The sequence below is a fragment of the Lissotriton vulgaris genome, chromosome 1_1, assembly GCF_964263255.1.
Source record: "Lissotriton vulgaris chromosome 1_1, aLisVul1.2, whole genome shotgun sequence".
Classification (NCBI taxonomy): domain Eukaryota; kingdom Metazoa; phylum Chordata; class Amphibia; order Caudata; family Salamandridae; genus Lissotriton; species Lissotriton vulgaris.
In genome coordinates this window covers 1,541,673,045-1,541,745,133 of record NC_141685.1, presented here as the reverse complement: position 1 = coordinate 1,541,745,133, position 72,089 = coordinate 1,541,673,045, and positions in this window count along the sequence as shown.

Sequence of the window (72,089 nt, the reverse complement as noted above, 5' to 3'; positions counted from 1 at the left end):
GCCTGTGGGACTTGGCCAGACCCCCCCGCCGGGGAATCTAGAAACATTGTCTCCGCCGCCTCCTCCCGCTCACGCAACTTGTTTGCGGACATTACGGCACTTTAGGCTGGGAGCTTTAATCGCTCCAACACGGTTAGTTGTTCGGCGCTAATCCAGTGAGCAAGCACCGTCACACACGCACACTCCTTACCGGATCGTCCTTTTAGAGACTGCTCTCGCCGATTCGCCGTTGCAAAGCGCCGTCCGGCGCTTCCTCCCTTCAGGCGTCAGCTTCAAAAACAGTCCGATAATTCCAGGCGTCCGGGGGCAATGCGGCTTACTCCTCCCGGAGTTCGTAAAACCTCTTCCGAATGATCAGTCAAGGGAATGCTTCCTGCCGCGTAGCCCAAACCAACAAGGAGGGGTTCCGTTCGTACCGTGGAAGCCTCTACGGTAACACAAATGTACGAAAATTCGTCATCAGCCAAAGCAGCCGCCTCAGCCCAACACTCCAACGCTGACGAAAGAACGGACCCAGATTAAAGTGCTTTAACCGTGGTGTTTTATTTCAGCAAGCCTGCCACCGCCATAACGTGTTTCGCCTTTCACAGCTTGATCACATGGCCAGTTGCTAGCAGCCAATGCCATACATTTAAAGTGCAAGTGCGCGCGCAATTCTTACAAAATTTTTAGCGACATAGAAAAAATACTGCATTACTAAGTGCTAACATTCGTATACCAATATTATAAACATACTATGTTAAATGTACAAGTGGCTTAATTTATAAAATATAAATATATATTTACACTTTAAAAACCACATGACCCTGCATTTGTTCAGAGCAGGTATTCAGTCTGTGACTTTAGCTTGTAAAACAGATTTTAACTGAAGGATAGGACTGTTGCTGAAACCTGTCTGGACCTATATTGTCTCCATAGCCTGGGAATCAGTTCTGGGGCTGCGGGGATGCGAGGGATTTGGTTACGCAATAGGCATATATGATCTTTAATTCAGTAGTAGCTTTCCTGCATGAAGCTGGAGTCTGCAATAACAGTGCATTGCTAACTAAAGACTATGGGTCAGATTCACAAGCCCATTGCCCGACTTTTGCGTAATTTGTAACAAGGGAAATGTGACGTAAGGGTGGCTCTAGGGGCTTGTAAAACTAAACACTTCCACTCAGAGATCAGAATGGAAAGGGGCGACCATTCGGTCCCCCCGAACGTATGGTGGAGTACCCCGATCCCCCCGGGAGGCCATCTTGGGCGGGAGGCGAGTCTCGGCTGGTATGCCCGAAGCGGCGTAGCCTGGGCGCGCCTTTTCCCGCCCTGGAGTGGGTTGTCCTAGACACTGACGCGGCCGGCCACGCCCAGGGAGGCCGGCGGAGGCGGGTTTACGCCCGCCCGAAGACGGATAAAAGGAGCAACAAGCCAAGAAAGCATCCTCTTGATCCTGTGCTCTGAAGCTGCACCTCCCCGCTGCACGTGAGCTCGAGACGGAACGAAGAGCCAATTTTGAGCGTTGTAATTTTGTTTTTGTTTTACAGATATCCTCGTGTGAGAATGCCGGGCAAGAAGGTCGGAAAGCGGGTCGGGACCGATCAGATGCTCCGCATGCTCATAAAGGAGGTAGCCGAGTTGAAGAAGCAGATGGCGGTAAAGAACGGGGAGGGAGGTCCGAAGCGAATCGTCGGACCAGCATTGCCGGGAGTAGTCCCTAGCGGGAGAGGCAAGAGGTACAAGAGGGGGGCACCTGGGGGGGAGGCCCCGGTTCCCGATACACCGATAGAGGAGCCTATCCCAGTTCCGAAGGAGGGGCATCCGATCCCCGGGGTAGTCACCCCCGTGAACGGAGAGGATATGCCTCCCGAGTTGGCGGCACAACTGGCAGCGTGGTTGGGAAAAGATAGCGAGGGCACCACGGCTGACGACGCCAGGGCAGTAATGAGACAACTGCGGGAATCTAGTGAGGCTGCGAAGGCACCATCTTCTGTTCCCCCACAGGTTCCGGTGGCTGAGATTGCAGCAGGCGCGAGTTCGGCAGCAAGTACAGCACCTAGTTCAGGTAAGCGGCTACTGCCGATTGCGGGGGAGGGGTCTGTACCCTCACGAAGGGAGAAAGTGGCCCAGCATGTTCCACGTGAAATTAAGGAAAAGATTTGGGCCGATAAGTATGTGAACATGTTTTCTTTGCTTACTGACCATTACGAGATGGAGCATGTGAAGGGCCAAAAAGAGCTTATGCATCCGAGTGTTTGGCGCGCAAAAATGGCCGCCTTTAAGGTCGACGAAAACATAGGTACTTGGGGCAGAGCGTTTGGCATTTTTACCTCCATTATGGGTGAGCGAAGGCCTGAATTGTTGACGGAGTTACCTATTTACCAGACACGTATCATGGAGTATTCTCTAGCATACGAGGGCAATCAGTGGTTTTGTTATGACAATATTTTTAGGAAGGCTAAGGAGCACGACCCAGCTCTAACATGGGATTGTTATGACTCCATTTCTTGGCAAAAAATTGAGAATTCAGGCATGTTAAAAGTACCATTGTCGGGGAGTAACGGGGGTGAGTCTTCCCGCCAATCCTCTGGGACACCCTTTCGGACGGGTGCAGGTAACGAGCACCACTCGAAGTCGAGTGGCAACGCAGGTAAAAGGGGGATTTGTTGGAATTTTAACAGGGGAAAATGTACGAGGCCCCAGGGGTCATGCAAGTTTAGACATGAATGTGGGGGGTGTGGACAGTCCTCCCATCCTGAGACCATGTGCAGAGCCAAAACGGGTGATAACGGTGGTAGGGGAAGCGCCAAACAGGTCTGAAATAGTCCGAGGGGCGCCTTTACCTACCCCGATTGATACCATGGCAATGATTCCTTGGCTCAACGAATACCCGGATCATGTCTCCGCTGGGGTGTTGCGAGACGGTTTTTCATATGGTTTCCGCATTCCAGTGGGGGATTTTCGGGGTGAAGCAAGTTGTAAGAACCAACTGTCGGTCCTGCAGCATACGGCGGTGGTACGGGTAAAGATTGGGAAAGAGGTGACTCGAGGGCGTGTTGCCGGTCCATTCGATTTTCCACCGGTTGCTAACTTTGTTTGTTCCCCATTAGGGGTGGTCCCCAAGAAGGACCCGGGTGAGTTTAGGCTAATACATAACTTGTCAGCCCCACGAGGTCTTTCCGTGAATGATGCGATAGACCCGGAAGTGTGTTCGGTGCGGTACGCATCTTTCGATGAGGCCGTCGCCATGTTGAATCGCCTGGGGCCCGGGGCGCTGATGGCAAAATCAGACATCGAGTCAGCGTTCCGGTTGCTCCCGGTACACCCAGACGATCAGCGTCTTCTTGGTTTCATGTTTCAGGGTCGCTATTATATGGATAGATGTATGCCAATGGGATGCTCTATATCTTGTGCTTATTTTGAAAAGTTCAGTTGTTTTCTACAATGGGTATTTACAAGAAAGACGGGTTTTCAGCATGTTATGCATTATCTCGATGACTTTCTGTTCCTGGGGGCAGCCGGGGATCCAGAATGTGGACAGGCTTTAAACGAATTTTGTGTCTTAATGAATCATTTTGGTGTGCCATTGGCACCAGGTAAGACTGTGGGTCCCTCGACTTCACTCGAGTTTCTGGGGATCGAGCTCGACTCGGAGGAAGGTTGTTTTCGGTTACCCAAAGAAAAAGTGTTAAAATTCAGGGCATCCCTTGAAACATGTATTCGAGTGTCTAAGGTAAACCTGCATCAATTGCAACAAACGGTGGGCCAGTTGAATTTTGTCCTCAGAGTAATGCCAATGGCCCGCCCCTTTTCCCGCTCGATTGCACAAGCCATGGTCGGCCTTAAGGAGGGACACCACTGCACGAGGCTCTCGGCAGAGATTCGCCAGGACATGCGCATTTGGCTGGCATTCTTGGCGGATTTCAATGGTCGAATTGTCTGGAACAAACCAGCGGTGTCCTCCGAGGAGCTGGGGCTGTGGACAGATTCCGCGGGGAGTATAGGTTTTGGCGTCATATTCGGTACGCAATGGTCGGCTCAGAAATGGCCGTCATGGTGGCACGAGTGCGGGCTGACGAGTAACATTGCTTTTCTCGAACTCTTCCCTATTTTGGTGGCCCTGAAAACATGGCCTGAGGGGTTCCGGGATCACTCTGTGGTGTTCTGGTCTGATAACATGACCGTGGTTGAGTGTATCAATAGTCAGGCAGCACGTTGCAAATGGATTCTGAGACTGCTCAAGGAAATTGTGTTATTATGTATGCAGTTGAATGTGCTCTTTAGGGCGCGACATGTCCCGGGGGTGTTGAATCAAGCGGCTGATGCGCTTTCTCGTTTCCGTATGCAGGCCTTCTGGGGTTTTCTGCCCACAGCGGACCGGGTGGCGGCACCCTTTCCCAAAGCTCTCTGGTCTCTCGGTGCCCCGAACTACAAAACCTCGTGGGAGAGAGTTTAGCACCCAGGACAAGGAAGGCATATGAAGGGGCGTTTCGTTCCTATTGGTCCTTTTTGGGTTCTGCTAGGGGGGAGCTTTGGGGCCAGGAAGAGCTTGTCGTAAAATTTTTGCTGTCTCTACATCGGGCAGGCAAATCAGTAGCTACGGCCCAGAGGCATCGGGCCGCCATTTCCCTTATGGCAAGGGCTCATGGGATCCAGGACCCGACAGCGTCTTTCGTGGTGCAGAAAGCGCTACGTGGGTGGCAACGCCTGGAGGGTCGCAGAGTAGATGAGAGACACCCGATAGGTCTGGATAGGTTGGCCCTGTTATTTTCTGTACTCCCTGCGACATGTTCATCCCAGTATGAAACAGTGTTATTCCGAGCCGCTTTTGCGCTAGCATTCCATGGGGCTATGCGGGTAAGCGAACTGGTGGCGAAGAACAAGCAGGATACGGTGGGGGGACTGTGCCGAGAGCACATTCAGGTTAAGGTGGAGACGATGACTGTCTCGTTTGTCAGGTCCAAGACCGATCAGGGTGCGATTGGGGACTGCATAGTCATACATAGGTTTCCCGGGTCTCCCATGTGCCCTGTTGTTTGCGTAGAGGAATATTTGGCGCAGAGGGTGGCATCATGGGGGGGGACCTTGTTGAGACACGCTGACGCCACCCCACTGACGAGGTTTCAGTTCCAGCGGGTGCTTGCGATGTCAATTTCGGCCGCGGGCTTGAACCCCGGCGAGTTTGGGACCCATTCCTTTCGGATAGGGGCTGCTACTGAGGCTACAGCCAGGGGTCTGAGTGTGGAAAAAGTGAAACGTTTGGGGCGTTGGTCCTCGAATTGTTACAAAAAGTATGTGCGGTTGCACATGTTGTGAAGCTGTAATGATGTACTCACGCTTCTTGTTTTTGTTTGGTTTACAGTTTCGCAAGCTTACGAAGCGGGGCGGACTGCGCAGTCGACCCGACACCTGGGAACCAGCGGTCAGACATCACCGGCTGCGGAAAAAGAGGTGTGGGTCGTGGGCCACTCATACGTGAGGCGTGCCGCGGACGTATTCAAAGCAGGTGACATGATTCACATGGCTGAGGAATACGGGTACAGGGTGACCTTCTACGGAAGGGGTGGGCTCTGTATTGACCAGTTTCAATCCTTTTTCGAGGGTTTGTTAGGGTGGACAAGGTCACCGCCGTCTATAATCATAGTCCATCTTGGGGGCAACGATTTGGTGGCCACTGGTAGACGACTTCTTCTCGAGGCAATGCTCTCCACAGTAAGTTGGTTGGCGAGAAGAGTTCCAGGGTGCACAATTGCATGGTCCCATATGATTCCACGGAAAGTGTGGCGGGGGGCGAATTCGGTTTCTGCTCTGAATCACTCAGTGAAGAAAGTAAATAACAAATTGGGTAGATTGTTTCGTGCAGGTACACTGCATTCTATTCCGCATGGTTGTATTAAGGGGGACAGTATGTACCTGGGAGATGGGGTCCTTTTGTCCCGGGTGGGGAATGAGTTACTCATAGGAGACCTCATAGCTTGGCTAAAGAGTTTAAAACATGACCTTTAGGCAGGAGTTGTTGTGGGGGGTCCGGATAGCCGGTCAACTATCCGGCCTGTGGCGGTAAGGTCATGATCGGTGAGAAGTAATTGGAAGATCCCTATGGGGGGGCGTCACCCATTACGGATGGGAGCGCTCGGGGGAGGTGGCCATTGGCCCCTCAACGGGGAGGCGGTCCCTTCTAAGGATGGGCCGCCGAAAGGAAAGGAAAGGCGGTCAAGGCCCCTTCCTGGATAGGAGGGGCTACGGGCCCCTCCTGGGGAATTTCCCGGGGCCAGGACACCTGAGACGGCAGATGTGGTAAGTTGTGTGGGGTGGGGAGGGGGTTTACGCTACCTTCTAGACACCTCACACGAGTCCTCGGACGACCTTTAAATGGCGTCGAGTTCATTGGGGCCCCCGTCAAGTCAAGGGAAATTGGTAGATGCACTTGAGGTACGCCTCTGTGCGGTCGCCCCTCACAAGTGGGGGGGGTATTTCTGGTTTAGGGATCTGACACCGGTTACGACCTTGCCGTTGGCCCTTAAAAGTTAGGATGTACAATTTCAAGTTAAATGTTTTGTAGGATGTTAGTTCGGCTAGGAGAACCTTTGTATTAGAAATATGTTAAGGTTAGCCAAACATCGTAATGTCGAAATGAAATTGTACATAATATGAAACTGTTATTTTAATGTTTTGATTTTGTTTCATATTTTAATAAATACGGCCGGGAGGGTCACTCCCTCCCGCCTTCCAAAAGTTCAGAACCGTTTCCGGTTTCCCATCCTTGGGGATTGTGTCGAGAGGGGGTGGCGGGTATCCCAGCCATACGTTCAGATCGCCAGACCACTACAGTAACTTCCAGTTTTAAAGATCACTCAACTCTTTGATACATGGCACCTCTGAAACAACTATGGAAATTAAAATGCTGAGGCAGTGTAGCAATAGGTTCTCTATGTTTTTGCATGCATTATCGAGCTGCCAACCTCATTATGCAACCATGCGCTGCCTCAACACATTACTGTGAACAGGAGCTTCTTCTGCTGTGGTGTTAAAAGCAATTAAAGATCTGCTGAGCTTGCAAATATACAGACAACTCAACCTTAGCTCTTATTTGTATGTGCCATATGTTTGTACACAAACTATTAGTGGAAGAACTAAAACATGCCACGTTTGTCCAAAAATACAAACAATCTAAGTCTGTGCATAAGGGCTGATGTAGCAGGATAAATTCAAGCACTTTTAAATCTACATTTTACCTGGGGCCAAAAGCTTTGGTCTGTGATGTGACCGAGGCCCGCATTGAATCCATCAGGGTCCCTGCCAAAAAAGGTAAGGTGGGTGTAGGGGAGGCAGAGCATGTACATCTAGTGGCTGAATTGCACAATGTGAAACGAGAAATTCTGGATCAATCAACGGCTTCCCCACCGATCAAATTGTGTGATCCTAGCCAATTGTTTTTTCATTTGACCTCTTTTTGCCTGATTATCACATATTAGGGGATCTCCAAATACAAGACTTCAGGATATGTGCTGTACAAAACCTCTTGTGTTTGATGATAAACTATAATGTTGTTTTTTTTATAATAACAACCCAGGCTGCCCAAAGACTGCACATAACAGCTGACTTGCCTCCTAGCACGAATGTTTCTAAATACATGTTTGAAAACTGTGGCTTTTAAAAAATACTTCTAAATGCACTGAAATAACCTGATGTACTAAGGTGAAATAGTTCTGCAGGTTAACGCAATACACTTTTTGAATTTACTTTATCATTATTTTACACATTTGCAGCAGCATTCATTTAACATTTAAGTAATGCTTTATTTAACATCTGTTTGTAAACAGCGAGGGGGCACCATGTAAAGGTTAGGAGGGCCACTTGCACACCCTCAGCCTGTACTTTAGGTACCACTGCACTAGTATGTCCCAAGTAATTCTTGGCACAGGGTCTCAAAATTTAATGGATACCACAGACAGCTCTTCAGAGCAAAGCAATTTCTTTATTAGTATTGGGAGCATTCAAATATTATTGCTCAAATGCTTCTCCGTCAATACATAAACAACCTAATGAACAAGACCTTTCTAATATCAACACTGATTATAGTTTTGATATTCGCAATTACTCGACAACATGTATCGTTTCCATCGACTGAAACTGACTTTCACATGTAGTTATTGTTCGAACCATTTTTTAAACTGTACTAGGCAGTTTCTAGGTACTGCACTTGCATTTCAAGTTAAACATTATATTATAGGCACAGACAATGATATGCTTTTAACATGTTAACATTATTTGGTCAGTTACAGCAATGTCTCTTTCAATGCTCAACCATAGGGGCTTATTCATGAGAGCCCTGCATCACTTTTGCACTATGTAACGTGGTACATGTGTGACGCAGGGCTCTCATAATGATTTTTGAAGCCTCCAAAACCACTCTGCGTGGCTTTGAGTGGCCTCATAAATCTTGAGTAAGGCGATGCAGCCCTATTCGCTGCATTGAGTACTCTGCACCCTGGATACGTTCAATGGGCGTTGCAGTGAGTTTTCCCATGCAACATTAATGGAATTTGACGTTTCCCCAGATTTACAAGTGATGAAAACCTGGGGAATCACCAAATCTGTATGCCTCCCGAGGTGAGGCATAACAAGGAGAAATATGTTAATTTCTCTTTGTTTTTCCTCTTTTCAAAGGTGCTGAATTATGCAGCACACATAGTCAGAGGAAAATGCTATGTGGGATTGTTTATGTAAAGCCTACAGGTGCTAGGCTGCCACAATCCCACCAGAACAGGTAGAAAGGACAGAAATGCACTGTATCGCTAAATATGGTGCATTCCTGCCCTTTTACTTTGGTGTATGGCAGTGTAGCAAGGTGCTAGCTGGCAGCCGTGGCCCATGCAGGTAAGTGCGGTGGGGCCCGGTGGTGGGGGATTTCGACAGCCGATGATGAGGGAAAATTATTTATTTATTTCATTTTCCTGTATCATCGTCCGTCAAAATACCCTCACCCGGCCCTACCGCCCCACCCCTCTTTCCTGCACAGACCGCAGCAGCTTTCTGCACTGTCCTATGCCAACATGTCATAAATTAGGCCCATAGCCTTTAGTTACAGTGCTGCAGGATGCCTGCATAAATCATTTCTCTTTCCACAGCACAGACTTTCGAAAAACCAGCCAAAGAGTATGTATTGGATTGTATAGTTTTCCCTAGCATTGTTAAACACACAAAGCTGAGTCAGTCTATGCCATTTCTTTCTTGCTGCACTTACTTCAGTGCTGATTAAACAGTTGTCTAAGAAAAAATACATTTACTATTACTAATACCCACTCATGTGCAGAGCAATACATGTAAATCCCACCTTGAAATGATTGTCCACATTGGCTTTATCTTTTCCATTACAGCAAACTTTTTTTGTAATTTCTTAATGTTTTACATAGATTGGAAGCACCAAGTTCTTTATTGTTTGTTTAATTAAAATCTTACAATACTTCCATTACAAAAACATTTTCAGTTTATATAGTACAATACAATACAATACGATAAAAAGAAGGCATTTTTTATCCTTAAAATTGAGATGATTGGACTTAAAAGAATAATACAATTTTAAAAATGTATCTATTTATTTATTTATGATTTCATAAAAGCTTTTTCCCTCATCTATTTTTCTAATTCAGTAGTTATGATTTTTAAAAATTTTACAAAGGCAACGTTCATAACTATATCATTTGGATCAAGGCAAATTTTTAGAGCCTGCCTGCATGTTCTTGTGGCCCGAAGATTAAAGTGAGGTTTGAGTAATGCACATCTTTCCCTGCGAAGGCCAGGACAGATACATAGGAGATGGACAATATTTTCTTCTCCGCCTTTGCAAAGTCTGCACAATAGACTGGAGTTAGTTTTTTTCCATGGCAGAGCGTGACTAAGGCCTGGCAGAATTCCAAATCTTGCGTTCATGAAACATTGTTTACTTATTTCAGACCATGGTATCTCCAGGTATTCTTGCACTTTCTTTTTTTCATATCCATTTATTACTGTCCACACGTGTTTTCTTTTTGCCAGAATGTTTTTATCATGTAATAGTGATAAGTAATTGGTTGTTCGATTCACTATTTTGTTTAAATGATCCATTGTTTATCGTATTGTTCCATATAGGCATCAGTGAAAACTCTTCTAGTGCATCGTGAAGATATCTCCCAGCAACTGATTTTTTATTATTATTTACTTCTTGCCAGAGTATTTGTGAAATTTGATTATCATGGTCATTCTTAAACCTATACCACATTTTAATAAACTGACCTTTTCTTGCTAACTCTTAATTGGTCAAACCGAATTCCAGTCTCATTTGTGCTGGCGAAGCATTCTTTGGCAGGTGGAAGAGAGATCTATATACTTTAGAAAGTACCTTATTAATTAGTTCCGCATCCTTACCCATTAATGCATCACTTCCGTATGTAATAGTTGGGAGCAATTTAGCACCTATGATTTTCAATAGTGGGCCATAAGTTAAGCTTCCTAGGGATTTTTGTGCTATAATGAATGCTGCTATTAGTGAGTTGTCTTTCCTTTGGATGTCCTGTTTCTGTAGGAGATAATTTCCCTTCTGGTCAAACAGTGCACCCAGGTACTTGTACACCTCTATTTGTTCAAGTTGATTGTTTCCCAAGTACCATTTGTTTTTTTGTCTCATATTTTTGTTCCTAGATACCACTATGATTTTTGTTTTGGTTTCATTAATAACCATTCCATTTTCGTTTGCATACAAAAGTGTACTGTTGATTAAGCGCTGGAGACCTATTTTTGTGTGACTTAGTAGGATCGCATCGTCCGCGTACATCAAGTTGGATATCAATTTACCCCCCAACTTAGGGGGATGTGCATTGAGGTCATCCAGGTTGACCGATAGGTCTCCTAGAAATAGATTAAAAAGGAGGGGGGCCAGAACACATCCCTGTTTCAGCCCTTCCAATGCAGGAATTTCCTTTGATAATGACTGACCATCCCCCATCCTTACTCTTACCCAGGTTTTGTTGTGCAGCAACTGTATAAGCTTTAGTAGCACGGCCGGGATACCTTTTTCCAAAAGTTTTTTCCACAATAGGTTTCTTTGCACACAGTCAAAAGCAGACTTAAAATCTACAAATCATAGATATAAGGGCAATTTTATTCTCAGTGATTTTTCCATTGTTAACGATAATGCCATGATGTTTGTCATTGTTCCAAGCCCTTTAATGAATCCAGTTTGATTCATTGGTAAAATATTGTTTTCTATTACCCCTTCGTTTATTTTATTTAAGAGTACTCCAGCAAACAGTTTGGCATCAGTGTCTTGTAAGGTAATAAGTCTATAGTTCTCTGCAAGAGACCAATTACCTTTCTTATATATAGGAGAGATTAAAGATCCTCGCCATGAATCAGGGATTTTTCCCGTCTCTATCACTTCTTTAAATACTTTTACTAAGTACGTCGACCAAAAGTCAGGATTCTCTTTGTATAGGGCAAATGGAATCCCGTTAGGTCCAGGCGCCCCATCTTTCTGCTTCTTAATCAATCTTATCAAATGCACTTTAGTAATTACAAATTGTTCTTGCATCTCATCACTAGCTGTAGAGCTGTTTTGCATACTTACAGCGATTTTTACTGCACCATTGTTGTTTAGATGTTTTTCTAGGAATGTTGCCCATTCTTGTTCGGTTATTGATGACGAAACTACCAATTTGCTTGGCTGTACTAATCTATTTATAATTTTCCAGAATTCTCTCGCATTAGCCTGTTTACTTGCATGCAATAGTTTGGACCATAATTCCTGTTTTGCTTGATATTTCTCATTCCATATAAGTTTCTTGAGGTGCTGGTTCAAAGTTTTTAAGTTAGTCAGGGTCTCCTCACTAGTTATTTTGGAATTTAGTTGTCTTCTTATCCTATTCCGTGCTCTTTTTAACTTTGTTATTGTGTATGTGAGATTCATATGTGAGTCTTTTTCCTCTTCTTCCTTATTCAACCTCATATTGCTTAGGTTACTCCGGGATTGGGGTTTCACTAATTTTCTGATAAATTCCACCCACTGATCAACGGCTGACTCCTTCCTATTTTCATTGAAGCAACTCTTTATAATATTTTCCACTTTTTCATTCATAACGTCCTTATTGAAATTAGTCCAAATTAATTTTTTATAATTTATCGTTCCAGTAAGTCCTGGCATAGTATGATATTGTTGATTAATATTGTTTGTAATGTTGGTGGTTATTATCTGCTGATAATGATCACTGTCTTCGACTTTAACCAACCTGTAAGAGATTATGTTTTGAAATATATTCAATGAGACCATTGTATAATCAATCCTGGAGCTTGCGTTTTGGGTTATATATGTATATGCAGGCGGACTATCGTCTTTAAATCGACCATTAAGGACTCGCAAACCCAGCGCTTCCATATCCTTAACAAATGTTGTCCCTATTTGATTTCGCCCCTTACTGGTCGTAACGCCATGCTGCTCTTGCTGCGGTATTAACCATTGTTGGTCCTGGGATTGTGATACATCATCCCTTATAAATGGTATTAATAGGTTCAGATTAAAATCACCAGTCATCACGTAGTCTACTAATGGATTATTTAGCATGTGTTCCAACAGTATAGTGGTAATGGTAGCACATATATCCGTTCTGCTCGCTTTTGTTGGTTGGATGTATACGTTGATCAGAATTATTGACCTATCGTTCTGCTCAGTATTTTTGTATTTCATTTTTACTATGAGAATGTTTTTTTTATTAGTTGCAATTTTTTCATGTTCTGCTTGCAGACTGCAGGAGACAAAAGTTGCTAGCCCCCCACTTGCTCGACCATATCTGTGATTTTTTCTTGCATTTTCATAGTAACCTACATATCCATTCAGTGCAAACGGGTGGAGTTCCCAAGTTTCTTGTAGAAATAAGATTTAACATGTTGTGGGTATACATCTTATTTGCGAGTTAGAAAGTTTGGACCCTACTCCATTTAAGTTCCATGAACACATTCTCAACTTAGCTGCTTTTGATTCGGAAATTGGATTTTTTATCCTTCATTGTTCATCCTTGTTATGCAGGGCTTGCACAATCCATTTTTCGTTTATTCCTGATGTAATATCCTTTATGGAAGGTGGCGCTGCCACTCTTGATGAACTAATGGATCTACCCCGAGCATTCCTAAGTACAGTTCCTTTTTGTTTGGTATTTTGTTCTGTTTGAACCAAGTTTGCCTCTTTGATGAATGGAATTGGATACACCTTCGGGGCCTGCTTTGTAATAACTATTCCCCAGGCCTTAAATGTTGGAATTTTTTTTAGTATTTGATCTGCTATTATCATCGAATTAACCGTGACCAGTGTAATTTCTTTGGAACTGTTCCTATCAGCAATAAATTCAATGGAGTTAATGTCATCATTCTTGATATTGTTTAATGCCGGGATTGATTTGAATAATCTGAGAATATTCCCTCTATTCAGTGTATAATATCTGCCTCTGGATTCATATTCAGGATTAAATATCAGTTGAATTTTCTCCGCTACCACTTGATTTTCTTTACGTGGTGAATCCGTTGTTTGGTATGTTTTATATCTAATTATCTTTTTTTTCTCATTCTCGTTTTTCAATTACTAGTTGATCCCAAAACGGAGATTTACTTTTATGCTCTACTATTGTTTCAGAGTTCCTTCTAGGTACGTCATTCTTGATTCCCCTCAGACATGGCTTTATGTTTCCATTATAAAGCCAGTCTTGTTGATCGCAGGATTTACTCATTGTTTTTAGTGACTGAGACATTCCATTCGTATGATCCTGTTTAGGGTCATTCACCTGGGCTTCAACTTTCTCCATTCTATTTTGTTTTATAACAGGAGGGTTCATTCTAGCCATCTCATTTAATTTTATTTCATTTTGGCCTTTTTTATCCACATTGTGTAATAGTTGTTCCTGTAATGGCTCTTGTATGAATATTGAGAATGCTTTCTTATGCTCTTATGCTCTTTGATGGACAAAGGAGAACTTTTTCTTTCCTTACTTGATTCTTCTTGTTGCAGTACTCTATTTTTTATGATACCATCAGATTTTATTATTTCTTCATGTTCCCGCTGATTAGACTCTATTGTTTCCTCATTTTTCTGGTGGTTAGACTTTTGATTTTTTCTTGCTTTGCGTAATTTTTTCCTTTGCCTTTTTGACATAGTATAACCGTTTGAGTCTTGTCTCTTACAATCATATTCTCCTATTTCTGCTGTATTTATATCTTCTTCGTGCATTACGTTCCTTTGGTTGATTTCAGATAAAAGATCACTTACATCCTGTGTTTCTTCTTTGTCCTCTGACAACCTTACTACTACTTTTTCTTCTTTGTTTGTTTTAGGGATAGTTTTGTCCTCCTCCATATTAACTATATCCATATCTTTATTTTTCCTTGTACCCAGTTCCTTCCCAGTCTCTTTCTTTAGAGCATTTTTTGTGTCTTCTATTATAGTATGCAGGACCTCAGGTATTGCTGCAAGTTTCTCCAGTAGGGAGGAGCAGATACATTCCGTGTCTGTTTTTTGTTTATCATTTTGGACTCTGATTATCAGATTATTAAGCTGCGCGAGTTTATTGTCTATCCCTGCAACTGATGTTGCCATCATGGTGAGAAGATCAATCTGAATCTCCATCTTGTTTGATTGATATTTTGATGCCTGTAGGGTTAGCGTTGATGTGTGAAAGAATAGGTCCCATTTTATTCCAACCGTTGGCATTTTCGTTCCAATTGGGTTGTTTTCAAGTGGAGTTTCATTTATAGGATCTGTTAGAGAAGCAAAGTCTGTTTTATGGATGATATTTGCCTTTGGGAGCAACTCCTCTCTTGTGGGGTTATTTTGACATATTTTCAGCTTTTCTTGATTTGCATAATCATTATTGTGATCGAGTGGTTTATTAGGTCCGGTATGACTATCATCGTTGTATGACTGAGGTTTCTTCATAATTTCTACATTTACTTCCAATGGTATTACTGTCTGTTTTGACTCCATCATGCTGTTGGCACTTAGCAGATTTTCCTTTTCCAGCATTTCTGGATCGTTTAAGTTAGCTAGGTCCACATTATTTGAATCCTCAGTGATGGTTATATTTAGGATATCATGATCATTAATTTGGAACTCATAGTCATTCCTTTGTAGGTCGCAAACTCCTTTAGGGGGGTGCTTTCAATGATTTGGCTCGTATGTTTTTCGGCTGACATTGGGTTTATTGGCGTTTGTGGATTGTCCTTTTCCATTTCCTTATGCATGATAATAAGAGCACCAGCCGGGTCTTTCAAGAACTCAAACTTATCCGGTATTTTTCCTGATTTTGCAAACATTCTGGCAATTGGAGAGATTAAGGTTTGATTTGATCTTAAAGTGTTGGCTTTCACATTTGGCTGCTGGAGTTTTTTTGTACGTCTGGCAGTTATCCCTGTTGTTCTCACTTTGCCTGAACGCATTCTTACTTTGTGTTTTATACTGTTTAATCCTTAGCGCCCACTGTTTATTTTCCCTTTCCGGGTCCTCAAGCTCAGGGAAATCATAGTTCTCTGCGTGTCTCCACACTCACGCACTCACGCCCAAAGTACAACAATTGTTCTAGCCCACAAACCCACAATTCCTTGTTCTTTTTTTCTCGTCCACTCTCTGGGTGGTCTTTCCCCCAAGTTTTTGAGAAAATGTCGCAAGGAAGAGAGTTGGAGCCGGGTTGTAAGGTAACCTCCTCCCAATAATTGCCTTGCCTTGCCTTGCTGCACTTCTGTGCCTTCCCCCCACTCCCTGTGAACGAACCCTCCCAAGCCCGTCTGCCCTATCGATAAGGGACAGCTGCCGTCAGGAAGGAAACAGAATCAAGGGCAGGGAGGTTGGCTGGCGCCCTCTAGGTAGGTGTGTGATATTAACTGTTAACTGTTAATAGCACTAACACTCAACGTCCTCAAATGCGACTCTGTTTGCTGTATAGTGCTTTGTATGCTTTGTATGCATTGCAAATAACAATCCACAGTACGCAGGGGGCCTGATAGTGCTTATGTAACGCAATGCCTGATACCGATTTTCCCACACCGCTCACCGCTTGGTGTCGTCAATGGTCCGCGGTGATCATTCATGGCACGCAACGGTCCGCCGTGACTCTCCCTCGCCCTCCATCACTTGTGGGCTGGAGGCCGTATGCCGTGTGCCGGGAGGAGGAGGACGATTTACAAAAGGGGGTGGTGATGAACAGAGTGTCTGAATTGAGCAGACCACTCTTACCCAGTCCAAAGATCAGGGCTTGATCCATCACCGTTATTTATCTCACTGCCCCATCCCAGCTCAGAACCTGGCTATATGCAAATCAGTCTGTCCCTGGCCCAGTGCATCATGGGAACAGGGCAGACTAAACTACCAAGCCAATTCTTTACCAGAAAGGAGACAAGCAACCGGGGACCGGTTTCTGGCATTTCAGCCTCTTCGGCCCGGCTTGCTTGAATCCTGATGGAGCAGTGAGAAAGGGACTCATGTCTGAGTATACCCTGCCATACCTATAGTGGCCAAAATCGATTTACAAAAGGGGGTGGTGATGAACAGAGTGTCTGAATTGAGCAGACCACTCTTACCCAGTCCAAAGATCAGGGCTTGATCCATCACCGTTATTTATCTCACTGCCCCATCCCAGCTCAGAACCTGGCTATATGCAAATCAGTCTGTCCCTGGCCCAGTGCATCATGGGAACAGGGCAGACTAAACTACCAAGCCAATTCTTTACCAGAAAGGAGACAAGCTACCGGGGACCGGTTTCTGGCATTTCAGCCTCTTCGGCCCGGCTTGCTTGAATCCTGATGGAGCAGTGAGAAAGGGACTCATGTCTGAGTATACCCTGCCACACCTATAGTGGCCAAAATCGATTTACAAAAGGGGGTGGTGATGAACAGAGTGTCTGAATTGAGCAGACCACTCTTACCCAGTCCAAAGATCAGGGCTTGATCCATCACCGTTATTTATCTCACTGCCCCATCCCAGCTCAGAACCTGGCTATATGCAAATCAGTCTGTCCCTGGCCCAGTGCATCATGGGAACAGGGCAGACTAAACTACCAAGCCAATTCTTTACCAGAAAGGAGACAAGCTACCGGGGACCGGTTTCTGGCATTTCAGCCTCTTCGGCCCGGCTTGCTTGAATCCTGATGGAGCAGTGAGAAAGGGACTCATGTCTGTGTATACCCTGCCACACCTATAGTGGCCAAAATCGATTTACAAAAGGGGGTGGTGATGAACAGAGTGTCTGAATTGAGCAGACCACTCTTACCCAGTCCAAAGATCAGGGCTTGATCCATCATCGTTATTTATCTCACTGCCCCATCCCAGCTCAGAACCTGGCTATATGCAAATCAGTCTGTCCCTGGCCCAGTGCATCATGGGAACAGGGCAGACTAAACTACCAAGCCAATTCTTTACCAGAAAGGAGACAAGCTACCGGGGACCGGTTTCTGGCATTTCAGCCTCTTCGGCCCGGCTTGCTTGAATCCTGATGGAGCAGTGAGAAAGGGACTCATGTCTGAGTATACCCTGCCACACCTATAGTGGCCAAAATCGATTTACAAAAGGGGGTGGTGATGAACAGAGTGTCTGAATTGAGCAGACCACTCTTACCCAGTCCAAAGATCAGGGCTTGATCCATCACCGTTATTTATCTCACTGCCCCATCCCAGCTCAGAACCTGGCTATATGCAAATCAGTCTGTCCCTGGCCCAGTGCATCATGGGAACAGGGCAGACTAAACTACCAAGCCAATTCTTTACCAGAAAGGAGACAAGCTACCGGGGACAGGTTTCTGGCATTTCAGCCTCTTCGGCCCGGCTTGCTTGAATCCTGATGGAGCAGTGAGAAAGGGACTCATGTCTGAGTATACCCTGCCACACCTATAGTGGCCAAAATCGATTTACAAAAGGGGGTGGTGATGAACAGAGTGTCTGAATTGAGCAGACCACTCTTACCCAGTCCAAAGATCAGGGCTTGATCCATCACCGTTATTTATCTCACTGCCCCATCCCAGCTCAGAACCTGGCTATATGCAAATCAGTCTGTCCCTGGCCCAGTGCATCATGGGAACAGGGCAGACTAAACTACCAAGCCAATTCTTTACCAGAAAGGAGACAAGCTACCGGGGACCGGTTTCTGGCATTTCAGCCTCTTCGGCCCGGCTTGCTTGAATCCTGATGGAGCAGTGAGAAAGGGACTCATGTCTGAGTATACCCTGCCACACCTATAGTGGCCAAAATCGATTTACAAAAGGGGGTGGTGATGAACAGAGTGTCTGAATTGAGCAGACCACTCTTACCCAGTCCAAAGATCAGGGCTTGATCCATCACCGTTATTTATCTCACTGCCCCATCCCAGCTCAGAACCTGGCTATATGCAAATCAGTCTGTCCCTGGCCCAGTGCATCATGGGAACAGGGCAGACTAAACTACCAAGCCAATTCTTTACCAGAAAGGGAGGAGGAGGACGGCAGGGGTCAGGAGGCAAGAGGCAGAGCGTTTTCAGTACACCAAACCCATGCGTATTCATCGCGCCTCACCTTGCCTCGCCTCGCCTCGCCTTCCTTGCCTCGCCTCTCTGTCGCAGTCCCGGCGCAGTCCCGGCTCAGTGTCAGGGGTCCCTCTGCCAATAACGGGACGATCGGATTAAGCAGGACTTTGAGCAGTACTGCTGTACTGGTGGGTTTGTCGAAGGTGATGGCGTTCGGCGTCCTGCCTGCCTGATTGCCTGCTTCAACTGTTGCTGCTCTCCGCTTGTTCAGACGACTCTCTGCTGCTCTCTAGTGGAATCGTCAATCCTGGCGCACCAGACAGATTGGAAGCAATAATTTGCTTTTTAAAGATATATCATTTTAATCAAGAACTTTATTTTTTATATTACTTATTAAACACTGAGGGCTGATTCACAAAGACTTTACTGTGAGTAGAGTTGACTTACTCTTGAAGTGCTCCTAACTACGTCTGAATTGGAGAAGGAAAACATTATTAGTGCAAGAGAAAATCTCACCTAAATTCTTTTGTGAATCATTAATAAACAAGGATGATTTTACTCTAAAATAAAGTTTTAAATTCAATATTCTAACCTTTCATAAATTGTCGTATAGATATATATCTAAATGTAACATAAGTAAAAATAAGCAAAATATGTAAATGATCCAGTGCCTAAAAAGAAATGTATAGCAAAGCAAAGTGGGTTTAAAATCGCATACAGAGATGTATACCTTTGAATAAATAAAACCACATAAAAATATATTTTTAATTTATAAAAATTGTAAGAGCAGATGTAGAAAAGGATGCTTATTAAGAGTCATTTAAATTCAAAAGTATGTTTTTGAATTGGGATTTATTTATTCATGCATTCTCATATAGCACAGACATTGCTCAAGGGGGCTAGAGAGCTTTTACAACAAGAATAAATCATTACATAAGGCACATAAATTACATTAAGCAAAGATTATGGAATATTTACAATAAACTGAGAGAACTAGAGTATGATAAAGTGCAACAGTGAGAAGTATTGCATAACAGGATATTGACCAGAGCGAAGTATAAAATAATCCAATGAAATCCAGACAGAGCGGTAAGCATTGATCAGTGAAGAGACTAAACCAACGAGGACTAAATTGGAGAATGGATGTTAACTAAAATGCCTTGAAACATGAGGCTTGCAGCTCAAATTTAAAGATCTCCTTCAAGGCAGGGATGCATCGGCTAGGAGATAAGGAGTTACATAAACTTGCTGCACCACCTGAAAAGGATCGAGACGTCTATTGTTCCTTTTAAAAGATCGGAGGTTGTAGGAACATTGCTTTGGTGTTCTGTGATGGTCTAGCCAGCGCCACCCAATAACTTCAGCTTGTCAGTCAGGTAACATGGATTGGATGTTTTTAGGGCCTTGTGAGTGATACATGCAGTCTTGTATATAGCCTTTGCTTCAATGAGCAGCCAGTGAAGTGAAACAAAATGTGCAAAATATGGTCATTCCTTTGAGCCTCATAGATGGAGCATTCTGATAAATGTCGGATTTATTTGAATGAATCTGAAGAAGTTAGAGAGTTACAGTGGTCAATTCTAGATGGCACCAGTGGTTGGATAAGAGTTTTGATATCTTGCTTTGGAATTAATTTCCCTGAGAAGAAGCAGATGTAAATATCCAATTCTGGCTATGGTGTTAATGTGTGATTGTAAATTGAGTCTTCTGTCTAATATAGCTCATAGACATTCAGCATTGTCGATAATAGTAAATTTGTTGTCAAGGATGTTGAGTGTGTCCATCTATGATTCTACTGGTAGTTCAGACTTCGATGAGGGGATTTTCCAGTTTTAGATGGGTTCAGTTTTAGAATCAGTTTAGTTTTTTTGTTTTTTAGAGCAAGAAAAGGGTACAGCATATAATGCCTAAAACCTTGAATCTGGTGGGTCGGAACAGGCAAGACGGAATAGTTTCAGTGAATGTATATCCATAAAACAAGGAAAATAGCTTGCCCTCTTACCTGCTTTCTTTCCACCCCAATGGCAGCTTCCTCCATCACAACCTGGCACTTGAGTAGTACATAGCCTATTGCACTCTCATAGCTAGTTATTGTCCCATTCCAGGTCATCTTTATCTCCATTTTCTCTTTTGTCACTCTGTCTAAGGATCCTGGGAACACAGGGTCAATTAGGTTCTCGAAACTCAAAAGCTAGGAAGTCTAGTAAAGGCTGCCATTGTTCTGCAATCTTGCCTGCCTTTTGGCTGATATTCATGGAAACTTTCTCCATGCCTAGCAATTGCCAAATCTCATCTAGCCATTGCAAATGGCCCAGTATATGTGTGGTCCCTCAGTCACTCAATAACACCTATTTGGTGTCACCCAATAATAGTGTCCTCAGCTTTCCCCTTTTACAGTGTAGAGGGTAAGTGAGGCTGTCATCTGCTCCTAGGATTACATCCACTGGGTATCTCAATATATTTGTGTTTAATATACTATCTATATCATTCAGTATCTCTTCCTAATATTTAGTAAGCTTGGGGTTGTGCCAAATCAAGTGTAATAACAACCCTGATGGCCCACAACCTCTTCAACATGGGCCTGCTTAATTAGCATTCCAAGCGTGTAGCTATTCCGGGGGGTAGTACCATTCCAATTCTATTTTGATACGATTCTCATTGACGGTGCATGTTGTGCTGTTGTTTTATGTAGTAAAAGACTGCAGTCAGATCCCTGTCTACTAGTGGACTTCCCAGCTCCTTTTCACATCTCAAATGACCTGTTGTCGTCCCCGTCGCAATCCCAAGTGTCAGGAATTTATAGAGTGTGAGATGGTATGCCTTCCCCCTGTTTTAGTTAGGAGTCATCTTGCCAATGAAAATAGTGGGTGGGTGGCTGGTTGTTTGATCTCAGGGTTGGAAATCCTGTGCCGGATCTGCCAATGGTGATATGATTTCCCCTCTGAAATCCCATAATTCGTTTTTAGCTGATTGAAATATGCGATCCTCTCTGGATCCTATAAGTCCCCAATTCTTTTGCAGCCTGCCTTTCACCAGGTGGTGTCCTCTTCCACCTGATGGCCCAGGGTAAAGATGTTGGGTTTACCAAATTTTGGCGAGAGCGGGGAGGGCATTATGACCAACTCTCTCTTTACCAAGCCCATGCCCCTCAGTAGAGCGGGTGATCGAGGAGGATTCCAGGCCCCATGGGCAATATCTTTTCAGGAGCCACAGAAGTTTCCATAAATTCATTCTTGCGACAGTCGGATCCATAAAGAGCCAGTGTTTCTCACTGTCCCGTCTGTGCCATTCCACAATGCATGCCAGTTGAGGAGCATAATAATAATTGTTGATATGGGGGATGCCTAACCCACTGTCGTAAATTGGCTGTCATTCTGGGATGTTTCCTAGCCCAGATGAACTTGTTAAAAAACTGCTGAAATTGGTGTAGTGAACCCTTCGGGCAGTTGGGGAATCAACAGGGCCAGGTACAAAAACAATTCCACGTCAGTCATCTTGACTGCAGCAATGTGGCCTAGCTATGATAGACCTGTGCCATGCCAAGCTTGTAGGTCAAGTTTGAGCTGCTGGATGAGTATGGCATAGTTTTCTTTTGCAGCAGCAAAAGCAACAGAGGTAATGTAGAGTCGCAGCTATGATATGCTATCCTTCGCCCTTGGAAGTGGTAGTTCAAATTGCAATTGCTAGCTTATTTCTAACAGGAGAGCAATGCCCAGAAACTGCAATCTATGTGTGTTTACCCTTAATCCCCACACTTCCCCATAATGGTGAAGATTCTAGAGCATATCAGGCAATGAAGTTTCAGTGTTGGACAAATTCAGCAGTTAATCATCCGCTTATAAGCTGTACTTCCTGATGGCTATAGGGAGTGCCTCAATTTTTCTCACAAGGTGCTCAGTTTTAAATGCCAGTAAGACATCCAGTCTTGATATTGTGTTTAGTTTGTTGGCAAGGTGTAAAATATCATTTGGAGAGGAAACATTTAAGTGCAGCTGGGTATTTTAGGAAACTGGGTTACTGACTAGGGGGAGATGAAACCATACTCAAGCAGCTACCGCAACTCTTGTCAGGGTGAAACACAAGAGAATCCAAAATTAATCTGTGCTTACCCCTCTGGTAGCTTAGCACAAAAGCAATCAGACTAAACTTTGAGGCAATATGTAAAGTATTTATGGAGCACATAAACAGTAATAAAGTGAAAACACAACACAAGAAAAATTGCACAACAATTTAGAAACATATAATAAAATGTAATACAGTATTTAAGACTGAAAAAACAAAAATCCAAATAGGAGTACCAGAGATATACAATTACATTTTTTTTAGGTGAAAATAGAGCTTAAAAGTACAAAATGCCATCTGTGGTTATCTGGTATTAACATACTGGGACAAAGTCTCAAGTTCACACCGATCACGAGGAGCATGGACTGATTAAAGAGACCAAGTTAGTTCCACTAAGAAATGTATCTCAAATCCTGGTTGAAGATTGTTGTGGTGGTGGTTCAGAGAAGCGGTGTGAGGTCCGCACCTTGGATGTATTTTGTAGTGTCAGTTCTGATGAGGCGCTGTGAAGAGCTGTGCTGGGTTTGCGTTGCGCTGAGACAGTTCTGATGAGACTACAGCTGAGCTGGCAGAACACCTTCAAAACCCACTTTCAAGGGTCCAGCACTCTGAGTCCAGGTGCAGGGTTCAAGATGGTTGGAACCTTTTCTGTCCCTGATACGCTGATCAGAGTACTACAGCCAACAAAAACAAATTGAGCAAAAACCGGGATGAGTAATGCAAAACGTTTGGGAAGACTATCCTAAGACTGACAGGTCAAACAGGTATCATCAGCATACAGATGATAGAGGATGCCGGATACTCCAAGAGGTTCGTTATAAAGGTTGAATTATTGTTTTATTTTTTATTTATAAGGTTTTATATAGAGCGAACGTGACCCACGAGGGTATCAGAGCACTTAACAGTAAACAGATATAAAACATGAAGATATGAGGTAGTATAAGGCATTAGGTATTCATCATTACATACAGGATAGATATATAATAAATGGGTAACATAAGTGACCCGTAGATGACACATGATGATCCCCGAGGACAACAGAACATTCCACTATATACAGTTATTGAACATTAGGTGGTTGTTGTAATAAACATACAAATAATATCATCCTTCCAATAGCATGAGTTGTGCAGTGATATGAGGTTCACATAGGTTACTCGATGTCTGCCTAGAATCAAGTCTTAGGGCGGTAAAAGACGAGATTGCACGCACCCCTGGAGGTAAGAAGTTCCAGACCTTTGAAGCAATCCCTGAGAACGCTCTGCAACCAGTTCTCTTTTTACGAAAGGATTGTGGTTTCAGAAGTAAAGAGCTTGCGCTTCGTAATTGTCTGAATCCTCCTGAACGTTCCGGCTTTAGAGCCCAGTAGTTGGGTGTATTGCTATGGAGTGCTTTATGGGCCATGCAGGCAACCTTTAGGTGTATTCTTGCCTCGAATGGCAGCCAGTTCAGAGCTCTCAAGGTCGGAGAAATGTGGCTATTTCTTTTACTTCCTGATACCAATCTAGCTGCAGCATTAAGTGATGCCCTCAGTGGAGCTAGCTTGTATTTGGGGAGACTGCAGAAGGTGGTGCTTCCATAGTCTAATCTTGGAAGCACTAGGGCTGGTACTGCCATTTTCAGGTTGGCCTGAGGGAGGAAGGGTTTGAGTTTCCTTAATATACTCATTTGATGAATTGCTCCCTTGGTGGCATTAGTGATGTGTGTGTTCATGTTCAAATGTTTGTCTAAGGTGACTCCCAGGGATTTCGCAGAGTCGATGATGAGGGGAGCACAATCAAAGGAGGTTAGGTGTTTCAACCATAGGTCTATCTTAGGTGTGTGATTGGGTGGGGAGATGAGAATGAATTCAGTTTTTTTGGTGTTAAGCATGAGGTGGTTTTAGTGAGCCAGTTTTGCGTGTTCTGTAGAATAGAGGGAAATTAAGTCTTCTGGGGTGGAGATTTTCAGATACAGTTGGGTGTTGTCCGCATACAGGTGATATAGAATATTTGCTGATTTTAATGCATTCGCCAGGGGTTCCATTAGTAGATTGAAGTGGATGGGCGGTAGGGCGGAGCCATGTGGAACGCCTAGGGTGACCACAGAGGGTTGAGAGAGGGAGTTCTTCATCTTGAATCTTTGTGTTCTGTTATCTAGGAAGGATGAGAACCATTATAATACCATGTCCGACAAGCCCATCCTTCCTTCCAATAGGGACAAGAGGTTGTCGTGCTTTACCTTATCGAAGGCAGAGGACAAGTCAAGCAGTATCATTAGGCATGATTCGTTGTGATCAAGCATTTTTAGTATATCATCCATTATGTGGGTGAGTGCAGATTCTGTGCTGTGATCTTGAAGGAAACCAGATTGGTGATTGTCTAGGAGGTTGAAGTTCTCAATATGATAGCATAATTGTATTAGTCCACAGTTCTCCAACAGTTTCGCCAGGGTGGGAATGTTGGATGTAGGGCAGTAGTTGATTCCTTTAGTATAGGTGTGACCTGCCCTATTTTAAGACAGTCCGGTATGGAGCCTTGTCTCAGAGAGGCATTTACAATTTTTGCCCATAGTGGTAGGATAGACGTTTTTATCATTTTGAATAAGGCAGGAGGAAGGGGGTCAGAGAAGTGATTGAAGGGGTTGATTGCTAGAAGAGTGTTAAGATTGTTTGTTCAGGGATTGGCAATAAGGTATGCCAGGAGGCATTGTTTTTTGTGACTTCCCATGGTGTGCTGAAATGGGCCTTGGGCTGTGAGTCACAGTTTGTATCTTGGGCCATGTGTTGTTGGAGGGCCTTCTTAGATTGGGTATCAAGCTCGATGGCCTTTGTATCGCTGGGTCATTAAGCTCCACCGAGTTAGTTGTGTTGCATGCTTGTTGCTTTACGATTTTGAGGCATTTTACAACATTGAGGCCATGCTAGAAGGATCCCTTGAGCTAGGGCTCTTGGTGTTGAGAAATAAGCATAATTTTTTCGGCTTCCTGTCTATGAGGTATGATTCAAACCATTCGAAGACCATGCCATCAATGCTGTCCATTCTGTGAGTGTGCCAAGAAGTATATAGTGATTTATGTATCGAAGGCTACCGATATGGCTAGAAAAATCAGGAGACAGTAGTTACATGAATCCAGGATGCAAAGTGGATTATTTACCTCCCGGACAGTGCTGTCTCAGTCCTGCTACTTTGATCCAAACTAGATTGGTATTTGTTTTAGAGGTTGTTATGTGGGATGTGTTGTGTTAGAGAGCTTGTACACATCTTTTGATGATTTCTGCACGGAAAGGATGCTAGAGGATGTTAGAGACGAGTTGAAAGTTCTTGAGGCTTTTTGTGCCTGCAGAAAATTTTTGAGGAGCAGAGTTATATAACTAATTTAAAACTTAACAAAATGCTATGAAGCCTACAACATATTTACTTAGCCATTGCTTGTTTTCCTTTAGCTGTCTGCAGTGTGTGTGCATGAGAGACAGACATCGCTGAAATAATGTAATTATTTCTTAAGAAAATACAATCAAATGTGGCCGCCATGGACACATGTGCATCTGCAATGGTCATCTGTGAATGTATTTTCTTAAAGCATAAAAAATTCAGAAAATTGGCTGCTGCACATATATGTGCATGCAAACACACTAGCAGCCATCTTGCGATGCTTAGAAAAAATACGTTAGGATAAATGTTGACTGACAAAGTAGCAGGTGGCACTCAGGGCTCAGGATTACTTGAGTCAAAGCAGATGCTGAGGATTACTTTTAATAAAGAGATGGTGATAGGGCAACAGGGGAAAGCAGTGAGAGATAGAAAGAGACAAAAGTAGTGCCTCACTTGCAATGCAATGAACAGGGGGCCCATTTATGAGGCCTTGCATCAGTTTTTGCGTTTCCGATGCGTCACTTTTTGAGACGCATCGGCGGCGTAAAACATGCCTCCTGTTGCGCACTATTTACAAAGTGACGCATCTAAGCAGATGGGTCCCTTTGTAAACCCCTGCGCTACATTATGCCTGCATCAGGTATAATGTATGCAGGAGGGGCGTTGCCCCGCAAAAAGCCTCTTAGAAGTGACACAGTGAAATCTATGAGATTTCACTGCGTCACTTTGAGGATGCTCTTGCGTAAAAATCTTGCGCCTGCCGCACAGCAGGAGTAAGACTGACGCAAGCCCTTTCACATGGGGCTTGCCCCATGTGAAAGGACGCATTGCTGGAGTTGCGTCACTTTTGTGACACACTCCAGCAATGCGTCACTTTTGCGCTTACAGATACGTCAGAAATACTGACATATCTGTAACTCCTTGCGAAATTATGCATCATACAATAAATATGACGCATCAGGTATGTCGCAAGGAGGGCGCAATGAAAAGTTTTCATAAATGAGGCCTGGTGTTTTTAATTTTTGATTTTACTTTAATAAAGGGCTCGATTGCCATAAGGCGTATTGGTGCTGCTTCTGAAGGTCAGAGTATGAAATGTGAAAAGGAGCAGAATTATTTACTGAAAAAGCTAAGTTTTAAAAGCTTTCCTGAAGGACTATAGATTAGGACTGTCCTTGAGCATGATGGGGAGCAAGTTCTGCAATGTGGCTGTCCCTGCGATGAAGCTATTTCCACCCCAGTGAGCTCTCTTACTTCTGGGGGCCACCAGGAGCTTGGCAGTGGTAGATCTTAGATTCCTGGATTGAGTATTCCAGGTAAATCAATGTCGTAAAGTCAGGACCAACATTGTGTAGCGTTTTAAAGGCAATGGGTAATAATGTAAACGTTATCCGTTTGTCAACTGGAAGCCAGTGTAGTTTGGCCAGACCTTGAGAAACTATTTGATGTTTAGGAAGTAGACATGCCGAGGCATTTTGCAACATATTTAGTTTCTGCAGCAGTTTTTTTTAAATGTTTAGGAATAGAGCATTATCGGAATCAAGTTTAGATCGGGCCAAGGAGGTCACAATTGTCTTCTGAAGGTAAGATGGAATGAAAGAAATAATCCTTCGAATCCTCTTTAGGATGAAAAAGACTGATGAAACTAAAGTGTTGATCTGGTCACTAAGGGTCAGCCTAATGTCAAATATAATTCCTAAATTTCGTACTGTATTTACTAGCGAGGGAACAGTCTGATGTCAGCTGCAGAAAGGTAAAAGCCATCCAACAAAAATCACAGTTAGTCTGAAATATTCATGTTTCTTTGCCAAATATAAGAAAGGGTGAAAAACCATCAATTTAGGAGCAGGTAAAAGAGACAAACAAGACAAGACACAAATCCAACAATGACTAAGGGGATGCTTCAAAGCCCACTTTGTTTACTCTGTCATTCATAATTGGTTTTCAATAAGACCTAAATTGTCAGTAAATTGAGTCAGAATGGAAGTGAGAAACAATCTGGCAGTGGCAGCACCTCCACTAAGGCGGAGGAGCATCTCCCCAATGCTTGCGGAGCAGTGAAAAAAATTAAATGATAATCACAGAAGTTATTTCTGTTATTATCATTTTTTTTAAGCCAGGTTGGGCAGGGCTGGGCTCCCTTGATGTCTGGGAGGAGGAGTGGTTGCTGCACACTCCAAAGTGCTCATGACTGTTTAATGGCCCCCTTGGACCACCCCAAGCAGTCACGCACACTTTGAATGTTCCTCACCAGGCGGCATTACACAGCCTGGTGGGAAACATGCAAACCCTCCCAGGTCCCATATGAGTGCCGAGCTACGGCTCTCCGACCAATCAAAATGCGTTGTGATTGGTCAGGGGAGGGAGCCTGGGAGCTTCCCGGTTCCGGAGGGATGACACGAGAGGAGAGGCGGCTGCGGACTCAGTGAGTATATAAGTAAATTTAATAATATTTATTTATTAATGTTGTCCCCTTCACCCCTTCCTGCGCAACCCCCCTCCCCCCACACTCCACTTTCGTTTACTGCCAGCCACTACTACAGTCTGGATGGGTGCAGGTAAATGGAGGAGTGCCTTTTGAGTAGCAGCCTTGGGCTGGAGGAGCCACAGAGCTGATTTAGAGGTTGTCCAAGTTGTAGAATTAACTGATGATGATCAGCTATGAGTTATCAGCTATCTTAATATCACCATATTGTAGATGCCAAGGTTATTTCAATAGGTTTTAATTACATCCCCCCATTATTCTGCCAATGATGGATTAACAAATTCTGCCAAAAAGTGACAGGTATGTCACCACAGATATTGGAATCAGACCCTCTGTCTTTCAAAAATGATGAGTGAGGTGGGGCTTTTCAGTTGTTTTCAATCAGTATCATTAACCCACCTTTAGCCTTCTCTCAGTATCAGTCTCTTAGCGCTGGGAAGCCCTCTTGTAGCTACGCGCTCTACAAATCACTTAAATAACATAAAATAAAAAAAAGTTCACGAATGATAAAGCTGTCATGCATGGAGTTGTGCTTCAAAAGTAACCTAGGAACTAACTAATACCACACCATAAAAATAAGATGGTGTTTCATGGAGACAACTTTCTTTTAGCACCTTGATCACTTTTCGCAAGTGTTAATTTTCAATCCTTCCCAGCTGTAGTCTAACGCTTGTGCGTTTCATGCAGCGTGAACGGGGGAGAGCGAGCCAAATTCATTTTTAATAGTAACATAAGTACATATGCTTGCTTCACTGTCCCCTCCCATCCTGTGATTTAGATGGCTTCAGGTCTCATCGCTCTGTTTGGTCATTGTCCATAGCCTTCATTCATCATCCAGATTGCTTCATTTTGTCACGGCATACCAAGCATTATGAACACTCTGACAACACGCCCAGCGTCATAAATCTTTTTTCAATATTTGTTGGAAAGGGAAGTAAGTTTACTGCAAATATATATGTCTGTAAATGAAATATAATAGACTCTGGAAATTGCGTGAGGTGTCTTGATTTGCTTGACTGGCCAATGTGAATGCCAGTGCGCTGCCTCTCTGCTGAATGATCTAATTTCCAAGAAGGATGGCACGGGGCCGGCGATGCAGGGCTGCAGAATGATTCCATGGGACAGTATTTCACTTGGGGCTCACTTGCCTCTTGGCCAAACAAAGATATTCCCTGCATTGATCATCTGGCGTATTAAACGCCTCATGCATCTCTGTTTTGGAATCTCGGAATTTAAACAGTTTCGAACTAAACAACTACACACGGAAGAATACAACGGACAGCCGCAATGTCAGATTGGAGAGTCGAAAATAAAATACATAATTAAAGGCAAGGCGAGTAGCGCTGCTTGTGGGGCTACTACACACAATATCCCCACATAGATTTAGAGACAAAATAACTTTAATGGTATTTTTTGCACTCGTGCCAGCAGGTAAATATGATATTGATGCGCTGCTCACCTTAACTTTCAAACTCTGCCCAGCACAATCACATCAAATTGTACCAAGCAGTGACAACAGAATCCTGATCAGTCCTTTACATAGCTGAAAGGGAGAGTACCCGCCCTTTTCAGCTCTGCTCCAATACCTTTGAAGGGAGAGTACTGCACTTCTCAGGAGCAAATGAATGGAGAGTACAAGAACTGCTGTATTTCCAATTAAAAAACTGACCATGTTTTAATTTTTGTTATGTTTTATTCTATTACATATATAATTAATGTGTGTGAATATATTATTATTTTAGTTAAATTATATTGCACACAGCAATTATATTTTTGATAAAATAAATATATTTTATTTTTATGTTACGCTTTAAAGAATAGTATTTTGTATTTCATTTGTATGGGTGGTTTAAAGTAGAGTTTTAGGCTACCATTCCTAGATACTTCAGGCCTCTTGTACTAGGGTATAGTTTTACTTGATGTTCTAGGTATTGGTACATTTGTTTAGTGTGTTTGGATGTTTTTGGTTTTAGTTGAGTGACAGATTGTTCCATTCAGAGTTCTTGATAGCTTTGTTCTTTTTGTAGGGACATTATTAGTTTTTCTAGTTCTGGTCTGACTCTACCTGTTGTTTGTTGGAAGGCATTATGCCATCCTTCCACAGCGTTATTAGTTTTGGCTTGTTGATTATGGGTGCTTGTGTAAAAGTTCCACAAGGGAATTCGAAATCTGGGCTGTCTTCTGTGGCCTGATCTGTGTAATCTGCCAACCCAGGTGTCTTCAAAGTAGTCCATAAGCGTACTTAATTGTTGTTCATGTTGTTGATGAAAAGGGCTTTCTAGTAGTATGTTGGAATGTTCAGCAACATCTGTCACTGGCGTATAGGCTAATGCGATACTTTTTTAATTTGGTATGCAAAAGATATATTACTTGCGTACTCTACACTCAGTGATGATTTTTGTAGGTGCCTACATACGCATTGATTAAAATTGTAATAACACCCTTGAATTGAGGTATGGTGGTAAGTCTTTAGTATAGCATTGATCATTGTTTGCTTAAAATCTATAATGATTTTTTTGGGGAAATAATCACTAGTTTCTTGTTTTACTTAATTTAGCATTTCTACGTAGGTTGAATTGTGTTTGTTAGGTAATAATGCGTAATAAAGGGAATATTAACATTTTGATGTAGCCCATGGATATTGTAAAGTTAGAAGAATGGTTTGAGACATGTTGTGAAAGTTTCATCCATCATCCATATATCAGCTTGTTGCAGTTTAACTAAATGTGTTGCCATACCAAACATTATTATACTTTTTTCACTGCATTTATTATCATAGATAATACATGGTTCTTTATTGAAAGTTATAGCTTGTTCAGAGCTAATTATTACTTTGTCAAATGTTTTAGGGGTTGGTGTGGAAGTTGTTCTATCCCTTTTAGTGCGTGTTATGGTTTTTTTCAATGTAGCTATGGATGGCATTTGTCCAGTTGCTTCTTTGGGAACTTTAGGCAGCTGTTCTTTTGGAACTGCACTTGTTGGTCTTTGTGAGCTTGTGCTAGCCTCTTTGATGGCTTCAAGTGCACCTCTAACGTTTATTTCTGTAATGTTTGGGGAACAATGATGTTCCTTGGTGTACACTACAGTGGTTTCTCTTGTTGTAGCATGGCCATAACATTTATTGGAATAATATTTAGAACATTTCCAATTTACTTTTAAGCCAGTATGTGTCTCCTGCCGGTAAACATATCCCATATAACATAATACAATTTTTCCTTTCTGGGATGTTATAAACTGTGCTCCTTCAGTCATTTTGATGTTGAAAAATCTATAATAAATGTATATAAGAATTATTAAATATGTTGCTATATATATTAATGTTTAAAAATATACATTTTGTTAAAGCATACTAACCAAGTTTGTCTTTATGTTGTTGAAATTGATGATGTTTATTCTTTAGATGTGGAATGTTCTTCTGTAGTATCTTTGTCTGAAATATAAAGCAAGTTAATTTTATTATTTGTTTACAACAATTTTATATGGGGTGGGGAGGGTGTTTGGGATGGGTTTTGGGTTTGGGTGGGTTTTTTACAGCTTTATTTAATGCATTTTGGAAAATACTTACTTAAGGCCTCATTAGGATGGCGGACAACCTGCGTCTGTCCGCCTCCCCAGAGTAGGAGGGACCGTCTGCAGGGGCAGCGGCGGTCCCTCCGTGCAGATTAGGATGTGACCGCCACCCTGGCGGTCAAATCCTGTATATTTAACATTGCGGCAGGTGCTGCTTGAAGCAGCACGCGCCGCAATGTTAAAAAACCATGTTTTCCTTTGCGTGCACGAATCTGCAGGCACCGCGTGGTGCCTGCCGCTTCATGCACGCAAAGGCAGGGGGGTACCATAGGTACCCCCCATGTGCACCCCCCACCCCCCTTCACCCCTGGGTGCCCACAACGGGCCCCCAAAGAAAAGTCTGTATGCCTTTCCACGGCGGAAATGCCGCCGTGGAAAGGCATAGGACTGCCGCCATCCTAATATGGCTGGCGGTGTCTGATAGACACCGCCAGCCATGTTAGAGGTTTTCCGCCGCCTTCGGAAGGCGACCACGGCGGAAAAGCGGCAGACGGAAAAAAGATCCCCCAGCCATCCTAATCTGGCAGGGGGTCTTTTTTCTGTCCGCAGGGGTTAATCCGCATTCTCCGGGCCGGCGGTGGCTTCCCCCGGCCCGGAGGATGCGGATTAACCGCAATCCGAATGAGGCCCTTTGTTAGTTGTATATTTTTATGGTGCTTTCTGTGGTTTTTAGTTTTCTTTAGAGTTTTCTGTCGTGGAAATGTAAAATAGAATAAAGATATAAATTATTTTTTTGTTTTTATGTTATATTTTAAAGAGTTTTAATTTAGAATATTTCGTGGAAATGTAAAATAGAATAAAGATATAAATTATTTTTTTGTTTTTATGTTATTTTTTAAAGAGTTTTAATTTAGAATATTTGACTTACTTTTGGTACAGTTTTAGTAATTTTTGCATGTTGATCTTCCTATTTTTCGTTAGAATTTCTGCAGAGTTTCTTCTGCAGCTTTCTTCATTTGAGATGTGAAATAAAAGTTAGGTTTGTCAGTTTATATATTGTTTAGTATATTGTTAGTTACATTTTATTGGTCAGTTTTAAACCTGTGTGTTTCTTTTGGTTAATTTGTATTAATTTGTATTGGTTTATTTGTTTTGGAAGTTGTTGTCCTTATATGGAAAGCGCTAATTAACAGTTAGTTGTTTATTTTTTGTATTTATGTTTAATTATGTTATGTTTATATGTTAGATTATATATCTAAAAATGAAAGAAATGCATTTTATATTATGAAAGTTGATATGTAGAAATGTTGTTAATAGTGTTTTATTTATTTGAATGTCATTTTTGTTAAAAAAAAGTTTGTTTACATTAATTAGATTTGTGCTGTATTTTTAGGTATTCCTTTGTATTTATGCAGTTTAATTAAAAAAAATTCTCTTGTTTTGTATAGTCGATATATTTAATATAACAATAATTATGTGGTCTATATGTTTGTGGTCGATATTTTGTACGTAGTGCATGTTTTTAATCAATGTGCGATATTTTGATAATCAATAAAAATGTCTCTGATATTTTTGATATCGATGTTTATGGTGTACAATATTATTGTTTCGATATTTTAGTGTTTTCCTAATTAAGTTTATAGTTTCAATAATATCGTAGTTGATATTTTTGTGTTGAAATAACTGTAGGTCGATATGTCTCTCGAAATTATGCCAGTGATTCTTTTCTGCTCTGCAGTAGCAAAGCCTTTTTAGTGGTCCTTCGCCAAAGGGATATCTGACCTCAAAGAACTGTCTTTGATTACAGCCCCCTGTCTCATCACGCTGCAGATTTGAGACTTCAAATTCAAAGACTAAGGCCCCCATTAGGATGGCGAGGGGACTTTGGTCTGCCCGCCACCCAAGCGGTGCTGGGACTGGCCACCAGTGGTGCAGAGGTCCCACGTTGCCAATTAGGATGCGACCACCACTCTGAGCGGCCCATCCCGCATATTCAACATTGTGGCGAGCGGTGCTGTAAGCAGCACCTTCCACAATGTTGAAAATGCATGTTGTGCATTGGCATGCACCACGTGACAGGCACCGTGCAGTGTCTGCCACCTTGTGAATGCCAATGTAAGGGGGTTACCATGAGTACCCCCAGGTGCAGCCCTCCACTCCCAGGGGGCCCACAATGGGCCCCCAAAGAAAACAACACATGCCTTTCCATGGCAGATTATCCGACATGGGAAGGCATTTCTCCTCACACATCATAATTAACCCTGGGCAAAGCACTACGCTACACTCATGTAGTTTGCAAAGTTTGCACAACTTCTCACTACGCGAAATGCACTGAGCACAGTGCAAACATGCGTAGTTTAGCATAGTGCAGCGGTCATTTTTCTTGCTTGCTCGTGGTCCTCAACGTCAAGCTGGCGACTGCGAGCAAGCAAAATGTCATCCTCGCGAGACTTTTTCCTTGTTTGCGATCAGCAACATCAAGTTGCCTATCGCGAGCATGGAAAATAAACTTCCCATCGATATTCTCAACGTGGGGAGGTCAGGTTTCTCATTGCGAGTGGCCGCGCATGCTCGCGACCGCTCGTGATGAGAAACTACCAGTCCGTGTTGAGAAAACTGCAGCTCGAGTAAAAATCTACTCGAGCAGCAGAAAAGTACAGCTCGCACTGTGCAAGATGCCGTTTTCAATTATTGCACAGTGCAAGATGCTTGTCAGCACTCTGCAATCATTGAAAACGACATCTTGCACAGTGCGAACATGCTACTATGCAGTTCGCGTAGTGCTACACGTAGCTCGTGTAGTGCAAAGTGCACTTTGCGTAGCTACGATTAGCGCTACTTCGTGAACTACGCCCAGCCATAATCATAATATGGATGGAGGTGCCTGCAAGGCACCGTCATCATATTATTGGCATTTTATGCCCAGCAGGCAATCGTGATGATTGCCTACCAGTGGAAAAGCGGCGCGTGGTGTTTCCGTCGGCCGCGGTACCCTTGCCATGCTAATGTGCCGGGCGTAAAATGCTGTCCGGCAGGGTCTTTTGGGGGATGGATCGCTACCCAGCCACTTCTTGTATCTGAACTGCACTCAATTGCGGTCTGCCATTCTTTTTGTCATTGACCCGGGTTTTGCACGACTAGATGTCCTCAGGTGGCACTTTGATCTTCTAAAAGCTAATTGTCACTAAAAACTTAAATAATGTATAGCATGTGTAACTCCAGTTCTAGTGATTGAAATTTTTTGCTACAATGTATAAAAATTTGCATTATTTTTCTAAATAAATCTAAGCATGATTGTTTTTTGTGGCAAGCTATCCAGGGTGAAGCATATGTTAATTTAGTGACTTTTTGTTGTTTACCCTGCATGAGATTGTGGCTTTTGCTTGACCAGGGCTCACATCTCAGTCAACTAATAACCCATTTCTCACAGATGAAATGGAACCCAACTTTCCAAAACCAACCAAAAGAATGAGAGGATAGTGAAAGGTGTATTTGAGTTTCATATGTAAAGTTCCTAAACAAGGGATCAGCATAGAAAGAAATGGTTACAAAAAATGTTTACTGTACATGCTATAGTAGATTCATGTATCCTCCTTTAAGGCACCCCCTCAAAAGGAAATGTAAATTGTGTGGGTAGACTTGGGGGGGGGGGGTGAAAGAAAGGTGTGGCTGAAATAAATGTATTGTTTAATCCTTAGGGAAGTTGAAAGGATTGAATGTAGGGCAGAGGTGATGGTTGTCCACTATAGCGTAAGACGGAAGTGTTGGTGTATGAAGTGTGGGTTATTGTAGAATCTTATTTTCCTTACAGAAAATCTACCATGGAGTTGTTTGATGAAGTTTAGGTGAAAAAATGAAACACTTAGAGAAACCCAATGTTAGTGTTCTAGAAAATTTCACTGAAGTTATTTATTTTTTACAAAACTGACATTTGTTTTAAAGGAAAGCATACACACTGTAAGATTTATGTCTCTTGGAATGCGGTGTGGTCAATGGGTGAAGTGATCAAAGAGCACTTGAAATTATTCTGAGACTATGTTATAATGAGCAGATATTGCTAGTTTGAGGAAATGCTATAGATAGTTATAGTTACCCAGAGATTTTACTAAGCACATGCAATGATGTGTGTGTGTGTGAGAGATCTGTCTTATAAGGATGCCAGGTCTTAGAGGCAGAAAGTGTGTTGTGTACCAAGCATCACTAGAGAAGATTTATGAACCATGTGGGAGGAATTGATTACAAAGTACATTATTGAGGAAGTCAACTCACCTACAGCAGCAGGCTAGGGTAAGCGTAGTGGGGCGGTGGAGCAGGGTGGGGCAGGGGGAAGTCGACCAAAGACGGACTAGGTTTTCTTTCTTTATTTAAATTTACTTATTTCATCGTCTGTCAACTTCCCCTCTCTCCCACCCTGCACCGCCCCTGTCCTGCCTCACCAGGCTTACCTGTGCTAGCCGCTACTGGGAGTCACCTATACAGGTTTCCCACATTGTGAGAGCTAAGCAGGACGGAAATGTACATGTAAGTGTGGATCTGGGAGATATAAATGAGAATATATTCAATGACAATCATCCCAAAAAATGAAATGCCTTTTCTATTGGGGAGCAACTGTGTTTGTACTCTTGAGGTAAGCTTACCTTATAACTAGATACAGTTTGTGCCAGAATTAATACCTTTAAAATAATTTCTTTCTCCTTATTTGCTGCTTCAGTGTTTAGAAAAAAAGTGCCATTAGGATTTGACTCAGCCACATCAATCTACAAGAAGGCTTAATTTCAATGTATAAGGACATTGAATAAACAGTGTAACATTTGAAAGATGATATTCTAATTTTCATTGAGGGTATTAAAAAGCATTTTTCTGCTGGCAAATCTATGTTGTCCTAATTTCAAGTGTGCTATCTGGGGAACACCATTTCTGATCATGCTATTTCTTTAAAATAATAATTACATGTGTCATTCATGGAAGCACCTGCTCCTGGCTCAAAAAGCTAAATATTATCCTCTGATGAACTCAGTAAATACCATAGTATGGGGTCTACTAGGATGGGGAAAGTCCACCCGCCACCTCAACGGCTAAATGGACCACCCACCATAGGGGCAGGGGTCCCGCCGTACCCATTAGGATGCCCCCGCCACACTGGCGGGCTCATTCCGCATTGCTAACATTGTGGCGGGCAGTGCTGTGAGCAGCACTCGCCTCAATGTCAGAAATGCATTTCATGCATTTGCATGCACAACGTGACAGACACTGCACGGTGCCTGTCACCTTGTGCATGGAAATGCAGGGGCTACCATAGGTACCTCCCATGTGCATCGCCCACTCCCCAACACCCTGGAGGCCCACAACAGGCCCCAATGGAAAATACTTCATGCCTCTCCATGGCGACAAGCCGACCGGCGGAAAAGCGGCAGACGGTCTTTCCATTCGCCCCGGACCACCCAGCCATCCTAATATGGTGGAGGGGTCTGTCTAGTGTGGATGGCGGGATGTTCCCCCCCCCGCCCGGGCGGCGGTTGCTACTGCCGGCCTGGCGGGGGCGAACCACTCACCATCCTAATGAGCACCTTAGTTTGTAGAAACCTTTCTGAGGGTAGGGAAACTATGACAATATTGCTTCCGAAGGAAGCATAATATGTGTCTGGCAATGAGCAGCAAAACGCATTCAAATATGATGATTTGTGAGGTGACCCTATTGTTGTGTAGCATGTTTATGTATGTGTGTACATCTTGATATATGGTTGTGATATGGATTAGTTTTTTGTACTATAATATTTTGTCCCCTTACAGTTATTGTTTCAATGTGACCCCTTTTTGGGTAGTCACCTCTAATTTTTAATTTTGTTTTATACTCACCTGCTTGTAATTACAAACTCTAACACTGGAACAATGCTATACAGTGGCCAATGTATATGCTCTGGACCGCAAAATAAAGTTAAATTGTCTTAAACACTTGTTTAACATATTTAATTTTACTATGATGCTATTGCATATAGTGTAAAAACTACGACCTGTAGCACATAAACTTAACACATATGAAGACTGAAGCACTATATTTTAAGAGTCACTTTGTAACCCTGAAACCTGTCACAGCATTAGCCTCTGCCCCCCTTAGCCTGTGCTCAGCCTTGAACGAGGTGTGAATGAGGTGTGAAATTCTTCCCAGAAGGTGCCCAGTGCCTAAGGCTTTGAGCATCCTTTTTGACACCACAATGTGAAATCCTGCCTAACATGCCTGTTTGTGACACTTTGGCTCACTAGGAAAAAAAAATAGAGGGCCAGGACACTTCTTGTATATCCCCTGTCTGGGTGCTGTAGGACCTGCTGTTGTCCTACCAGAATTCTGTCTCCTAGATTATTTTGGGTACAGGACCTGCTTCACACTGGATTTTCGTGTTAGATGTGGGAGAACACTAGTAATTTCCATAGACCAGTCCCCTACTTGTTTCAACTCTCAGAGCCATGTTTAGTGGAGCTGAACTGGTTGGCAAGCTTGAATTGTCCCTGACACATTGCATTTTAGGCCTGTTTGCAGTAAGGTAAATAGGAACTACTGAAAAAGTAGGTAGGCCAGGCCTGGGAACATTTACTCCATTGGACAGAGAGCGACGTCTGGCTTCTGAACCCTTACAAACTGGACTATCATGCAGCCTTGTTCAGACCACTACTGGACCTGTGAAAGTATTTAAGGCAGACCAAACCTGTTGCACGTGACATCCTGGACCTTTGAGAGGGGCATGAGGAGATTGTCCTCCCTTCCACTTGAAATCCAAAGGGAGAAATAATGCAAAGAATCAAAAGGATGATCCCTTGGTTGGCTCCAGGAACATAGAAAACTGAAGAGAACATTCCTATTCCTCTGAAGGATCCCAGTGGTAATTAAACTGGGACATGTCTTTGCTGTTGGCCTCCGTCTGACACCTTGGAGATTATCTGATATCCTTCCTCTGAAGTTCTGGGGACCTTTAAGTATGCTTCTGTGGTTGTCTGAACACCACAATACAGTTTTGAAACTTTTAAAAACCTTTCCTCCAGAAAGCCCAACCAGAAGAAGTATGTGACTGCATAGCAACTGATTGGATTTCAGTTTTGTACCACACAGAGATCTCCACACCTCCAAGAAAACGACTTGGCGCCTTATGATCACTTTTCCTTTCTGGCCACTCGAACTTTGTGGCCGCAATCTCTAGAAGACCGCAGCACCAGTAGTCTTTCGACTGCCAAAGTATGAGTTTACCATGGTGCTTGCGGTGTGACTGCAGAAATATTGCAGCTGTGGTGATTACTTTTCCATATATATTGATGACTGTGTAAGTATTTCGACTTCATATGTGTTGAATGCACGTACATGTGAATAGATACCACCTATCCATTGCCAGCGTCCTGTCCATATCTGGGCAGTCCAGGCAATGGATATATGGTACAAAAAGGACTTACCAGTATATCGCTACAAATAGGGCCATATTCCTCATGGTAAAAATGCTGCTGTGAAGAGGGGGGCCTAGAGAAAGGGATCCACATTGAACTCTGCCTGGAAGACCAGGAAAGGGGTGAGTATGCACCTCAAATCCTATGTTTTTGACTACTCGCAGCTAGTGGCCCCGCCATCATGATCAACTTGTCAAAAAGACAACTTGCAATATGGACAGCAGTTAAACTCCTCTGTACCATCCCCGACCTTGTCCAGGCGATGTGCAGTGTGCTGGTGGTATCAGTGGTTCATCTGTGGTCTTTGCAATAGAAATCCGCCCAACTAATAATACGTTGGTTGGACTTCAAGTAGTTTTGCACTGTTGTAGGGCCTTTTCTCTCCCATTGACTAACACTAGCTTACCTTATTACAATTATTAAGTGATAACCTTGGATTGGGAGCAGATTAGGTATGCTGTCTACACACATATTAATTGTAATTTAAAACCCCTGGAAAGGTAAAGTAACAGTTTGGAAAATACCACTTTTAGAAAGCAGCCTATTGACTTATGCCTTTCTCCAATGTCCTGGGCCACATGATTCTGACTGGCTCTGCTGTTGGGGTTTGTTTATTCCTCCAAGACAGTGACACAAAGGACACTAACCGCCCGATTCATCAAACAAAATTGCGCTCGCAAAGGGCCAGAATCTTATAATCTGGCCCTTTGCGAGTGCGATTTTTGCATTTTGGATTCAGCATCCCAAATGCAAAAATCGCTAATTGCATTTTTCTGAGTTGCATGTTACACACACACATGTCCTTTGGACATGTGTGTGTGCAAAACCTGTGTAAAATTTCATTTGAGGGGTGCTACAGGGTGTCCTTTGGACACCCCTGGCACCCTTCAAATCACTATCTTATTTGCGATTAGCAAATTGCTAATCGCAAATAAGGAATACTCCCAATTCATTCCTATGGGCCTTTTGGCTTATAGGAATGAATGGCGAGTTATTCCTTATTTGCGATTAGCAATTTGCTAATCGCAAATAAGGAATATGTAGGAATCGCATGTCTTTATGCAATTTCTACAAGAAATCCCGTTTTGCGAGTCCTTAATAGCGATTCGCTAGGAATCGCTATTAGGGGCTCACAAAACGGGAGAATGATGAGTCAGGCTGCAAGTATGGACAGGTGGGCCATCTTCCAGAAAGGCTGGGGGCAGGGGAGGTGCTCGAAGAATTGCTCGCTACCTTGAATCTATATGAACCCTGTATTAGCGAGGGTGAGCCCAGAACCATTACATTCAAAGGTTCTAGTCCTGGGTCCATCTTAGATTACATCTTCCTGACCCCGGGCATTTTGCATAGAGTGCTGACCTACAAAGCTTTAGCCTCAATCCACAGCGACCACAATCCGGTCCCCCTTACTATGCACTTGGAAGCACACATGGAAGATTTGCCCCGCCCTGTGGCTATCGGTCATACCATATGCCCCACGGACCAAGGGAGAAGGGTTAAATGGGCCAAAGTGATCCCCGGAGACTTTATGGATAAATTACTGCCCACAATTGAGGGACATATAGCCATTTGCCAGGATCAGCAGGCTACTGCCCACGAGGTCATGGGGGCCTTCGAATCTATATGTTCCCATCTTTCTGGAGCTTTAACTGTCAAAGCTGTACACGGGGGGATCATACAGCATCGCTGGTTCGATGCCAAATGCTCCAAAGCCCATAAGGCGCTAATTACAGCTCTAAAATCCACTCCGAGAGATACGGTAGTGGTGACCAGTCTAAGAAAAGAGTATAAGGCCACTGTAAATGGGAGGAAAAACGAAAATAAAAAGAAGACCTGTGAAGATCTACTTTCTAGTGAGGTCCTGCATGATAGTTCACAATTTTGGGGAATAGTCAACCAACCATTTTTAGCAGAAGGGGACAACACAGTTATGGAATGCGTCATCCCAGATGACAAATGGTTAAAGCATTTTGGGGAGGTATATGGTAACCAAGAAATTAGTGCCCTTGAGAATCTGTGGGTGATGGACGAGTGTGCTCCCTTGTCCTTTTCTCCCGACGAGGTGGAGAGAGCTATTGAGGAGACTTCCAAGAAGAAGGCCCCAGGACCGGATGGTGTCCCCGCTGACTTTTATAGACACTCCCCAAAACTATGGGCGGGGGTTCTAACAAATGTTTTTTAGCCGCAAATGGTAAAGTTTTTCCCAAAACCTGGTCTACTTCCATCATCGTGCCTATCTTTAAAAGAGGCCAGCGGGACGACCCAGGGTGTTACAGGCCAATTTCCCTTTTACACAGTGCATTTAAGATCTTAGGCAGAGTCCTACTATACAAACCTAGAGTTAACATCGAAAGGTGCGGGGGCCTGACAAACATTCAAAATGGCTTTAGAGAAAAGTGGGGCACATTAGATCAGTGTTCCAATCTGCACATGATAATATCCAAGTACACAGTGGCCAAGGAGGGGTCCTTGTTTCTGGCTTTCATGGACCTCTCCTCGGCTTTTGACCTAGTGAAGAGATCAAAATTGTGGGAAGCTTTGGTGCAGTTTGGTGTGGATAAACCACTTGTGTATTTCTTGGCCTCCCTACATCAGGAACTGTTTGCCTCAGTGAGGGTCACGAAGGAGGGAAGATGCACAAGTCCCTTTAAATCCCTGAGAGGAGTGCGCCAGGGTTGCATCTTGGCCCCCCTCCTCTTTACCATCTATATTAATGGCCTGGGAAAACATCTAGAGGCTGTCGAGGGGGACGTTCCGCGTGTAGGAGAAGTAAAGATCCCGGCTCTCCTATACGCGGAGGATGCTGTCCTGATAGCGCGCATAGGGGTGGGCCTTCAGCACTAGCTAGATTCTTTTGGGACCTTTATGGATCAGTTGGACTTAAAGATCAACGCGAACAAGTCCCATACTATGGTGGTGGGCCGACATAGAAACAAGAAGAAAAATATACCCTTTTTCTGTAAGGGAGAGGCAGTGTCTAGGGTGGAGGTATTTCCTTATTTGGGAGTTACTTTTGACGAGAAGGGCTTGTGGGGTCCACAAATAAAGGTCAAAAGTTTAGCATTAAGGAGAGCGTCCTCAGCCTTGCTGGGTTTCTCAAAAGATCTATGATTCTAAATGTATTTCCATAGTCATGTATGGCTCTTCCTTATGGGGGTATGTATCACAAGATTCAATTCAAAAAGCAGAAAACAAGTCTTGAAACTTCTGCTGTCCATCCCCCAGTCCACACCTACGTTTTCGATCCATGGGGAGGTGGGCTTAGACTATGTGACAGATAGAATCAGAATGGCCCCTCTATTATTCTGGATAAAGACATGGCTAAATGCTGAGTTAACACTTAACCACTCCATCCTGATAGATGTTATGTCTTTAGACCATGCAACGAAAATACCTTGGCTAGAATATGTAAGATATACCTTTGCACAGCTAGGGCGTTCAGATCTATATAATGCTCCCTCAGGCATCAAGCGAGAGGACCTCATCTGGACTAAAAAGAATTTTATGGCTAGGGCGAGATTGGCTCGGGAAGAGCAGGAATTGATTAAACCAACAGTTAAACTACATTATTTGTTATTAACCACACCCTCAATCGAGCCTTACCTCAGAACTGTAACTAAACCCTTTCACAGATTTCTGTTAATTAAATTTAGATTCAACCTAATTCACTATTCCCTAGGCACTTATCAATCATGGTGTAAGCCGGAAAGTGGCCCCTGTGTAGTTGTGATGAATTTTCCACACAGGACTCTATGCATTTTATCATGTTTTCTAGTTTGAACACGGCCCCCAGGAAGAAACATCCGGCACCTCTACTAAGAGAGGCAGGCTCCATCCAGGTTAGGCCTGCCTTAGTCTATCTACAGTCCTTGTGCAGCATTCGGGTTATCTTTTGTGTAGCCATTTTTTTAGTGGCGGCTTACAGAATGAAATCTAAAAAGGGCCTCTGAGGGATTTTGTACAGTTTTAGCGTATAATAATAGCAAAATGCTTGTATAGTGTCCAGGTTTACATCTGTCTAAAGTACACAACTATAATGAATTTTTTATGATCATGTATATGTATGTAATAAGTGATTTTTAATTGTATAAACATGTTTTATTCCTTTTATGATTCTAACAAATTAAATAAAGTGTATTTGACTGACTGACTGGCTGGGGGCATAGCTGTACCCTGCCCCACTTGTATTTCAAAGGGCTTGCCTTCAGCACACAGAAAGAAACCTAACACCAACATTTCGTCATCCCAGACTTCTTGGAGCCTTGACAGGGGACTAAAAGAACTTTCCAGAACCAGATGTGGGGATGTCCTCCCAAGAACAAAGGCTAGCATCAGGTATAAATGCCAACTCTGTAAAACCCTCCAGGACCTGTTGACATCACAGAAGAACGACTGTCTTGGTACCAGAGTACTGCCCTGCTATCTGTGGACTCCCTTGCTATCTGGAAAGGAAGACTGGACCCGCTTACCTTTATCCTAGGCAAACACGAGTGATTCCAAGCATAAGCAGGGCGACCTCCTGTTTGAGCTATGGGGACATAACACGCTCCGGAGGCCTCCCTGCAACTTCCTAGCTGATCTGCTGCAAATGGGCCTACAATTGAACCTGTCGGAGCCTTGCTGGCCTCTGCTGGTATGAGACCCTGATTCCCCAGTTTCTGGACCCTTGATTAGCATCAGCGAGTGCTCCTCTAAATGAGAAGGTTAAAATAAATCCTGAAGTGTGGACTCCTTGTAACTCTGCTGCCCTCATGGGTCGCCAACTCAAAGCTCGGGTGAGACCTGCTCTTCATGATACAGTGACAATCCGAGACGACCTAAAAAGCTGTGGTAAATAAATTTACCGGACTATTTTTCTATACATTACATGACAATAAGGATAGCTCAAAAATGAGAGGCAGAGTCCGTGGTATCTGAGTCATACGGGCTTTAATTAAGTATCCCAGGGTACTGGACATCGAGTTCCATCACCACTAAGGTTCAGGAAGGGATATTCAACATTTTATTGACATCACACATTATATATAGTAAAACTGTATAATAGAAATGAATACAGTAGGCGTAGCAAGTGAAAAGAGAGAAGATAAGAACACATGTACGTAAAAGAAGGCGCGTACAGGGGCGTACACGGAGGTGTGTGCAGAAAACGTCACAGAAGTGTCATAGGTGGGTGGATACATAGAGAGATTCTGCAGGGTCAGCAGAAACCTTTGTCCTGGATGCGTGCGCAACTAAGCATGACGTGTAACTGGGGAGAGCTGGGGGGCTTGACTTTAGCACTAGTAGAGGAGTCTGGTGTCAGGGGTGTCAGATCGACCTGCACCTATAACATATCTGATATCTTATGTTTGGAGGATGTGTTGTCTGAAGTAAAAGGTCTCTCGGGCAGAGGCCGTTCAATACTGAATGCTAGTGCGTGTCTATAGTTCTTCATGCAAAGCGCGGGGGCCATGGGTCTACCATGGTAACGGGTGCAGTAAATTACGTGCAAGGAGACAGGAAAGCTAGGCCCTTTGCTCTGCAGGCTGGAATATGTTTACCTATTTCACTGAAATGGAATGTGTTTTTGCGGAGGCTGAGCAGATAACTTGTAGGCAAAATACCGTCTTGGCAGGCAGGCCAGGCCGAGCCGGGCACCACTCGCCTGGGCAGGAAGTAGGGTAAAGGTCAGGGATGCATACCTAAACTGTAGCTTTCAGAGACAGAAGAGACTCGGAGCCTCAATTAAGGGCCTGGCTCGGCTGAGCCAGAAAAACGTGTGCTTCGCGTTATTTAAAAAAGTGCACCATGTAAAGACGTTGGCACCATAGGCCTAAAAGCCAATTTAACGTGGTTTTCTTGGAGAACTGAATAACTGACATGTTAACGTTGGACGCAAACACATATGTGTCTTCATGGCAGGCACGGGAAGGGAATTACACGACATACATGGAACATGGGTGCATGGATGGGGTGCGAGTGGGGGGACACATTGGCTACCTAAAAATGTCTATTTCCTCAAAGCAAGAGCACCACTTCATGCTATAGCAGCAACAGCCTGCTGTGACTTCCAAAGCAAGAAGCATTCCCGATGCCTGGCCTGCTCTTTGCAATGCAGCGATAACAGCTCGCTGAACCGGGCCCCTCTGCATGCTACAACAATCCGCAATACTTTCCCTGCTCCTTGGTAGCCTCTTCCACCACATATTGAGCTTTTCACACTGGACAGTGAGAAGGTAACTTTTCAATGGGACGGACCTGATCCCTGTATCTGACCCATGCTTCATGGTGGTTAGCCTGTACTTGTGACTTTGTCCGAGTCTTGTTTGATAAGATGACCGTGAGTAGTGTTTTGTACTTTTTTCACTATGTTTAATTTACATTTAGAAGCTGAGTATCTTGGTTGGATTTTTGTCCTGGTATAATTTAATTTATTTAAATTTAATCTAGTTTTATAAATGGGTTTGGGAATTTTCTTGTGTTGTGTTTTCACTTCATTTCTGTTTGTGTATTGCATAAATACCTTATACATTGGCTCTAATTTGAGCCTGACTACTTTTGACCAAGCTATCCGAGGGTTAAGCACAGGTTACTTTAGTGACTTTTTGTAGATCCCCCTGACAAGGATTGTGATGGGGTCTCCACCCTCCCTCAACCAATAACACATTTTCCACATCAAATATGAATCCACTTTTCTACAGTGATTCATAGATTCACTTGCCTGTTGTGAAGTGTTCCACTGTTTACTTATCATGGAACTTTGAGACTGGAATGATGACTTCTGGTTCTAATTTGAGAGTTGCTCAAAGGCCGGAGCTCTGTATATGCTATATTGCTCTCTTCCAATAAATACTTAAACTTGCAAATGAAGTTACATTTCATGGTTAAAGTTAATCATCCACAGATCTTTATGAAACCTGGAATGGATATACTATATTTAAGGATGGCCTTGGTTGAATGCATGGCACTTATTTTGAAATGTTGATATGTGGTTCTTTTATGTATTGAGTTCAATAGTGTTTTGTCATTTTTATGTGACTTTCTATGAAAACCTAAAACTGATTCAATATGTAATATACTTTCTTGGCTTCAAATGTATAGAAATTAAACACAGCTTTTAATTAGGTTTCCAAAACATGCATGGTAAAAAGGATATTTAAAAACCCTACTTGGATAATGTTTCCTGAGTGGTACCATTTTAACTAATTGTAACTCATTTGGAGAAAATATCTTATCTCAAGGAGCTATTCCAAACAATTTCCTAAAGGAGTCTAATTTCAAAACAGCATAGTTCTTCATTGTCTGTGAGATTCACTTAGTGCTGATAGAGAGCACCTTAAAGATGGCTAATCACCAACTAGCATAATTTAATACACTGATATATAATATCAAATAACACCAATGAATATGACACCTTACAGAGTGTTTTTACACCACGATGCGATCACAACTCAGTTCCATTACAATGTAAGTCGCTACAATGACTTGCGCTAGATGGCTCGCTGAACTTAGGAATAGTATGATTTACTATTCCAACTCCAGTGTGGGCATCACTAGGGAAGGTGTTGGAATAGTAAATCAAACTATTCCTTAGTCTAGAGCACCATCTAGTGCAAGTCGTTGTGACGATTTGTGTAGCAATGGCATTGCGTTGTAACAACGCGGTCGATGTAATGACCGCGTTGTAATTGCATCACAGTGTAAAAACCGAGATGTAATTGTTGTTTCCCAACACCAACTAGTTTTTTAGTTGGATGGTTCTGGGCATCGATCCGTAAAAAACATCATTTTAATGAAACTAGGAAACAATAATTTACCACCTTAAATAATTCAATCTAATCGGTGTGTGGAAGAAAGATTGGAAACTTAAATAGGAAGATAAATTAGTATGACATACTGCTGATAAAAACTAGGGAAAACATGTGCAATATTTTGGCATAAGGCAGCACTGTAAGCCTTCTAGTTGCACTGCCCTACGTCAAAAGAAAAGGGCAGGAATGCGCCATATCTAAATGTTACGATGCATTCCTGCTCTTTTCGCCAGCGGGGGAGCACAAACTGCAGCCAACTGCCATCACAGGCACCATTGCACCAGGATGCAAGGGTGTCTGTGTTGTTGGCATGATTGTTTTTGAGCAGGAAGGACACGTTCCTACACAAAAACAATCAAAGGATGTGTTTTCCTCATACTATGAGTGCTGCAGAATGCAGCAGACGTGGAAAGAGGAATAAACGAGGAGGAATGTAAACATATGTCCTTGTTACGCCTGCTTTGGGAAGGCGTTAGTTGTGGCACTGCCCCAGATTTACTCTATGTTGAAATCTGGGGCAGTGTATAAAGCCATGGGTGTTGCATGGGAACACCCATAGCAAAATCGATGGAATGCCTCTTCCATGCAGAGTAAGGCATTTCCTCTCTCCATATTTACAAGACCATTAAAAGCCAAGCAGCGTGGCTTTGCGTGGGCTTGTAAATATGGGCTGGCACACTGTGCCTTTGGAGCGTCACAAAAGTGACTCTTCGGTGGCATAATAGTGCTGCAGGGGCATTGTGAATATGCCGCTTTGGGGGCGCAATATAATTTTCAAGAAAATTCGGTCTCAGAGTGGTGTGGTTTCACTCTCTTTGATATTTTCTGGTTCTATTCGGGAAGCTAACTGGACTTTTCCCTGAGTGCTTCTTACTCCCTCTATTGAATTTCTCTGATAAATTATTATGATCATTACCACAAAATGGGAAAAATTACCTATGTTCAACAAGGACATTTATATGAATTAGGTATTGCTTTTCTTGAGGGTTTGAGAGGTATGTTTTAGACTTAAGCCCCTACAGAATGAATAATGTCTCAGACACTCTTTGTGATTCCCAATATGGTCGCAAAGTGCATGCCTCATGAATACTAATGAGGCTATCACAATTTGCAACTCCATTGGGAATGGCCTACACTCCCAGGAATGGTGGCCTGCTGGTGTCAGCAGGCCGCCATGTCTGGGACTGCTTTGTCAATGAATACGTTTTTTTTTTAAATACAGCCCGTTTTCCTTAAAGGAAAATGGGATGCATTTAAAAAAGAAAAATGAAATTTTTCAGTTTCATTTTTTAAGGTAAAGCAGTGGTCCGTGGGAGCACTGCCTGCTCTTGAAAAATATTTGCACCCCCATTCACAAAGGGGAAGGGGTTGCAAAACACTTAAAGATGGCATTTGGACTCGTTTAAACATGGCATTTGCACTCGCTATTAGGAAGAAATGTAATCTACATTGGTGCGCACACACATGTCCAAAGGACATGTGTGTGTGCAACATGTAACTTAGAAAAATTCATTTCAAAGCATTTTTCTAAGTTTTTGCTATTTACCACGAGGTTTGACCTCGCGGTAAATAGCGGCCCTAAATTGCGATTTTGCAATTTAAAAATGGTTAATGAATTGCATTTAAGGAATCTCAAATAGAGATTCCTTAAATGTAATTCCTCACAATTTAGCGAATTCGCAATTACCGATTTTTGCATTTGGGATGATGAATCCCAAATGCAAAAATTGCGCTCGCAAAGGCCAGATTCTCAGAATCTGGCCCTTTGCGAGCCGATTTTTCAATGATGAATCTACCTATATTTGTTATCTTTGTTTAGAGTTGTGACATGTTTTTAGGACTTTTATATTGTACTATTCATTTTATAATATGCTTTTGGCTATTATTTTTAAGTAATCCACTCCTTTGGATTTTATGAAGAGTTTGACTTTAAAATGTAGCATGCCACACATTCTTTTGGTTTGTTTACTAAGTGCAATTTGGATAACAGATTGCTCCATTCATAGTTGCTGGTAGCTTTGCTCTTTTTGTAATGTTCCTTTATAGAGTGTAGGTTAGGTTTTGCCAAATGTGAATTGGTAGGCATTCTTCCACTGTGTTGTTTGTATTTGTTTCCTGTGCCAATGTGCTATCATGGACATTCCACTATGGTATTTGAAATTTGGGTTGGCTTTTGTGTCTGGAGCAATGCAATCTTCCAGCCCAAATGTCTTTGAAATAATCCATTTGGGGGTTTAGTTTGTCTGTATTTTCTTCATATAAAGGGCTTTCTATTAGTACATGTTAGTGGTTTGCTACTTCTGTGATGGGGACATAGGCCAGTACTATCATTTGTTTTCATTTCAAAGGTGAGTTTTCAGCATATTCTACACTAAAGGCCTCTTTATGATGGTGGTGGACTTTCGTCCAACCGCCATCCTTTTGGAAATGGGACCGCCCGTCTGGCTGTTGGTGGTCCCGCCATTGGGATTAGCATGTGACCGCGGTTGCAATCTTTATATTTTGTTTTGCAGCGGGCTGCAGCACACGCCACAGTACAAAATAAACTACAAGCAGAAATCCTTGCACTAGGAGGCAGGCACTATGCGGTGCCTACCACACAGTACAGGGATATGTCGGGCGGCACCATAGGCACCCCCCAGGGCCCATATCGGAGGTCCAGGAGGGAAGGTGGGTGCCATGTCACTTTCGACCAGCCTTTTCATGGTGGGTTAGCAGCCATGAAACGGCCGGCGGAAACTGACATTGCAATCCCTACTGCGGTGCCTAAGCAGGCACCACCACCATTGTAGGGATTACCGACCATCTGATGGACTCCTTAAGCCCGTCACATTTGTGTCAGATGGTCTCTCATCCCAATGACCATCTGCCCGGCATCCTTATGTGCCGGGCGGTTTTTGCTTGGGCCTCTGTTCCCTGGCAGTGGCGCAGCTTTCTTGAGCAGTAATATCTTTGGCAGGACTGCTGCAGTACCGCCAAGCATATTCGACTTTCCTCACCACCAGTGATTTCATTGAGGTCTTTCTGCCTTGAAAACACTGGTGGTGAGGTAGGAAAGGTAGGGACTCCTTGTGCCTCACTCCGTATGAATGCACACATCTTGTGCCCCACTGGGTGCATCATCCTCAGTTCAAGAAAGGCATGGAACTTCCTTTGATGTTCCCATTGCGGGGCCTATTTTATAGGCACCTCCTTGGGAACGCCAAAGGAAATGGCCGCTGGTGACTAAAAAATCATAATACGGAGGGCGGTTCTCACACAAGTTTGGCAGTGTGGCGGTGAGGCGGTCGCACCGCCACACCACCAAACTCGTAATCCAGCCCTAAGTGCAGACTGTTGGAGGTGTTGCCATATGCTTTGATTGATATGATAGGAACAGCCTTGTATGTGTATGTGCGGGTAGGTTTTCTAAATTGTCTGAATCATGGCTTGTTCGAGGTCTATGATTATTTTTTGTAGGTAGTAGTAAGTTATTTGTCTTATGTTTAATGTGAGTTCATAGTAAGTGCTGCTTTGTTTACTTAGTAGTAGTCCGTATATATGAAAGGGATACTTGTGTTTTGATATTCACCATGTATGGTGTATAACTGAGTGAATGGGTTGGGACCTGTTTTGAAGGTCCCATTCATCATCCAGGTTTGAAAATGGTTTAGTTTTAGAAAGGTATTTGCTGTAGAGAATATTAAGTTTAAATTCTCCTTGTTTATATTGTCATATAAAAGAAAGGTTTTTTATCATGTGTTATTGTTAATTATACAGGTATTTCTATGTCGTGGTATCTTCTAGGGGCAGGAGGAGTGTCACTGGTTGCTTTTTTAGTTCTTGCAAATAAACATTTTAAGGTGGGTATAGGTGGTAGTTGCCCTGTGATGGGGACTTTAGGCAATATACCTGCTGGTGCTTACCTTTCTTACATACTATAGTACCTCCCTTACTTCTGTTTCTGTCATATTTTGGGGGGTGGTTGTGCTCTCTTCTATAAATTATCATCTTTTGTAATGACCCTCTCATGGCACGCAATAGAATAGTATGTGGTATATTTCTATTAACATTTTATGTCAATGCACTTTGTCGGTTGTACGTGTAACCCAAGTGAATTAGTAATTGTTTTTGTTTCTGGGATGTAATATATTTTGCTTGTGTGTCATTGTATCTGAAAGTAGTTTAACAGTATGAATAAATATAATTTGTATGTTTATACTTTTGTTATTTACCATTTAAAATTATGCAACTAATTATATTTTTCATACTTACATTTATATTCCTTTTAGATGTTTCACACTGTTTCTTTGCTTTTCCGTTGGGGTGTTGTAATGTAATGTGGAACAGTGGGTTTCTGTTCTGTTGGTAGGAAAAACACCTATTTGTTTAATTCAAAGGTTCAAGGCACTGGAGGTCAGGTGCAGGTTCAAGGCGGTTGGAGCCTTTTCTGTCCTTAAGGCTCTGACCAGGAGGCCAGCCAACTATCCCTTGGAGTCACTCTGGAAGTCTTGGGTTTCAAAGGGAAAGCAGGTCTCAAGCAACAGAGCAGTTCTCTGAGCTCTGACTCTGAGCACAAACCAGACTACAGGCAGACAGTCCTCTTGGTATAGCAGGGCATGCCTCGAAATTACACAGCATGCCACATACAGCAGGACTGTCTCTTGAGTGTCCTTCCAAACACCTAGACATGAACTGAAGTGGGTCTCAGGGTTCAAATGTATACATGGTACCAGCTTTGAAGTGGTTGAAACTTCTAAACCCCCTTCCCCCTCACTGAATTGTCTGAAATGTCCATGCCCCGGTCCCAGACTGTCTTCAGGCACAATGGGAGTTTGAATCTCCTTGGGTGTGAGCTGAGGCAGAAAAGTACATTTATTACATAATGCTACACAGTAATTTACAAATATGCATAAGGCTGATGAAAATATCTTTTGATGACATTGCCTGATTGCTTTTGACCCCCAAAATGGGATCTAGTTCAGCAAACAACATGTTTGAACATTAACTTGAAATGCAATGAATGAACACAACTTGGATGAGAGCACTTAATACTGGCAACAAAGTGAGTGTCTGTCAACATCATTATCTCAACAAAGATGACTAAATGCAAGAATTAAATGCAACCATGAATGAGAGCCCTTAATATTGTCAATAAAGCATATATACGTTGGTCAAAAGAGACTGTTAACATCATTATTTAAATAAACATTTTACAAGAAAAATATAGCTGCATGTCTTAATGGTTTGTGTATTCTTAATAAAATAGGAACATAGAAAACAAAATTATACATTTAAAGTCAGATGTACAAAAGGAATTTGCATTTCTTATCAGACCGAATTCCAATTTTGGTCTATTAAGAAATGCTAAATTGTCTTTCCATATATACAAAGGCAGTTAGGGAATCGCAAAATGTGATTTCTACCGAGCAGAAATCACATTTTGGCCCACATGCATCATTGTGTCATTTTGCATTTCTTAATTTGCGAAAAATAAGGAATCGCAAATTAAGAAGTGCAAAATGCTATGCATCATTTTTTTCGGTATTTCTTTGTGATTCGGTAAAAATCGCAATTTTTACCGAATCCCAAAGAAATACCGAATTCTTAAGTTAATTTTCGCAATTCCCATTGATTCCTATGGGCCAAAAGGCCCATAGGAGTCAATGCAAATTGCGAGTGGCACTTAGAAAACTTCATGGGTGCAGGGGGGGTCCAAAGGACCCCCCCATGCACCCCTGAAATGTATTTTTCGCATCATGTTGCACACACACATGTCCTAAGGACATGTGTGTCCGTAACATGAATGTTGAAAAAAAAGCATTTTCAACATTTTAAACACTTTTTCCAAATTTACCGAGTGGTTCAACCACTCGGTAAATTTGGCACCCTATTTGCGAATTTTCACTTTTTAAAATAATGATGCATTGCTTTTAAGAAATCGCACATCTGCGACTTCTTAAAAGCACCCGCAATTTTAGAATTCGCAAACATGTTACGAATTCTAAAATTGCTTCATGCATCCCAAAAAGCACTTTTGCATTCGCAAACGGCCGATTTTAAGGAATCGCACCGTTTGCGAATGAAAAAGTGCTTGATGCATGTGGGCCCTTGTGATTCCCAAAATAGGAAATCGCAAATAGGAATTTCCTATTTGCGATTTCCTAAGCACATGTACAAAGTATTTCCTGAATGCAAAATGGGAATTTAGGAAATACTATTACCAAGTGCAATATGAAAAAACACCTCAAAATGTTTTTTTTGCAGTGCCATAGAGCTCACACTCGCCTCTAGGGCATTTGTGCACTTTAATGTGCACCACTTTTTTGGGTGCATCAAAGGGGGCCTTAGGCCCCTGGCACCATTGGTTTTGAATTTCGAAATTTACATTCGGAAATTTCCTATTTGGAAATCACAAATTTGAAAATGCAAACCATCTGTACCTTTGGGCATTTAGGCCAATAAGAATACATGGTGTAGCATTTCCTAAATAGAAATCTCCTAATAGTTATTCCTGCACAGTAGGAATTGCTATTAGGAAATCTCAGTGTTTGGACATTTGCATTTCCTAAATAGCGATTTTTTAGGATTCGCTATTTAGGAAATGCAAAAACTGAATTTCATACATTTGTCCAACAGCCCTTAGAGAGCTTTACATTATTATTATAATCAAAATTAACCATACATTTCACTTATCAAGGATGTTATAACACAGGTATACATTGCTTACAACCTTTAGGCCAGAATAATTGCAGCCCTAGAACTTGCACCTAGAGTGCACATCACTGTGAATGGTAGAACAAATGCACCAACATTTGGGAATGCCTTAAAAAGAGGGAAATCCAGGGGAGGTTATTCTTTTGGAGTCTCACCTAACTTAGGGTGGGGACTCCTGAAATCCTTTTGGGGGGGAAGGCGGTGCTGCTCTTGCGGCTCCAAGCACCCAGTCCTTATGGCGCCCACATTAGCCCAAAACAAGTGTTTTTTCTTAAGAAAATGTGGGCAAGCCGTAAACCACATTGTCGGGCGCTCCTTGCAAGCGTGTGGATTTTTCAGTAGTGGCTCTTCTGCTGAGCTGGGGAGGTGTGTGTTTTCTCTTTTGTTTTTGTGCAACCTCGTGCTGACCCTTTTTACTTTGGGGTGCCAGGTCGCAACAAGGCACCCCATATGTTTCAACATTGGGGGACAGCCCAGAGATCCCACCGATGACTTTCCCCACTGGCTCCATGCATGTGCAGCACTCAAGAGTGCTGCCGTGGGAGCTGCCAGTCCACTTCTGTCTCTGACCTCCCAGCTACTCTGGGCAAGCGTGTTACTTGTGGATGGCCCCCTGCTCCCCCAGTCATGGGCACGGAGAGCTGGACGGGCCAGCCACATGGGTAACCATGGCGGGCAGGCTATATGGGATGCACGGCCATGGTCCCTTCTCTCTTCCTGTGATTGGGCCCAGGGAAGGGTCCTGGGACCCTGCTCACTATTGTGGGGGAGGGCGTTGGCGCTCCCTCACAGATGTCAGTACGCTGGGCCCAGAGATGAGGTTGTGGGCCCCTTCCTCCATCAGCTGGGGAAATATGATGGTGCTCCCCTGCATTTGTATTCTTATAGGGGCCCGAGAATGGGGTCCTGGGCCCCTTTCCTCTCTCACAGGCAAAGTGTGGCAGCACTTCCTCACTGTTCCTGGCTTCTCTGCATCATCTGGGGCTTGGAGTGGAGGTCCTGGCTCCCTCAAAGATGAAAGCGGTTTGGCGGTTGGGGTTCCCAAGTCCTTGGGGGCACCGGGCAAGGGCTCCAGGCACACCCTCCCCCGGCCTCCATTTTCTTTTGGCATCAAGGGTTAAGGTAATCCTTCTGATTTTGAATTCCTTCGACCCTGTTGCACAATTTTCCTTGGTTTTGGTATCGTTTTGCTTCTGGACCACTTTCTTTAGACCTCCAAATCTCAAAAGCAAAACACTTTGCAGGGAGATGGTTTCACTGCCTTCCTGTGCCAGCCATTCTCTTTGTCTTTCCTCTAGTCCTCTATTCTATTGGAGAAGAAGTACAGTCTTTTCCCCAGATAGTCATAAGCGAGTATAAGGGGACCAGCTTCCCTGGTCCTAGGGAGAGCCCCACTGGTCCTGAGGTCAATTGAAGTCAGGATCCTTATTCCAGATGACAGTCAGGAGGTTCTTCCTTCCAATTTTCCATGTCGGCTGACTCCAATTTTTGTGTCCAGCAGAAAAGCATGCGCTAGATCAATGACAGCCCATGGTGAAAGCCTATTCAAAGCTGCAGCAATGACCGTCCATTATGCCAGAACTGCTCTTCTCGCTATCGGGATGACCAACCATGATGCTCTCCCTGCTCCTTCCTTCCTTCTCTACCACAAAAATAACTGTTTGTGCCAGATTTTGAAAAAGTAACTTTTTTATCGGGACTAAGCCGGTCCTTGGTCTCGGTCCACACTCTTCTGTGTTCGCCCTAAGCTTGTACATTTCCCGCAGTTTAGCACAGACATATGTCTTCAAGTGTTGCTTTGTGATGTATCTATCTAAATCTTTGAAACTGAATATCTCTGGTTCGATTTAATGTATTTTTGTTCTGGTATTACTTTATTTATTTAAATGTTTTCTATTTTCTAAATTGGTTTCAGATTTTCCTTGTGCTGTGTTTTCACTTTATTACTGGTTGTGTGCTGCATAAATACTTACACATTGCCACTAAGTTAAGCCTGACTGCTTTCCAAGCTACAAGAGGGTTATTCACAAGTTAAGTTAATTACTTGTATGGTTACTTTTATGGTTCACCCTGACAAGGATATTGGTTGTTGCCTGAACCAATGTCTTGTACTATTGAAAAAGCTATTCACTAAAAATAATGAGGCACATAGAGACTCAGGATCACTATTATATTCACACATTACCTTATAATACACAGTGGCTACTCGCAGAGGTAACGTTGTGTGATGGTGAGGCGGGCGGGCTGGGTGGCGGGGTAGTGGAGTCTGAATGAAAAAGGGAAAAGAATGGTCGCACTCCGTGGTAAATCCTAGGGTAATTATATGTATCCAGGGTATGTTGGTGCTATTTGGAAGCTTGCTTCTGAGCAGAGGAAGTAGAAATAGATCGTTGTTGTGTTATTCCGACTGGGAATAGCGTCCCAAATGCACACAGAAAAAGTTTCCTTAGACGATTGTTGTTTTTACAATAAAGTTTTATTGAAAGTTTCTTTCCATGATTATTGGTATTCTTTAGATGTTGTTATCACATCTGTTTTATACATCGTTATTCTACTACTTTTAGCATAGCCCAATGCATTTCGGGCAGTTTGCCCTTCATCGGAGGCATTTTCTCACAGTTGTGGAAAATATACACAACTTTAAAGCATTCTGACCGTTGTCTTATATCAAACAAGCGATTGAATACAGAAAACCTTATATCCCTGTGAAAACGTACGAGTTTGTCCCAGTGGTGTAACATGGTAGTTTGCTTGAACCCAAACAAAATAAAGATCATACTAAATAACATAAATATGCTAGTTTATAATCCATTCTGTGTGTACTTTGTTTAAACACTAGTGTTTCAGAGTGTCATACCTAAGTCTAAGATGTGTTCTACCACCGGATGGAAGGTGTCTGGTATTGCATGCCGTAACGATCAAAAATATGTCCTACCTTCCTAAGGGAAGCAGGTAGAGATGTCAACAATATAGAAAAACACGATGAAATCGAATTCTTCAGTTTCCTTGGTTAATCTCGTACTATTTTTTAGCAGCATGCAATGTAAAGAATTCTGCGTACCTTACTGTGATCGCGTGTTGACTTGCGGTTCACAGTGTAAAGCGGTTTCCGGGTTCCAAACAAAAAGAACCGGCACAAAGGGTAAATATTACGGATGTTACAACCAAGAGATATCGGTACTATAATGAGTCGTGTACGCAATAGTTCATGCGTAGCTTCCGGATTGCACTCGGAAGTGGATACCGGTGGCCATTTACATGTGGTCTTACGCGGTGGTGAACCAGAAGGAAAATAATATACTGTTTCACATCGTGGAAACAGAAAGAATACTACGCGGGTCAGCGAAGCGAAAATGCAAATGTAAATGTCAATGTATTATAAGTAAAAAAATATTTTTGTATAATAAAGTGGTGGTCGAAAAAATAAAGTTATAAAATAAAAGTAAAAGTGTGTTGTGGAAGTGTGTTTAAAAGGAACAACCTCCATTAATATGTCAAAAGGACAGTCAAAATGTCTTAAGTAATGAATTCGTAATTACTGTATATAAATTGGTCACACGTCAATTTACAAAAAAAAGTTCAGATCAATCCGATCATTTAAACCCTTCGGATGAATGGTATTTAGATGGGTCATCCAGAATACTTCTCTCCGGAGGAGATATTGTGTATTGTCTCTCCCAGGTAAAATTGGTACTTGTTCCAAGACAAGAAATCTTAATTGACTCGGAGTATGATTGTAGCTATTGAAGTGAGATGATAGTGGAGATTTTCTATTTTTTGTTCGTATGTTGCTTTTGTGTTCAATAATTCTTGTCTTTATTTTTCTTTCAGTTTTCCCCACGTATGCCAAGCCTCAAGGGCATTTAATCAAATAAATGACATTCCGGCTATCGCATGTTGCTGTTACTCTTAATGTGATTGTGAAACCACGGCTGGGATGTTTGAAATCTTTTCCTAGGTAGTGGTAGTCTGACATACGATGGCAGATATTTATTTATTTATGTTCACCTTTGCTGTCGTATGTCGGACTCAACTACCCCCCACCCCGCCCGCCCCGCGTTATCGCCCCACAGCATTTCCTCTGCTAGCCGCCTCTGTAACTACAAGAGTAGAATAGTGGGTTTTACAATATGGTTGTTTTCTACAGCACACAGCAGAAGAAATGCTGAAATGTATATTTTCTTGAAAAAGAGCCCTATAGAACAGTAGTGTGCATTATGTATAAATAATGCTAGTGCCTCGTAAGGAAGCACTGTAATATTAAGTATATCAATCCTTCAAACGAAATAAAAGGTTTAGAATTTTATCTCAACTCTGAGTGGCATTTGAAATACTTGTTGCTCTGTAAATAGGGCTTCTGATGAAACATGTTTGTACTCCCTTCTTTCAATCCTCTCTAATTTACATTTAATTATGTATCGTTTGTTCATGAGTCAGAGAAAACCCAGTCTCTACTCCATTTACTAGTAATACTGTCTGGGCAACAGTTTCACTCCATTAGTACCTCTTCGAAATCTCATTTCCGAAATCCTCAACTGAAAGGCGGCAAATTAACTTTTTAAACGTATCTGTCGCTACCTTGCACCATGAGAGCCCATGTAATAATGTTCGACACGTTTAAAGTAAAAACACTCTTTTTGTGGAATTCTGAAAAATTTACAGCTGATGGTAGATTGTGTAGCAAGAGTAGAAGATCCATAATTGTGCGGAAAATTGATAATTCTAGTGGCCGTCAGTATAGCCAAGAATTTAAATTGTTTTATCACTGTGTATATGTTCAAATGTCTAAAATGCATATGCGAATGTTATTGTCGGAACCTGATTTCTGTTTTACCTAGCTTTCCCGTTGAAAGATAGCAATTTACTTGGAAACAATTAGCTTGATAATTGTAGTATAGAGGCTGGACAATATTTTGCCAATTCTTAATAAACTGCATAAATATATACATTGGGGGCTTAACTTTAAGATGGGTGTAGGCAAGATGGCTGCTGACGGTCTGTAGCACCTAGTCGCAGACCTTCCTTCTCCCGTCCCGATGTAGCAAGATGTGCTAAGAAGGATGCAGTGGACCCTGTTACGCCAGGATTTCAGTGTGTTTGGGAGGCAGCAGGACTGTGGTACTGTGTGGTGGTTATTACACCCGGCAGAGTCGCTGTTTTCTTTTATCAGACATGGCTGCACAAGGATAGCGGCGCTGCTGATAAGATCGGTACCGAGTCAAGCAAGGATGGCACCTCGGGGGCCTAAATCATCCAAGGACTGTAAGGACTCTGTGGGTCCTATCGATGGCGCTACGGACAGCAATAGGCAGGTCCCACCCCAGCAATCAGTAAGCACAGTGCTCCGGTCCATGGGGGGGGGGTGAGCAGGCCCCCTGTGACATGGACAAAAAAGGCAGCTGAGCAACAAAAGGAAAGGGGGGCCACTCAGCCCCCACGCACGTATGGCTGGGCCCGGCCCCCCTCCTAATTGGTGGGTCCCACCATTGACCCGGAAGCGGTGTAGTGCTTTCGGGTCAAGGGGCGGGACCAGGGGGGTTTAAGAGGCCTGGGGTCCGTGGGAAGAACCCTCTTGTACCCGCGCTCCCCAGGCTCGCTCCTCTCCCCGGTGTGGGGCCGATAACTTTTTCCTTTTATTTTCCTGCCGGTCCGGAATTGCTGTTGGGGGAGCGAGATGCGGCGGGCATGGCGGCGAGATTTCCCCCACTCGAGGGCCAATTGGGCTAGACTGTTACTCGCCTGGCGATGGGTGCAAATATCATGGGGCTGAAGCTGATTACACCGCCAATGAAGATCCGAGTGAAAGCAAAGAAGCTGCCAAAACCAGAGATTCCACTCTTCGTCAACCCACCTTGACAAGGCTTTTTCCAACAAAGTGCAGAAACTGACACCGACAAGGATTGAGAACGGACGTGGAGGAGACTGACGCTGGACGCTACCGTGAGGACGCTGAGGCTTCGGTTGCTGAGCAACGCCGTGAAACCACGTCACAGCCTCTGCCTGGGGAAGCAACTAGAAGCACTGACCAGAGCTGCACGAGCATAGTTATGGAGCAGTGGAGTGAGAGGCACAAGTGAGCAGCCCAGCCACAATGGAGGTCTTGCAGTATCCGAGGAGGGTGAACAAGACCGACCCTTAGGGGGCAGTGAAACAGCCGCAGCAAAGGGGATTGCGAGTACTTTTCATCCCGATTTATTTCAGGCCAATTCAGCTGGGGCTTCCCATGAAAGGGGGGGCAGGCTCACCAGAAGGGGACTGCTTCTTCTCCCTCAATGAGGACTCAGAGTCACTGATGTCAAGTGAAGAGGGCTCTTTGGTAGACACAGACTCACACTCAGGCTCAGTAAGCACATCATCTGCTCAGGGAAACACACAACAAAAAAGGAGATCTAAGGCCAAGGCCAAAGTAAACCCTGCCAGTACTGCCAGGAAGCTAGTTTGGGACTACTCTGCCACATCTCAGAAGTACCAAGATCGCGGCGCTGAGACTGCGCATGTAGGGCAAGCTACGTCCCCTCCTCAGACTCAGCCACAGGCTGCCTCACTATACCTACTGTTTGTTACTCTAAAACAGATGCAAGGGGAGGCAAGGATTGAGAGTCGCAGGGCCAAACAATCAACAAAAAAAATTCAAACCTCCCTCAGGTAAATGAACAAGATGTTTGAGGGAATGGCAGATAGGGTGGCCTATGTGGAGGAGAGGACGGGAAGGCTCGAGAACGATGTTAGCAGGTGGCAGTCTTTTAAACAAGCTCAAGAGAAGGTGACTGAGGATGTTCAGTAGAAGCTGGATGACTTTGAGAATCGGCAAAGACGGAACAATATAAGATTGCTGGGTCTGGCTGAAGGGGTGGCGGGGCAGGATGTCAGGATGTTTGTGATTAATTTGTTTAAGGGTGCATTTCCTGAGATGACCTGTTGGAACTGGGAGACCGAGGTGCAGAGAGTGCATCGATATCCTCTGACCCTAAGGAAAGGACACAGGGCATCCCAGTCGGACAGACCAAGAGCAATCTTTGTGTATGTGGGCAACTATCTGTTGAGGCAGGAGATCATGGACAAGGCAAAGCCTGAATCAAAGCGAACATTTAATCATGTTACATTCTTCGGCCAACCAGGCTTCTGCCATGCCACTGTGGAAAGGAGGTGGAGGTTCAGGCAGTTGATAGCTTCATTTGAGGGCCTTGGGTCTGAGGCATATTTGTTGTTCCCCGTGAGGCTCACAGTGATTACGAAGGGGCAGGTTAAAAAAAATTCTCTGAGGTAAAAGCACAACAGTACATGGAGGAACTGAAAGGGCCAGAGATGGTATGAGGGTTAGGGCATGACTTCTGAAGAGCAGATACTCAAGATGCCTTCTTTATGTCCCAATTAGTGATAAATTGGCAAAGGTTTACATAAGGATTAGTTTAAAGCAGATCAAGTAAGCAGTGCACCGGTTGGACTCAGTAGGGCATTGGGGAGGAGGAGGCTGCGACGGCTGCTAGCTTTGTGGCCACACATAGGTCATGGTTGACCTAATTGCCCGTAAAGGGGGTGGTCTAAAGGGGGGGTTTGGGGAGGGCCGGGACAGGGTTGCGGGGTTGGGGGAGAGGGAGGCACCAAAGGAAGCACACACAGCACACACAACACAGCATAGACTAACACGTTGTTTAATACTATTTATTTGCCGGTGGAAAAGGTGGGATTCCCATTGGAGGTATTTTAATGAGTATTCGGATAGCGTCCATTAATGTCTGTAGCCTCAATGACCAAGCTAAAAGGCACCAAGTCGCCTCTATGCTGAAGGCAATGCTGGCTGGACCTGGTTTGCTTGCAAGAGACCCACATTGAGGGGGCGGGGGTTATTCCTGGAGCAGCTAGGTTTTTCTCTCTTGGCATATACTAAACAAGGCACTACGACTAGGGGGGTCGCTGTATTAGCTAAAAGGGATGATATAATAGTGAATAGGAAATTGGAACATCAGTGGGGCAGATGGGTTCTCCTAGAGTGTGTAATACATGGTGAAATATTTACTATAGTTTCAGTGTACGGGTCAACGGAGGACGACCCTGATATTTTTGAATATCTGGATGCAGAATTAGCCTTATGGCCGGAACCGATAATCTGCTGCAGGGATTTTAATATTAATGGTTTGGCTGGCCTAAGGATTGAGGGGGGACAGGTCTATATGGGCCGTAAAAAAAAGACAGGTGCCGCAATAGTCAATTTGGCCCAACATAATTTGTCAGTGGATGTCTGGGCCCGATTGAACCCTATAGGTTCTGCAGTACGTATTACTTTGCACCACACAAGGTTTGTGTCAGGCTGGATTATTTCTTAATCACCAACTCATTAATGCCAAAAACACAGATAGAGAAATTCCCCAGGATCATATCCGATCATAACCCATTAGTTATTACCCTTAACTAGATAGGGTAGCTAAATTTAGAATACATGGTCGTTTGAAAGGGCATTGTTAAAGGACGACAATTATATAAATTACATGAGCAACTGGATTGTTAACTTTTGCGATATTAATAGGAGAAGCACTTCTTCAGGGATGGTATGGGATGCATTTATAAGAGGAGAGACCCTGAGCTATACCCTACATAAACAAAAACAGGAGGGAATAAAAGCGACAGACCTCTTTAAGCTAGTAGTATTAGCAGAAGAGTAGTTGAGCATAGCAATACAGCAGGAGATAGCCTTAGAGCAAATTCTGCTTAAAATAATAGCTGCCAAAGCAGAGGCCGTTGAGAATATAGCCAGGAAGGCAGCAGCCAACTTCTACTTAGGAAAGAATTATGCCACAAACTAAGTGAGAAGGTGGGGCACACTCTGGCGATACGCACAAGGCAGAAGGCTGCAGCAGGCGAAATAAGGGAGATCTTGGATGGCAGAGGTGGCACTATAACAGACCTTAGCTGGATTTGGGAGGCCTTTAGGCTATTTTATTCTGACTTGTATAAAGAAGACCAGTTAGGGGATACAACAGGGACCCCGGCGTATTTTAGAGATGCATTAGCCACTGGCCTCTCTGAGGAGGAGAAGGCATTTCTGGATCTCCCTATAACTATGAAGGAGCTGTCAACAGCATTAAATAGTCTCCTGTCAGGTAAAGCAGCAGGCCCTGATCACATACCTCTAGAATTTTATAAAGCCTTCCAAACAAGTTTAAGCAAAGACATGGGGGAAACGATAGCGTGTGCACAATCATGGGAGTCTGTACCAAACTCCTGGGCAGGAGCAGATATAGTTATAATCTTGATGAAGGGTAAACCATCGGCAGAGCCAGGGTCCTACAGGCCCATAACGCTTATGAATGCAGATGCAAAAATCTTCTCCAATATACTGGCTTTATGATTAGCCAGAGTAATAGAATGGTTGGTTAGTTCCACCCAACATGGGTTCATACCAGGAAAGGGCACTGCGCATCATATACGGCAAGTCATTAATCTCTTCGATGCAGCGGAGGTCTCAGGAGACCCTATGGCAGTCCTACCTTTAGATGCAGAGAAGGCATTCAATAGGGTCTCCTGGGACTACCTTTGTATTACTATGAGGTGGAACGGTATAGGGGAGGGATTTATAAGGGCCATACAGGCTTTATATAAAGGCCCAACAGCTCAGCTCAGAATTAATAGAGGATACACCGCGCCCCTACGGATTCAGCGAGGGACTCGCCAAGGGTGCCATGGTCGACACTACTCTTCGCCCTATAAATCAACCCACTGCTACGTAGGCTGGAATTAAATAATAGGATTGTGCCATTAACTGCTCAAGAGCGAGATTTCAAAACATTTGCATACGCAGACGACGTGGCAATTGTTACATCAATGCCAGTTAAGACGATTAAGGAGGTCGAGACAGAAGCTCAGGCCTTTGGGCAGGGTTCAGCATATGTCCTTAACAGGGCTAAAACTCAGATAATTAAGAATAGTAGGGCATACTCTGAAGATGAGAGGGTGACTACGTCAGCGACCTACCTTGGGATTAACATTTCAGCAGACCTTGACAGGACGGTCGAAAGAAACATTGGGCCTATGATCACTAAAACTAAATGAGATTTGGACAGGATGCATAATCTGCATCTATCACTAGTAGGGCGGGCAAACATGATTAAAATGATTATCCTGCCTAAATTCCTGTACCTATTTAGGACAATTCCACTCTTTTTCGAGGCCAAATGGTTTGTAACACTAGAACAAATGATGAATAGGTTTATATGGGCGCACGTCAAGAGAAGGAGAGCGCTGCGTTATATGACCCTTCCCAGGGATAGAGGAGGCTGGGTGGTCCCGTATTTTAAAATGTATCATTGGGTGGCGGCACTCCAGTATATGCAGGGCTTGCTAGGGGGACCGGTAGGAGACTTAAGAATAAAGGTTGGCTCTACTGATGTATATGCAGCGATTTTGGGTGAGGAAGCGGAGAATTGCCTTCTTAATTGTGCCTACTCTAGTTATTATAAGAGAACAAGATTCAAAACACTACAAGCTATACGTAGGATATGTGTAGCCTTTTCTAAAAAATACGGACTTGGCAGGTTCAATCGGTACACGCGTATGTTTAAGAATTTGTCATTCCTAGGAGAAATATAATCGCGGATGCAGTTATGGCTGAATGGGCAAGGAAGGGAATTTTGAAATTGGGAGATTTGATGGGGCCAGATGGGATCCTTCAATTTGCTGAGCTGCAGGCGGCCCACGGGATCAATAGAAGTTTTTTTTTTTAAATACTTGCAGGTTCGGAGTTTCCTCTGGAAAAAACAGGGAGGCTCGGCAGGGTTCAATAAGAATAAAATTCTTGATGCTATTGAGGGCAGGGCGAACTGCTCTATCAGCAGATTGTACTCAGAGCTCTCTGCCACAAAGGCGGATGATTTGGAGAAATACTGCATTAAATGGTCAGGCAAGCTGGGGATAGAGCAGGACTACTTTCAGGAATCTCTAGAATTAGGACAGACCTTACTATGTTCAGCTGGGCTGCAGGCCCAACATTATGAGACAATATATTCTTTATATTATACTTCCACAAAGACAACTCAGTGGGGGTAACCACAGGGATTACTTGCCCGCGTTGTGATTCCTCGGAGGCAGATATAGTTCATATCTTTGCCACCTGCCTGCAGTTATATACGCTTTATAGGGCCATAGAAGCCTTTCTCTCTAGATCCTTGGGAATAGAGATCACACTAACACCAGTATGGATTAGCCTTGGAGTTAGAGGCGAGATTGAGCAGGGGCCTGATTTCCAGTTTTTATTCATGACCATGTCTGCCCTACGTATGTGCATAGCAAGGGGATGGTTGGATAGAACACCACCAACTCTGCACCAGTGGCTGGCTAGTCTCCTTGCTGTTTGTAATCTAGAAAAGGGCATATATGCAAGGAAAGGAAGAACGGGTAGACTATTAGGGAGGCGAATATGGCAACCCATCCAGAAATGGAAAGAGACTGTTGAAAATTCCCGGCGTGACCTACCCTGAAGGGATATATGTGCTTTTTCAATTTTCTTTATTTTTTTCTTTTTTTTTTGCTTGGTTACTCCAGAAACATACTTATCATTTTATCACTGTATTGTAATGTATTGAGACTTGGTTCTTGCTGCGCTGTAACACCAAAATACTTTTAATAAAATATAAAAAATAAAAAAGTTGGGTGTAGATTTCGGTGTGTTTGGGATTCCTAAAAATCTCAATATGGTTCCCAATAGTCTATATTTACTATTTTTTCTCCACATGCCTTTACTTACAAATTTATCTTAACTATGCATTAAAGATGTTTCTCTTGTGCATTTACACATATTTACCTACATGGGAAACTTTTTTCCATGAGGAGCAAACCCTTTCTCTGCGTCCCATAAAATATTGTTGCTTGGTAAAGCTTACCACCCTACATGCACAATTATTACACTTTTTTAGAAGTAACTTTAGGTGCCTTTCAGTCAGGAAAAGTATTTTAGCATTTTTGCGGCCACTCACAAAAGTATGACTTTCAAGCATTCCGGCGTGCTGCTCCTCTGATCTTCACCTGAGACCATCCATAGTCTCCCTCTTGCCTCATAGTTATGATGAATTAAAGTCTAAATAACTCGGGCAAAGTTGTACGTTCCATCTGTGATAGAAACATCCAAAAGACATAAGTTAGGATCTTCTTCCCAGAATGGTATAGAAGAGTTCAACGGACCAATGCGCCTACATTGATCTACTTATATGTACATATAGGTGCATTGATCCATTGGGCTCCTCTTTACCGTTCCTTGAACAAAGTTTCCACCAGGAAAATCAACTCTTATAGCACACTGTTTGAAATTGTAAACATATTTACAAAAGGTAGTTGAATCTTTTGATATCTACGCTTTATGTAAATAAGTATCTCTTGTGACATAGGTATAACTCACATTATTCTTATAGCATGCATACATTTTTCTTTTCAATACCCATTAGTCTGGGAAGGTTGCAATGGTAAGGGCTACGGTCATTACATTAACCTACTGGTCCTTAACAGTGCGCTATGCCACTATGAACATCCAAGTTTGCAGAGATTTGCATTTTGTATTGTGAAAGGACACGTTGTGTACATGTGCAACATTTCTTTTTTTCTGGTGGTGTTGTCCAACAGGTGGGTATAAGCACATATACAGAATTCCTCTATGTGCACACACAAGTATTTCTTTTATTTCTTTATTTGTTTTGTAATGTGCTTGAATCACCCCCAAATGGATATCTTGACGCAGCACGAACAGTAGCCTAGAAGTTAAAATAGTTTAGTTTCTAATAATTTCCTAGAATTATGGTGGGCAGTGCATTCTCGTAGGTGTAGTAGAAGGTTATTCCAAAGTTGGGGGGCTAGGAATGTAAATGCATGGCCTCCTGAACGGGTTCTCTTGATGCGTGGTATGGTAAGTAGAGACTTTTTCTCAGACCTTAAGGACCTTATTGGTCGATAGGGAGAATGTTTTTCCATCAAATAGCTGGGTCCCTTACCATTAAGCACTAGGCAGAAGATTTTGAAGGTGATACGCTTCCTCACAGGCAGCCAGTGTAGTGCAAGTAGTTAAGGAATCAAGGCAGATATTGCTGGTAGATTGTAAATTAAACGAGCTGCTGTATTCTGAACCACCTGGAGTTTATCCAGGAGAGATTCGTTGACCGCGGCCAGAAGAGCATTGCCATAGTCCAGGCGGCTAATCACCAGCGCCTGGACTAGGATCTTGTGTACTGCCAGTGGGAGCATTGGAAAAACTGTTTGTAGTAGCCTCATAACATGAAAGCAGGTGCCAGTGGTAGACATCACCTGGTCTTTCATGGTTTGGTTCAGGTCAAGTTTTATGCCCAGATTTTTCACTGCAGATTTTGTAATAGGTGGTCATCCCAATTTGGGCGGCCACCACTCAGGGGACCATAACAGCTGAATGGCACAGAAGAGCATGATTTCAGTTTTTCCACTTTTCAGCTGGAGAAAATTTACGGCCATCCAAGCTGTGATAGTTTTAATGCCATTTATAAAATGGTCTCTTGTCTCGGAGAAATCTTTATCAAAAGTTAGCAGAATTTGAGTATCGTCCACATATGAGATAGGTTTGAAACCATGGGCTCTTATGATGTTTGCAAGAGCATGTTATGTATTCACATAATCATCCTTACCATTGTGTTGTTCAACATGATGAAGGTGCAAGTGTGCCTGCACTAATTAAAATGCTAACTCTTGAAACATTTAGAAGCACCCTTCTGAATTCTACCGGTCATGGTCAGGTAGCCTCCCCCTTCAGACTACGATAACTCTGAAGAAGGCATGGAAACTGCAAACTGAATGTATTCATTCCTAATTAAATATGAGTGCAGGAGTGGCGGGCGCAATCTTGGCGTCTCAAGAATAATAACCTCTTGGCATTGGAGTGTTCCCTATCCCCTTAATAAATGAAGAAGGCTATATTTAGGCTACCGTTTGTTGGGATTTGCACCGGCTGGAGGTAGTGCCCAAAGGCTGCTTCTTTACTTTTCCTTATAAAAGCGCCATCCCGCTAATAGCAAAAGGAAGCTGCCGCATATTTGAGTAAGAGTAACCTTAATGATGATGCATTTTGTTATCTGCCTTCTGAGTCTATGTATTTTCATTTTCTTAAATACTATTAAACAAGACTGTATTCTTCTCCTACTTCCGTCTCTCCATTCTCATTACAGCGGGGAAACGTTCAATGTTCCCTTCGGTGTCTTTTCAGTTTATTAAAGAAAGTCACGCAAAAGAGAACGTCCAGACAGATGGCTTGAAACACAGACACACACCGGGGCCACGGAAGTAAGCCTGGAGCCCTGGAGAGATGGTGTCCTGTCAATCAAGTCCATTCATTCCCTGAACAGTGACCACTGCGATGAATGCCAATTTCACTGGCTGGCTATTGGGAGATTAATGGCACAGCTCATGCCCCACTAAGTGCAATGCTCAGATGACTCAATGCAGAATTAATCATGCACAGGGCCCATAACATTATGATCGCTTTGGGAGCAGGCACTTGTGATTGACTAGTGACTGACACTCTGGAACTCCGGCATCCCTTGCGGCGAGTCACCGACAGACACATTATCCCTTCCCCTGCTCTCTCTGCATACAGGCCTCTCATTACACTCCCTCTCCTAATCCTCCGTGTAATTATTAACGGAATGTGTTTGTGTACGGCGGCTAATGAGTGAGAACGGCTCTACTGGCAGTATATTGTGCTCTTGGCATCTTTGGTCATCATTCTATTTGACATGGTTAGGGTTTTTAAATTGATGCACTTAAGATTAATGAACCATTTGTCCTCTCAGACAAAAAGCTAATGGATTTTTTTCCGTGAAATATGCAGATGAGGTATTGCACGTCAATCTTTTATTTGCAGAACAACTTGGACTTTTTCGCGTTTGATAGTGGGACAGATTCTTTCCTCTGTGTTTAGATTGTACTTAATACATTTATTTAGTCTTTTCCAAAGTGATTCGAATTCTGGAAAACTGACTTATGCTGAGGAGAAAAAGTGATGTGCCATGAAGCGATTTCGAAAATCATGTGAGCACACTGGGTTTTGCATGGAATGTCATTACCTTAAACGAAATCCAAGCAATTCAAATTGTTCGTCTGCAAATGCCTCATATTTTCAAATTTAGAGAGTGTAGTGGCCTAATGTTTAATGTAAACATGCGAAGTTTACAACGGTAGGATAATAGGTACCATTTTCCACAGAGGACAGATACAGTAGATGTCACCACCTCGCCCATCGGATTATTGACCTTATGTGACATCCACCCAACTACATCGTCATATCATTTCATCGACCTTCAAAACTATCGATTCTCTCCACTTCACATCTCTCCTCCTCTTAAGAGTACACCTGATCATCAATCTTTTCTTAGAGCCCCTAAGACCTTCATCTTCATGTTTTGCCGCTGCTTGTGATTTGTGGTAGGGCTGTCCTTCATCCTGGGACACATGGTTGAGGTCACCGATGAGCCTTAGCAATTACTTCCCATTCGTTCATTCTTGAATTAGCATGGTCACTACATTGACTCACTGGCATGTTCCCAAACATCAAGTACCTCAATTCAATTTTATCATAATGTACTATTGGCATTCGAATTTTTATGTGGGACTAATTAAACGAGACAACAGTTTTGAAGCAGTTACAATTTATTTATATTAGAAAGCGCAGGGCTCTAACAAGAAACATAAGCAATGTTCATAAAGGGTCGGCAATCACATTCCGTACACAAAGAAAAGATATAGGGCCATATTCACAAGGCAATATCGCCGCTTTAGCTGCACTTTTCTACCGTTAGCAACAGCTTTTAGGCGAAACAGACCATTTCACACATCGCAACTTCTGTCAGCGATAATTATCGCTAATGATATGCAAGGGAGGCATTCCCTTGCAAAATCTGACGATAATCCAACATCACCCTATTCACAAAGGGTTTCCTTAATTTAAGATGACCAGAAAAAGTGCCTCTAACTGCAACGAGAGGCAGTTTTTTAAGACCAGCAAATATCTGGTCTTAAAATGAAGATAACCATTGAGGCCTCACATTAGCATGTTATTTTGCTGAACCGCTCTGCAAGCATTGTTGCTGCACTGCTTTGCTACAAAATTACAGGGCAGGACTGCACACCATCAATAAGATAGTGCTCATTCCTGTGCCCCACACATGACAAGTGTTGCAGCGCTGTGAGAAGACAGCGTTGCAACACTTTTCACTAAACCCTTCTTGCGACACCATGGATGCGCTTAACTCACCGGACAGCGTTGCATGATGCAAGTAATGACAGATACGTCCGAAATCCAGACGTATCTGTCTGCGCTAAAGTCACGCATTGCTGCAGTTGTGTCACAACCATGACACAACTCCAGCAATGCATGGGGCCAGCCAATGCCTGTGGCACATCGTCACCATCATGCCTGCCATCAGGCAGACAGAAGGTACTGACGCAGTGCCTTTCATTAGGGGTGCCCGAATGTCTGCGCTGTTGGAGATCCATCGTTGTTGGTTGTGGGTAACGGTGTTATCGTTTGGAAGCAGTGACAGAGTGTTTGTGCTGAGAGAGTTGATGAGACGTCCATTGGTGACCTTGATCCAGCTGCTAGGGGTTGTGATGATGGCCTTGACGTCCGGTGGGCAAGGTGAAGACGTGATGTATCCAATGTTTGTCCGGGAGAGTCCGGTGCTGAAGTTGAAGCTCCCGCACGTGGTGGTGACGTGCTCGACTGTGTGTCCTGCTATGTGGCCTGTTGATGTGAGTTCCTTCTTGCGTCTGATGTTGGTGAACTTCCCCAGAAGTTGGTGGGGTCTTGGTCACTGGAGTTGTCCAGGTGGAACTTGAGATCACATAGTAGGATGCCATTGGTGGATGGGAGATCCTGGGGTACAATGAGGTCAACAATGGTATTTGAGATTGGGGGGCCAATGTCCGAGGGTCCTGCACATGAGTGTGCCACAGTGGATGTGCTTGGGCTTTGTCCGGATCTGGGAGTTAAGGTGGTCCATGGTCACCCATGGGTCATTAGAGTGCGTGGTCAGTTGGAGTGTGCCTCTGTAGGTGATGGCAATGCCTTGTCCATGAAGGTCATGCTGCTCCTTGCAGGTGATACTGCAGCCATCAGTGATGGTGAAGTCCTGTCCGGAGCAGAGGTTTGTCCTGGCAGGCGAGGTGGCGTCCAGGGTTGATGGCGAGGAGGGTGCTGTTTCGTACCGGTGGAGTGTCCAAGAGAAAGGCTCCTTGGTACTGAGTGTGGTCCAGAGACAGACGGACGCAGACAGGCCAGCCTATGGTTTGACTTAGGCATGGGAGACGTCCAGTACAATGCAGGCAGTACATCATTAACTACACAACTCCAATAACGCAGGTGCCTTTATATCCCATTTGAGTACAACACATCGTGAGGTCACTAATGGGCTAATGGGGTAATTTTAAGTATTTTGTGTGTGAATGGGGAGAGGATGTAGCCTTACGGCTAGAGCAGTCGACCTCGAAGCTGGAGAACCGGGTTCGAGTCTCGGCAGCGACGCATAACATCTGTGATTCTGGCCAAATCACTTACTCTCCCTGTGCCTAACAAAAATGAATGTGTCCATTTGCAACGAAACTGGAGCTTATGTAAAGCGATCTGATACCTGACTTCTCTGGTCTAGTTTGCGCTATATAAAATGGGTTTTGTATGTTAGATATGAAAATTGTGGCATGATTTGTGTTAAAATATGAAATTCTGGGTGTACAATTGGGATAAAATATGATTTTTGGGGTGTGATTTGGGTTAAAAAATGAAGTTCTGGGTTTGCAATTGGGGTAAAATATCAAAATTGGGGTGAGTTTTGGGTGATTTTTTGATGTTTTTGTGTGTTTTGGGGGCTCAAAAAGAAAGTTCTGGGTAAACGGTTGGGTGTTGGGTGCTAAGGTTAGTTTTTTGTTGCACTCACTGAAGTGGGAATAGTGATATTTATGTCTATGCTATGCAACACCTACTCTACTGTTGCAATGCGCCTAGTATTAGTATGCATTTGAATTTAATTGGATGTTATTGAATGCGTCGCAAATAGGTATGTGCCTTTGGCACACGAGTGGTTCGCCTGCTGTGCATGGGCGCACAGCGTCCGCTATTGAGAAGTGCTGGGGGGGCATGTTCTACATGAAGGCTGTAATGCAGCCTACATTAAGAACAGGGAAGTGCGCATGACTGCTTTGTGCGGCCTGAGTGGGCTGAGCACACCCTCATTGCGCACTTGAGTGAGCATGCCAATTTGCCCTTGCCCTGCTCCGTGTTTGAAGCGGTCC